The sequence below is a fragment of the Rutidosis leptorrhynchoides genome, chromosome 6 (genome assembly GCF_046630445.1).
Source record: "Rutidosis leptorrhynchoides isolate AG116_Rl617_1_P2 chromosome 6, CSIRO_AGI_Rlap_v1, whole genome shotgun sequence".
Taxonomy (NCBI): domain Eukaryota; kingdom Viridiplantae; phylum Streptophyta; class Magnoliopsida; order Asterales; family Asteraceae; genus Rutidosis; species Rutidosis leptorrhynchoides.
The window spans coordinates 22,304,408-22,376,496 of NC_092338.1; the positions used below are offsets into that span (position 1 = coordinate 22,304,408).

At 33.8% G+C, this 72,089-nt stretch overlaps 2 protein-coding genes and 1 long non-coding RNA gene across 4 annotated transcripts; 1 reads left to right on the top strand and 2 right to left on the bottom strand.

The window, feature by feature from the left end:
• Positions 1 to 851: 851 nt before the first annotated feature.
• Positions 852 to 3,119, top strand: LOC139852332 (uncharacterized). The gene is made up of 6 exons (XM_071841607.1): positions 852 to 977; positions 1,063 to 1,103; positions 1,232 to 1,395; positions 1,633 to 1,732; positions 1,853 to 2,022; positions 2,213 to 3,119. The coding sequence occupies exons 1-6, from the start codon at positions 934 to 936 to the stop codon at positions 2,765 to 2,767; spliced, it is 1,074 nt and encodes a 357-aa protein (XP_071697708.1). The 5' UTR covers positions 852 to 933; the 3' UTR covers positions 2,768 to 3,119.
• An 8,989-nt stretch (positions 3,120 to 12,108) lies between these two features.
• On the bottom strand, positions 12,109 to 15,645 carry LOC139855995 (uncharacterized). Its single transcript, XM_071845237.1, has 6 exons — positions 15,629 to 15,645; positions 15,154 to 15,259; positions 14,953 to 15,076; positions 14,619 to 14,855; positions 14,370 to 14,508; positions 12,109 to 12,520 (listed from the first exon to the last, which is right to left on the bottom strand). The coding sequence occupies exons 2-6, from the start codon at positions 15,224 to 15,226 to the stop codon at positions 12,347 to 12,349; spliced, it is 747 nt and encodes a 248-aa protein (XP_071701338.1). The 5' UTR covers positions 15,227 to 15,259; positions 15,629 to 15,645; the 3' UTR covers positions 12,109 to 12,346.
• Positions 15,646 to 16,605: 960 nt separating this feature from the next.
• LOC139852530 (uncharacterized) lies at positions 16,606 to 21,871 on the bottom strand. Of its 2 annotated transcripts, XR_011761114.1 has the most exons (5): positions 21,568 to 21,871; positions 21,015 to 21,084; positions 20,545 to 20,624; positions 17,229 to 18,047; positions 16,606 to 17,095 (listed from the first exon to the last, which is right to left on the bottom strand). It is a non-coding gene; the product is annotated as an uncharacterized lncRNA (long non-coding RNA). The 2 variants fall into 2 exon arrangements; XR_011761113.1 differs by having other exon boundaries at positions 20,545 to 21,084.
• Between the last annotated feature and the right edge of the window lie 50,218 nt (positions 21,872 to 72,089).

Below are 72,089 nucleotides of genomic sequence, written 5' to 3' on the forward strand. Positions count from 1 at the left end.
TCCGGTTTGTTCAAGAAGAGCCATCTTTTAGACTACATTGTTGTTAATGCTTTTGATTGGTTATCCTCTAGATCTAAGTTATTTAAGATCGATTGGAATGTTTGGCTTCAATTTCCTTTGAACATTTTGTAATTTTTTCCTAGCTTCTTGCTAGCTTATTTAATTCTGCCGTTCTAAAAAAAAAAAAAACCATGATAAAGAAAAACCATGATAGTTTGAGTTGGGGGGTTTCGGAAAGCACTTCTTTCACCGTTTCTTCATCTACCGGCGGCGGAGCTCGGCTTGATTTTGATGATTGCAGTTGGAATTGAGGAAATGGTGTAATTTATTTGTGCTAGCACAACAACCAATTTTGTAAAAAAAGAAAAAGATTGGATCCTTAAAAGTTTTGAATCTTGAAAATGGTGGTGGTTTGTGGCGGTGTTACGTGGTGATACGGTGGTGTCATGTTTCTGAGATGCTGGGTTTTACAGTTACAATACATCGATATACTATCTAAAAGGGGATACTATTAGAATGGATAATTTCAGATGAATTTATATGAATTAAATTATTAAACAGACGATATTACCCTCACATGCATGACACATGTGAGAGGTTAACCATTAAAATTTGATTGTAGTTAGCCAGGAGTACCAACCACGCAAGTTAAACAAACCTTAGGTACCTGTACCAACTACGCAAAAAAATAAAGCTTAGGTGTTGTGACTATATTGTAAACAAACTACATGTAACAATCACGTAATTTTTTCTAATATAAATAAGTAAATATAATAAAAATTACTCCGTAAAAAATTAAAGCACCGATATAAATATAATAATCTGCTTTAAGTTTTGACCCTACCCTCTAACGCATAAAACGCCCTATTGTCACACACTCGAGCCCTAAAATCCTCAAAACCCCCAAATTCAAGTAAACTGATCATCAATTCAATGGCTTCTAAGCGATCTGATTTCGGCGACGGCGCCAGTCCAGGGTTCGTCATCATCAACTATCTTTAATCTTTCAATCCTTTTCTCTTTAATAACTAAAAACCTAAACTTTTATTTATGATTTTACAGGAAAATTTTCATCGGAGGTTTAGCAAAAGATACAACCATAGGTTAGTTCTTATTCGTATAATGTTCTTATATAATTTAATTAAGACTATATATATATATATATATATATATATATATATATATATATATATATATATATATATATATATATATATGTTTGTATGTATAGATACGTTTGTGAAGTATTTTGGAAAGTATGGAGAGATAACGGATTCGGTGATAATGAAAGATCGATTAACTGGTCGACCAAGGGGCTTTGGGTTTATTACATATGCAGATCCTTCTGTTGTTGATACTGTTATTGCTGAAACTCATGTCATCAATGGCAAACAGGTTTATTTTATTCTTCTTTTCTGTTCGATTAATAGAATTTTGATCTTTTATAGATAAAATTTGAATCTTTACTTGAGATATTGGTTAATAGATCATGAATCTAATTTTTCTATTTCAATAGGGTATTAGTTAATGGATTATTTCGATATTTTACAGATAAAATTATTAATAGTGTATTGTTTATAAATTATGACTTTAATTTCACCCTTTTAATGTTGAGATAACTATTTTAAATAGGTTGAGATCAAGAGAACAATTCCTAAAGGTTCTGGTGAGTCTAACGATTTCAAGACGAAAAAGATATTCGTTGGTGGCATTCCGGCCACAGTTACTGAAGGTTAGTGTTTTTTATAAAATTGTAACAGAGAAAAGTTGGACGTGTTTGATATCTATCCAGTACACACGCTTGTCTTTGTTAATGAGTTGGGCTGACGCTCGTACGTTCTTTTTTGTTCAGATGAGCTAAAAAATTTCTTCTCAAAATATGGGAAAGTAGTCGAAAATGAGATTATCAGAGACCATGTGACACAACGTCCTCGTGGGTTTGGATTTGTTGTATTTGATGGTGAAAAAACAGTTGATGAAATTCTTGTCAATGGAAATATGATTGAAATGAATGGTACACAGGTAAGTAGTATTAAGGATTGTTCTAGCCATTTAGATGTTCATGTATGTGTTTACACCAATCATGGAACAGATTTAAAAAAGTTTCTTGATTTTTTTGTTGCATCTCGATTCCTTTAATAGTGTGATTGTTAAATGTTTAGAATTGTTTTAGAATGTTAAAAAAACAGGATAACATGTTTGTTTCGTGTAGGTTGAGATCAAGAAGGCTGAACCAAAGAAAGCCTCAAACCCTGGACCTCATTCATACAATAGGGAACCTAAGGGACCACGTGGTTATGACGATAGTTATGACCGATTTGATGATTCTTATGGAAGGTATGGTAGTGCCGGTGGCGGCGGTTATGGTCCTCCTCCTCCTTATAGGTCTTTTGGTGGAGGACCACCAAGTAGGTTTGGCGATTACGGGCCATATGGGCCCGGTGCAAGTGAATTCGGTAGTCGTTATGGTGGTGATTATGGAGGTGATTACGGTAGTTATAGAGGTGTTGAGCCACCTATTGGTGGCTATTCTAGCCGGTTTAGTTCATATGGCGGTGGGTACGGTGGAGGTTATGGCGGGAGTGGGCTAGGTGGTGGGTATGGCCGCGGTGTTGGCGGCGGCTATGGCGGTTATATTGGTGGGTCAGGTGGAAGTGGTAGTTATGAGTCAGGTGCAGGTGCAGGTTATGGTGGAGCGGGTGGGCCGTATGGCGGCGGTAGGGGTGGTTATAGTGGCGGTAGTCGTTACCATCCTTATGGCAGGTAGACAACTTATGGTAGACATTAATATCCCTTACAAGAAACTAGAAGATCAGAAGCTTTATTAGAGAATCAGAGTTGGCTTTGCATTAGCTAGATAGCTTGCCTATGCGGTTTTCTAGTGAAGACAATAGAAATATTATTCGTGTTTACTTTTCGTGTAAGAGTTGTCGTTTTTAGATGTATCTTTAATTAATTTGCAGTTTTAAGGATAATTTTTACTATTAGGGTGTGTCCTACTATTCTATATGTTATTGTAGGTGACTCTGTACCCTTTCGTAGGGTGTATGAACGCATCGTTGAACTGTTGTCAGACATTTGATGTAGGGTTGTTTATCTTTAAGCTAGATTTGGTGTTACATAGCCTTCTTAACTAAGCTTTTTGTTTATGACACATCGTTCCTGGACCAAGTTCTAGTTAAAATTGGGCTTAAGAATTAAAATTTAAATTATCATAGCTTCTTTAGATGATGTGGCAACATTGGATGTGTTCCATTTTAAGTTACTGCATTGATACAAGATAATGAATGTGAGGATAGAATTTTGTTTCCAAATGTTAACTTTAGATTTATATCGAGTTTAGTTTGTGCTATTCTACTCTATGTTCTACAATTAATATGTGCTCCTTGTGTAAAAAAGGGGTTGATCACATGAAACGTTTACAGGTGAAATTATCTGATTGTGGCAGTTAGCGTGATAGTATATTTTTATCATCATGCGATCTAACTTTGTGTTTTTGACTGTACGTGACACAGAAGATGGATTCTTCGTTTGGGTCCTGACTTAAATTTATTCTTGATTTCTTGTAAATTTTATATCAATATATCAATGGGTATTGGAATAGGGTGATGGTGAAATTCATCCTTACTTTTGGTAGATCTACCATCACTAAGCATTATTACTTATCTGTACAAACATTAAATTTATCAAAAATGTGGGTGTTAGTATCATTAAATTGGATATGGCGGTTGATTTATTTATAAATATTAAGATTGACACATACATCACAGTTACGTTGTGATGTACTATAAAGTTTTTAACATGTTATAATATTTGTACTTGCGTAGTGTGAGCATAATTATGCGTTGTAAATATTTAGCTCCGTAGAACTATGTCAAAACTGTTTGTAATTGGTTAAAAATCTGTATCGTATGCTATAATTTTTATTTGTAGAGTTTTTTGTGCTCTCTATTATTTCCAATGAAGTATTTTATGGTTTTCAAATCAGCTTCTTGCAAATCGAAAATGTTTTGGATTTTGGTAAAAGTAACCATAGGAGCATATCTTAGTGTCCGTTTGTTTTTTTTCTTCTTATTATGTCCTTTTGTTTGAACGTCGAGTATGTCGAGTATAAAGTGATGAATAAATAATTAGTGTTTGTTTTATGTATTGAATAATCTTCTGAATAATTGAATTTAACAGAGTAACCCTTCATGTGAGAAAGTTAATAAAACAATTAATAATAATAATCAGAAAGTAAGGGTTTAAACAGATATTAACATTTATTTGAATCTTTTTCATCAAGACATAGTTTTATCTTTTCATATTACGTTACAGATTATTAAGTTGATTAAGCTGAAAACAAACATGTGTTCGGGTGATTAGTGAAAGTGTTAGAAATTAGAAAGTTGTGTAATTTGAGTAATAGGCAGTTGGTGTGTGGTTGTAAGGTTTTTTTAGTCCTACACAACTAGAACGCTGATAATGAAGCCCCGTTGAGAATGACCGAAGGCGCTCTTTATAGCAAAACACGGCACCACAGTAAGTGCAAGCACAAATGCAGTCACCCATGTCTATGGTAAAAACATGTTACACCTACACATTACAATATATAATATAAAAATATATATAAACAAACACATACATCAATTAAAAAGATAAGTTGTAAACAACGTATGAATATTTCATAATATATATATATATATATATATATATATATATATATATATATATATATATATATATATATATATATATATATATATATATATATATATATATATAGAGAGAGAGAGAGAGAGAGAGAGAGAGAGAGAGAGAGAGAGAGAGAGAGAGAGAGAGAGAGAGAGAGAGAGAGAGAGACGAAAGGCATAAAGATACATGTGTATAGAAGTAAACATTTGATATTCAACTAAATGATACAGATATAAGAAACTTTCAATTCCAATCAACAAAGTATGACTTTTTGAATAACAATGCACAATTCGTAGACGATACCAGCAAAGGGGTTGCCAAATTGGAACGAAGATATGCATTACTGGAACGATGCATAGAAGATGTAGCAACAACACCTATGCTCAAAAACAAAAGACACAATAAGAAAATACAAAAAGATCTATACAAAAGTATAAGGTTAATATGAAAATGAAGCAAAATTTAATGAAATTAAAAACACACCTGCAGCACCAGAAGGACCTGCAACACCAGGGGATCAGACTAAAACGGATAATCCGGTGCAGAAATAAGCAACCCAGAAACGAAAGTAGTCGCACATTTGCTCACAAAAAGATCTGTTATTAGCTTATTTATAAGCACTCGAAAAATCCTTGAAAGCCTTTCTTTTTGTGAAATGTAGTGACACAACTATCACTTCTAACACATGCTTTCTTAACACACATTTGTTCAATATCAGTGAGTTTTTACAACGATCCCTATCTATAACAGCAACATTGGTTTGCAAATTACGGTGGTGATTTAGGTTTTTGTTTTCTCGTCAACAATCGCCTGGATGATGGAGATGGTGCCTTAGGTTTTCTTCATCAACAATGACGTGGATGATGGCGATGGTGCTTTAGGTTTTTGATTTGGGAAATTTGGTGAAGAAATTCCCAGAAGTCTCCGTGGAGAGAATATTTAGAGAACAGAAATAGATTAGATGAATAAAGATTGGGTGGAATGTCGTTTGATGGATTCAAACAACACAATTAGGGGAGACAAATAGTATACAAGGAACCGTAAAAAAAGAATAGAAGAACAAATTCTAAGACACTACCTTGTAAGCTATTACTTCAACAACGGAATACAAAGAACCTAACCAAACACAAGCAAATAGCTTACATCAGAGCAACTCCACCTAACAAGTGACCATACCAATGCAAGTAACAGAGGGATCCAAATTATTAGCTAATAATCTATGGACAACGAAAAGTATAAATTACATTACATGTTTATAGAGTTCAAATAAAACACAAAGAAAAAATAGTTGGGTATGTTTAATGCTTCCTGATATTGTAATGTTAACAGCCTATTTCCATTAATCGTGTATCCTAGGGGATACACGCATAAAAGCATCATTTTTTTATAGAGAAGAATAGATCAAAAAACATAAAAGATAACAGTACTTGGCAGTTTTTAGAAATTGCCGTCCAGCGCATAGCAGGCCGCCCAGCGTCAAGCGTATGCCCTGCAGGCAGCTTCAATGCTTAAGCCCTTTTACTAAGCGCGTGAGCGGCACGCAACCACGTCAGCACACACCACCGACCTTCCAGATACTTCGCATAACAGAATTAATCAACGATTGACACGTGTATCCCGATAATTTCGGACATTCTACGCCTATAAATAGACCCACTGGGTCACCACATTTCAGGATCATTAACTGTCAGAGAGAAATACACTTTCTCTCTCACACAGTTTTTTCTCACTCTAAAACATTAACCGCTTAACAACAGAACGCTAGACGGATCAATTATAGATTGGTCCACAGATTGATTGAGGCCACCCCACGGATCTCTCATCCGTGTTCCGGGTCTGCAGGGATTATTTCCCAAGGGCAAACATCAATCAACATATTATAACTCCACGCTAGGCGGCTATTGTTCTGTACTGGTACCTTACACCCGCTATACGAAAAATAGTACCAACATATGGCGCTATCCGTTTCAAAGACCAACAAGAATACCAAGAACGCAAAGGCACCGACATGACTTCAACACGAACAACACTCGAACCAATCACTGAAACTCTCGTTAAGAACATACCAGTAGATCAATTAACCTTAAAGGCAGGGCGTAGGACGCTGCACGGAAAACATACTGTTTACATGAAAAGTGTAGCGCAGCTTGTTAAAAATGTTTTTCTTTCAACAGTTCAAATAAGCACAATACAATTTTTTGTAGTTTTCTGGATATGCTTGATCACCCTATCTATACGAAGATGTTACACAAAAATATTGTAAGTGCAGCAGTTAAATATCAATGATATATTTTTCCTACACGCAAAATGTTACGCGTTACGAATGTAGAACATTGCATTCTTACCTACCCACATAAGGCAAGGGATCGGCCGATGGTAGAGGCTTTTGTGTCAACATTATAGACACAAGGGATCGGCTAGTGTAAAGTGTTTACTTCACTATAGAACACCGAGGCACAAATACAATATCTGTTAAATGTCATGACATACACAATGGTTTATCTCAACTGCATAAATCCATTTATTCGGAGAACAGAAAAATTCAAACATAAAATACAAGTGTATTTTGGAAGCCGCACAACGCCTAAGCGCAACACGCTAAACGGAATACTGGTAATTCTTTAGAAGCATATTTTACAAATTTCATAAATATATCATTTTTATGATTCCTGGTTAACATTAAAACATTATGATTGGCAAGATTCAATATTCATTCTAACAATTTGACTTTAGCAATATATTATATCTCGTAAACTTTCCGAAGCATCACGTAAACTTTCTGAAGCATCACGGAAAGCGGATGATGTCCTAGCACATCCGCCAAACGAAAAACAGTAAAAGCAAACTAAGTTTTATTGACAAAAACTAATGAACAGTAAATGTAATGCAGCCATCATTACATGTAACATGCAAATGTTTCATATTCAAAAAGTTTATCACTTTTATTCATAAATATAGTTTCAGTAAGAACATCATAAGTTACATCAAACAAAGCCTTTGACGCAGAACGGACAACGGATCAAGATTCAATCATATGCCATATAAAAACAGTTAAGGCAAAAATATTTATTATGGCATATGATATTCAAGTTTCTTATTGCTAACAAGACACATATACAATATCAAGCATATTGAGACATATAATAAGCATAAAAAAGCATGGCAAACATATGAGAAACATCAAAATATACATCTAATTAAAACACAGTTAATCACAAATTCTTTATTACAGACAAATTATAAAATGTTTTCAAATAGGAACTCACAGAATATCTTTAACAGAAACACCTTCTCTACCACACACTTCCTCCAATGAAGCAATCTTCAGAGTAGACACTTCATCAATTGTTACCTGCAGTTTAGCCTCAGCATCAGGTTTGACGCGTTGGGAAATTACAGCTGGTATTGGGTCAGGCTTGTCAAGAAGAGCATTCAAAATCTCTTCAACAACATCAGAAATGTTCTTCTCAGTTGAAGCTACAAGATATCTTTCAAAGGTACGACCAACAAGATCAGAACTTAATATTCTCTGCACAAGGGCAGAAAGGCCACCCTTCAATCGATAAAGTTCTTTTCAGAAGCAGCAGCAACAATGTTCTCTTCAGCAACACGCTTTTCTGCTTCCAACATCTTCTTCAACTCTTCATTTTCCTTCAACAAAGCTTCTTTCTCTTCAATCACTTTCTCCTTCTCAACCCTCTCTGCAACACACTTACTCTCCACCAGCTGCATCGTCTCATCCTTTTTCTTTGCTACATCTACTGCAGTTTTCCATTTCAAATTAACATCTTGCAAGTCAATTTCCATCTTCTTTAACCTGGTAGCATTATGAACAGCATTGGAAACAATGGCCTCCTGAGATTCTTGTATTTTAAGGCCATGAATCACATGTTGATTAAGAAGGAAGCACCATAGCTGCAGCAGTAGATTGGCAACTCTTATAAGTCATAGTAGACAGAGAGGAAGAAAGATCAGCAATTGTGTTTGCCTACATAATAAACATATATTTATAATCTGCAAATAACTATGTATTAAGAAAATAATAGTTGGTGTCCATGGATCAAGCTGCAAAGTTTACCTTTAGAAAGTTAACAAAACTATCAGATTTGTTAATTGGATCCTCAAGAAAGCTTCTCAAGCCGGCCCGTGGCACAACGGAAGGCGGTTGAGAAGAAGAAGATTGTGTTGTGCCAGTTCTTTTAGAAATTAATGGATTGTTGAAGGGTGGTGTCTCAAAAGTATCATCATCAGGAGTATCATCATCATGAGTATCATCATCATTGGTTTCATCATCATCCTCATCATCGTCGTCTTCAACATCAACAACTTTATTACTTTCATCCTTGTCACCACCAGCAGTGGTCTCATCATCATCTTCTTGCAGAATCATTTCTATGAAATGCAGAAACAAATGAGCATACAACATATCATCAACACATATTATTAGCATTATTAAAAATCATAAGTGTTAAACATACTTCTCTTCTTAGGTTTCTCAGCAGTTTCAGTCATTGAACGCTTCCATACACGCTTTGTGCGTTTGCCAGACTTTTTTGTTCCAGATGGTTGGGGGGTTGTTTCAATGATTTCTACATCAGAAGAAGAAGGTTGTGCAACACTGCCACCTTCGCCTTCAGTGGGCCGTTTAGGACTTTTCAGTTGCTGTTCAAACTATGCATCTTTCGTTTTATCAACCTCAAGCTCAACATGAGTTTTTGGTCGTTCAGATACCATAAGGGGGTCCAAGTTAGCTTTCTTGAAAGTTCTGTAAACCTGCATCTCTTCTTCTGCAACAGATGAAAACACATACAAATAGAAAAATCATATAAGGATACATGTAATTCATGTTAACATAATTGAAGCATGGCATATTAATAAAAGTGCCTACCACGGCCTTTCCAGTGCAGCACTGGCATACGGTCAGCATGCCAATTGTCACTCATATTACCGAGAACTAAAATAGCTTCATAGTCAACATATGACCTTTGTGGAAGTCTCAGTTCCTTCCAAGCTTCTATCGTTGTTTTTTCTTCATCAGACAGCACGATGGATTTGCTCACCCCTATTTTTGTTTTTCTCCATCCTCTAACACTTGCCCATGCATCTTGAATAACCCTTTCATTAACAAAGAAGTTGGGTTCTTTCCAGTTTTTCAAGGAAGTTTCTTTCTCACCAGTAAAAGCCTTGTTTGATTTACAGTCAAACGTATAGCAGCATTTGCTCACTAATCGAGTCCTAAATAACTCAATGAAAATATTTACACTTGGTACTCTATTTACAGCATTACAATACATATCAAAAAGAATAATTTTTTGCATTCCAGGAGGGTGAATTTGGCTTATCCCTATCCCATAATGGGCAAGAATTTCTTGTAGAAATACAGAGAGTGGAATACGAAGATTACCTACAGTTAATTGAAGTTTGTACAGGGTGATCATTTTCTTAGGAGGTTTAGTAGCTCTATCACTAGATGAAGGGACCATGGGGTTCAACAATCTAAGATTCCTATGATCTATACACAATTTGTCTATCTCTGCTTCGGTTATACTATACGAAATAGTACTTACATCATGAGTGTCTTTCTGCGAAGAAGTGCTGCAGGATTCGGCCATGGTAGCAATATAAACAAAGTAATAGAAACAGAGAAGGAGAAAAATCGAGAACTGACCTTGAGTAAATCAACTGCTATGAACCCTAGAAAGTAATTGCAGATATCTTTAAAGCAATTGATCAGTTTCGAAAAAGGGAAAATGAAATGAGAACGGATTATTTATAGTCAAATTGGTAGACGATGAAAGGGTATGATCGTGCCACGTGTATGAACCATATTAATTGGGTAAACAATTTAAATTTCGAAAAATAAATCAAAAAGGTTTTGGGGGCAAATTCATAATTGGAAGGGTGATGTCAGGACAGATAAACAGACTGCTTCAACAGTTTTGTGTCTTCGAGGAAAAAGGCATCTTTTATTTTTTATAGTTTAATGACTTTATTTTTTGCAAAAATAAAGACATTAAACTGGGGGACTTAATGGTGTATCCTACGGATACACGCATAAAAACATCATTTTTTATACAGAAGAATGGATCAAAAAGCATAAAAGATAATAGTACTTGGCAGTTTTTAGCAATTGTCGTCCAGCGCATAGCAGGCCGCCCATCGTCAAGCATAAGCCCTGCAGACAGCTTCAATGCTTAAGCCCTTTTACTAAGCGCGTGAGCGGCACACAGCCACGTCAGCACACACCACCGACCTTCCAGATACTTCGCATAACAGAATTAATCAGCGATTGACACCTGTATCCCGATAATTTCGGACATTCTACGCCTATAAATAGACCCCATGGGTCACCACATTTCAGGATCATTAACTGTCAGAGAGAAATACACTTTCTCTCTCACACAGTTCTTTCTCACTCTAAAACATTAACAGCTTAGCAACAGAACGCTAGACGGATCATTTACAGATTGGTCCACAGATTGATTGAGGCCACCCCACGGATCTCTCATCCATGTTCTGGGTCTGCAGGGATTATTTTCCAAGGGTAAACATCAATCAACATACTATCACTCCACGCTAGGCGGCTATTGTTCTGTACTGGTACCTTACACCCGCTATACGGAAAATAGTACCAACATCCATCAATAAGAAAATAATGAATTTCACAACAATCAGCTTAAGGGGTTTCATCACTTCAACATAAATCAGAAATGCAAAACCCTAGTAACAATAATACCAAATTTTCATAAGTAATAGCAGTAAATGTAAAACATAGTCTCAAATATAACCTCAGCTTGCATTTGTTCCAAGTCAGGCACGCCAAACAGGTTCTCATCATCGTTGCTCACCTCTTCCACCATCGCCACAGCCGCTGCCTTGGCAACCACCGCCATGACTTCCAGAGCAGTACCGGAGGAGGAGTTAATCGGAAGTAAGAGAAAGAACGAAAGGCGAAAGATGTGGTGACGGTGGTGGTGGTGGATAAAAGATGGAGAAAAAGGTAAGCTTGAATCTTAGATGAAGGTAATGTGGGTGACAGTTAGGATAAGGGTAGCGAGTGGGGTTTCTTTAATCCGGAAATAATACTCCGTAATAGACGTTTGTACCTCCGCTAAGAACACAAAACGCGGACACAAGTGAATAAAACGACAGAAATTAGGGCCTCTATTAGTATATAAGGGTGGGGTTTCTTTAATCCGGAAATAATACTCCGTAATAGACGTTTGTACCTCCGCTAAGAACACAAAACGCGGACACAAGTGAATAAAACGACAGAAATTAGGGCCTCTATTAGTATATAAGGGTAATATCAGGATGAAAACTTGCAGTTTGTACCTCCATCAATCCTTATTTTGGCCAGGTTGGTATGATAATTGGTCCAATTTGGTACTCCGTATTATACCTTGTTCAGTTTGTATATGTTATAAACATACTAGTTTGGTGATTACTACTAATTACATTGTAGATAATCCTTAATTATGAGATATGATTAGATGACATCATTGAAATACCATTAGCCTAAAATGTGTAGTCTATTTTGTTAATAATCGTCTTGTAATATTCCAGTGACGTCATAGTAACAATTTAGCGCCGAACCAACTTCCAAATCATCTATTAGATGGATCCTTTTGAAAGTATACCAATTCAATTTCCGTTCGAGCCAACTTCCAAATCATCTATTTTCGTTAGTATCCGGATTCTGAATATAACTCTGCAAGTCGGTGGACTGTGGGGTTGTCATTGAGGAGGACGGAGTACTTTCCACATCAATTGCATCGGGTGGCATTTCGTTCTCGCTCTTGGATGAACCATTAGTAGGTGTGAACTCATCTTCAGACATTGGTACCTTGATAACAGTAGACAAGGGTTTTGGTTAATTACAAAAAATCTTTACATGTATGCACATAAGGATGAATGTTTTATGGAAGCATACTTATCTATTTTGTTTAAAATGAAATTTACATATTTTTTGTTTTTATGCATGTAACAACGGGGTCAACCCATAAATAATTTAATTAGGTATATATATATATAGTCAAAAGTTCAAACGAGAACCACAAAAAGGACGATAACTGCGAGAACTTTTAATTTACAAAAATTTCACATATGAGTTAATTGAATCACCCATAAATGTTGATGGGAAGTAAAATTGAACATATATATAATCAAAAATATAGTTTCTCGTTCACATATGAATATTTGTCTGTGAACATGTGGACAAATTCATATAATTAACAATTTAACATGTTATTTGTGGTAATAAACATATGTTTGTTAATGATATGAATATTAATTAACATTTCCATATAATATGTTGCATTTAAATGCATGAAAACTATGAAATTAAAAAGTTTTCGCAGTTCTCGCCCTTTTTATGGTTCTCGTTATATATATATATATATATATATATATATATATATATATATATATATAAAGATTTAATCAAGAGGGAAGCACTTTTTTTTGTGTGTGTGTGTGTGGTGGGGGGTGTGGTGGGGGGGAATGGGTGGAAGAAATTTTTTTTTTTTTTTTTGAATTCTTTTTCGCATCAAGATCACATGAAAATATGAACATTTAAAAAAGACACTCGAAGAAAAAAATGAAAACATGCATCATGAGTAATATTATGCTTCTGAGTTTTTCTTTTATGGTTTAAAAATTAGGGTTTAGTAATTAGGGTTTAGTAATTAGGGTTTAGAAATTATGGTTCAAAAATTAAGGTTTAGCTATTAGGGTTTAGAAAATAGGATTTAGGGTTTAGAAATTTGAGTTTAGGGTATAGAAATTAGGGTTTAGATTGAATTTTTTACACGAACGGTTTAGATTTTAGGGTTTAGGGTTTTGGGTTTAGGGACTAAACCCAAAACACCAAACCCTAAACCACTAAATTTTGATAAAAAACTTCATATAAGATGAAAGAAAACAACGTTCTAAAAATATTATTAGGAATAACATTACTCATGATAAATGTTATCAATTATTTATTCGATCGTTTTCCCGCCTAAATAATAACATTCATCACAAAGTGTCTTTTTTTAAATGTTCATATTTTCACCTAAACTTGATGTCCGAATTTTTTTTTTTTCAAAAAAAACCAAAAAAAAAAAATTTACTCACCCCACTTCTCCCAAAAAAAAAAAGTAAAAGTGCTTCCCAAAAAAGTACAATTATGAGACAATTAATCTGCAAAATACAATAAACACCAACTTTCAAGCAATATATACTTCATGAACTCATTTCGACTACTAATTACATAAATTACATAAATAAGTCTAAATTTCACATTTTCACTAACAGAATACAAAATTTACAGATAGCAGATTATAGCACACATTATCTATTATTATTTTGTTTACTGTACATCTAATAATCTATCTATGTTTGCTTAAGATATGATCACAATATACTATAGTTTTTAGTGTGTAGTTAAATTTCTCTTTGTATGTAAACAATATATTTGCCACAGATGTATCTATAAATAAATCTAAGTTACATACAGTTTAGCTGACCTTGGAAGTATATATGGTATAATGTAATTATCCATGTCTAATAACTTCTCAGCAACCATATTAATTAGTCAGTCACAGGTTTGATTTAAAAGGTGTAACATGAAAGTCACAGTAGGTCGATGTAGCATATTAATACTAATAGTAACTAATAAGTTGATTTAAAAACATAAACACACATTATTGTACCTTCTCTACTGTCAACCATTCTAGTGTAAATTCATCAAGCGCATCAGCAGCTTCATTATTTCCCTTGGGATCTTTAGTTATTTCATTCCTTGCTATCATCTCTTCTTCCGGTGAAGCACCAGAGAAGATATGTGGAAACCTGACAGTACAAGTTCACAAATAAGTAGTATTCATAACACACGTACGCCACGTGTGTGTGTGTGTGTGTGTGTGTGTGTTATATAAGCAAAACATATCTTTGATTCAGACCTATTTATGATTTCATCAAGATCTGTAGTAGGCCCAGCTAGAAAATGTACAATATGCTTGCTGTTGTTGTTGTTGTTGTTATCGTTAACAGCAGCAGCAACAAATTTATCAAGGGCCATCTTCGAATCTTCGAACTGTTTTCCCTCTAGAAAGAAGTTGAAAACATCAACAGCTACACCACATTCTTTTAGCAACTCTCCAATATCCTCCATTTCTTTAACATTCAAATGTATACAACTAGCAGACAAGAGCAAACATATAACATATATACTAGTGACATAGATAAAAGTAGTTGGGTGAAACATTTAACCATAATCAAATAATATATACATACCCGCCTCCTGTAAACAGATATATCCTTTTCGGCTTACTTTTACTTGCTTTACCCAACGGAAAACACGTCAAAGACTTCATTATCGCTTCTTCAAACTTCAAGCTACCACCTAAGTGAAAATCATCTGAGCAACAAGGTGAAATTGATTAAAAAATTATGCAAAGATTATAACATAAAAACAATTAAGAGCAGGAAGCTAACACCGAAGCGTATCCAGGATTTTGTGAATATCACTAGTAGGCTTAAGGAAAACTTCAGATTGATGAGAACCCATTGTCAGTATGCCTATAGCAGTCTTCGAATCTGACTGTAAAGAAAAACAATTCCAACTATTGGTGAATAAATAAAATAAATATTAATAACAAAGAAAAATGGCTGGCTAATTAACCTGATGATAAACTAGCTATTGGACACGAATGAAATTAACTAGGGCTCTCTTTTATTTGGGGTTTTAACACAAGTCAGATACCAATATATGTTTCAGATTCGATAGATTTGAACTTAATATAAGGTTAATATTTTGAACGATTATCTTCGTCCTTCAAATATTAATTTATAGTAAATCGGAATATATATACTCCTTGTATCAACACAATAAATTGTTAACCAAAAAAATAATTATATATCCATATAAAAAAAAAAAAAAAAAAAAACCTTAAGTTTAAGTTGGCAATACAATCGAATACACTGAATTTGAAGCTCAAATCTGTAAGGATCAAAATACTTCATATACCCCGAATTGTCGATGCAGATCATCAAAGTCTCCTATAATATCAACCAACCAGACCAAGTTCGATTAGATTAGATAAAACAAAAATCTATAGATATCTATAGATATAAAGCATAAAAAAGAAAGAATTATAGGAGAAACCGATACCTCATCCTCCATTGTTTTGAATTGCGAATGAATGAATTGAACGAACGTTCCAGATTATAAACCCTATACGAGTAACTGAGAATGATATGAAATTGGTCGTGCGCTTATTTTATACATATGCGCGAGCAGTTTTAATTTACCTCCTTAGTAAATTACGAAACGGGTATCTCAACTCATTAAATTAGCAAAATCGATTTTTTTTTTAATTATTTTTATGATTTTAGTTATATACTAGTTAAGACCCGCGAATTCGCGGGTTTTTTTAGGGATGAATCAAATATTAAATTGTTAGAAAGTTACATTTTATATACAATTTGTTGGCTTGTAAAGAATCAAAAGTTTCAGTAGTAGTGTTAAATTAATGATAATAAAGCAAGTAAATTATATTCTGGAAAGAACAAATAACACAAAGTTGAAAAAAAAGGTTAGGTTTGTAGTAAATTTTTTAATCGAGTTTCCCACATATTATCCATATCATTTGTAATTTCGGAATCTTTTTTGAATAGTTGATAATTTCAATAATTCCATTTTCTCTGTTTGATTTGGTGACAATTCGATGCGGTTCATTAGTAACTACAAAGTGTTAAACATAAGAAAGCATTAATAATGATTGCCAATCAATTAGTATGTGGTTGCAACCAGATTACAAATAAGAACTTTATAAACAGATCTAGATAGCATTCTGCAAATAACAACCAAATATAGGTATCTTATTCCAAATATGACACTAAAGATTAGTGACTTACAATATGACACCATAATATAAGTACCTTATTCCAAGTATGACACCATAATCGATTGTATGTTATTATTCCAATTTCATATTGCTTGATTCCTATTTTGAATCAGCAGTTTTAGACAAGTCAAAGTCTAATGCCAGCAAAAATCTATATATACATAGTTGTCAGACATACAATAATATCGGCAATTACAACCAATTTTCATATATATACAACCTCCTAGAACTCTCATAGGTTATCCACAATTAACACATCAAAGGTTTTAAGAAAAAAACACGATATTTGCAAGTCAAATCGACTTAAAGTATGACAATCCTATTTCGACCCAACATCCAACTCATATTACCACTTATAGGGTGCTTAAGGAAACACACACATAATATACATGAAACACAAATTGATATAAAGGCATCGATGTGAAAACTTAATTCCGATTTGACTTCTCCGTTCCATGGGCAATGAGCAGCAAAGAATTGGTAATGTTGGATATGGACACCAGTTTGGTACCTCAAATAGCTGGAGCTTCCTAACCAGTAGTCAAACATAAGCATATTACACACCTTGTAACATGAATTGGTACTTCCTCATATGATACATTATACACGTGTGACAAATGAATAAAAAAAATAATGAACAAAAAAGTAAACTTCCTGAATTACCTTTGTATTGGGGACAAGCAATGTCTGAGAGGTAGCAAACTGTTGTCCATATTAAAAAAAGGTAAACATCATATTGTAAACGCAAGTTAAATTAGGATAATTGTTGCATAAAATATGCTAATGAACAAAGTACATTATCTGTTGTGTTACCAACTTGACTAACTTCACTTTAATTCACTTTGGACAACTCAGCAATGCTTGAAAATGGTAGATCTCTCAATTTTTGTCTTTGGATTTATCACTACCATTCACTTTGGGTCACCTTTGATATGTTCGACCCGTTTGAATTGTTTCAGCTTAAATAAGTTTATGAACCTAACATGTACAAGACTCGAACAATCATATTAAGCTATTCTCTGTTTGTATCTTCGTAATTAATATGGTGGTGGATGAAAACAAAAGAAAGAAAGAACAAAAAGGTTAAGATCAAAAATTACCTTTGTACAAAAATTTAATTTCAACATCACGGAAAAGTTCCTTAAGAAAAGTAATCTATAAACCAACAAAAAAGAAACAATTTTCCAATACCCACAGGATTATAAAGTTCAAATATCACACAATTAATGTATTTCGGCAACACAAACTGACCCATTCAACCATTCTAAAAATGCTGCTTTAACCCATTTGCTATCTCTTAATACTTTGATACCACTAAAGATTAAGATAACATCAAAACGAAGAAATAACCTGATGTTGAATATGGAAAACAAAAGGCTGGTGACAAGATTATGTGATGTAAAAGATGGTTGTGTAAACTTTCGTCTATACCAGCAGCCAAGATCAGAAGCATATCTCTTCAGTTCAAATATAATTGATGTCCTTCCAACAATAACAAATATTGAAAGAAAATTCATGGTTAACTATAATCCTTCAAGTTAATTAAAGTACTCTAAATTACACAAAAAGTCTAGGAAGTTTACTTACAAGTTAATTAATGTTTGTTGGATGAAAATCATATTGCCATATAAAATCGTCAATGAATTAAGATTGAATTCGATCCTATTTTAATCTTTTCGATTCTACATAATGGGCATGGAAATATTTTCTCATCCAACAAAGATATATAATTATCCCTTTAGTTTTAATTCAATCAGCTTTTGTTTTAAAAATTGACTTACAATGAAACCAAAACCAACAAAGATAGAATGGAAATATAATTTTAGGAAGTGAAGTAATACTTGCAGTATGAGTGCCAATCTACATAGGGGTGGGCAAAACCGGATATTCGAAATTTCGGATATCCGAATTTCGGATATCCGAAAATTCGGATAGTGAATACGGCCATCCGAAATCCGAATCCGAAATTTCGGATATCCGAAATTTCGGATTCGGATACCGGATTATCCGAATATCCGAACTATATCTAATAAATGCAAAAAATACAAATGGCAATGCACATATTACATAACAAGTCACATACGCCTAAGTTCAACATTCTATAGTTCGTATTACAAAATGTTCAAAACACGATTAATACATCATCGTAAAATACATAACAACGTTCAAAATATGATTAACACATCATCGTAACACAAACATAACAGTTATATCTGGTTAACTGTTTAAATAGAGATATTCATACAAATTATCTGCTTAACATAAATTGCTATATTTCTTATAACTTTTGATTGTGATTTATTTCTTATATAGTGATTTATTCTATATCAAATAATAACTTTATGTTTTCTAGAACGCGAATCAAGTTATAATTGGTATGTCATAATCGTTACAATAAAAATGATACAAATTCATCTTTTAAGGATGAACCAAACAAAAAGTGTATCCAAATATGAATGCAAGTTAGTTTCAACAAGAAAGAGTATTAATAAAAGTTCAAAGGATACTAACTTTACTCTTTGTAACGATTGATTGTTTCTATCTGTTATCTTTGTTCTTTTTACTCTTAAAAGTTAAAAGTTTAGTTTACCTTGAAAGCTATAAGCTCCATAAGCGATAACATTGGGCTACTAAACTATAAATACAATAAATATATTAATAATAAGTGTACTTTATTTCGGATATCGGATTATCCGAATATCCAAAAATTTTGGAAAATTGATCCGATATCCGAATCCGAAAATCCGGATATCCGATTTTCGGATATCCGAAAATCCGGATATCCGAATTTTCGGATCGGATTTTCGGATAATTCGGATTGCGGATTCGGATATTATGCCCACCCCTAAATCTACATCCAAGAATGTTTAGTCAAAGAATGGCCATAAGGGTCCACCCAAGATGTCCTTGAACAACAATAAATTGAGATTGTTAACAAAATGTGAGCAAAGGTAAATATTTCAGATTGTTAGCAGTTCATAAATTGAATTCATATTACTAATGTAGCTCAGAAAATTACCCTTGATATCTAAACCATTTCATATTCAGATAGTTTGGTACCTTAACAGATATTAAGTGTGTCACGTCTATACCTGGAAATTGAGACGCAAACACTCAAATTCGGGTCAAATGGGTCAAGCTTTCGGGTCAATTTGGTCTTGAAAAAATTTAGCAAAATGTAAATCAAAACTTAAAAAAATACTCAAATGGGTTTCTCTCCAACCTATTGAAACCTATACAGAAAATGAAGGAACGGGTCTAATGGGTATCAATACTCAAAGATAAATAAATAGAAATAGGTCTAATGGGTTTTGTGAATGGGTCAAATGGGTCGAGCATAAAAAGTTTCATCCGTAAAAAATTTATGAAAGCATTCATGGTTATATCATTTATTTATTATGTATATTAATAATTAATATTTCTTATGTATATATAATAAATAATAATAATAATAACTAAAATAATGTAATAAATGTAAAAAAAAAAAAAAAAAAAAAAACGATGTAACCCAATTGACATGTGACCCGTTTCAACCCGTTACCCAAACCGACCCAAACCGACCCATTTTGACCCATTTAAAAGATTGACACGTTTGACCTATGACCCATTTTGACCCAAAATCATTTTGACTCGTTACCCAAACCGACCCAACCTGGCCCGTTTGCCGGGCACAGTCACGTCAAATATGATTACAAAACCTAGCTTCCGTTTTCAATCATTACAACTATTTATGCTCAATAAAAACTATATAAGAGTAATTGTTAATGGTAAACTGATTATGTAACAAAGTTGCCATGTTGATTTTGTCTTCAGGTTATAAAGCGGATGACTGATGGTGGGGCAGACTATTATTTTGAATGTATTGGTGAAACTGACATGATAGCTACTGCTTTACAATCTTGTTGTGACGCAATGGTCTCGCTATCGTAATCAAAATCTCATTAACATATATTTATAATAATGTACTGATATGAGATACCTGTTATATGTAGGGCTGGGGTGTGACCGTTACACTCGGGGTTGCAAAGACGAAGCCCTAAGTAAGAAAACTCAAAGAAACTGCTAATAAAATAAGTAAACGAACAATAAAGGAAAATCGACGACCTCAACACACATGTTAATCGAACAAAAACAACTGTTCTTGGTCTACTAATGTAGCTCAGAAGATTGAATTCATATTACTAATGTAGCTCAGAAAAATTACCCTTGATATCTAATGTACCAAATTGGTGTTTTATTGAGCAAAAATATATGAACCATATCATTGATTTAGGTTTTGTAATCATATTTGACTGTGACACACTTAATATCCGTAGAACACAAGAAAAATTATTTCTTTGGCCAAGAAAAATTAAAGTCAACCCGACCCAACCCATCCATTGTGCAACCCATACACTACTACATCGACTACATGATAAATCCTTAAGATGGTGAAATAGAAATACAAACCTCAACAAACGGAAAAATATCTTCGTCAAAGTGAAAAGATTCAACGATGTGTACCAATGTCGAAAACACCCTGAAATTAGTTTAAGATCAGATGTATATACCACAACACAAAAAATCTATCAAGAACATTATTACACCATAAAGATCTAATCTTTAATCAAATAAATAGACCTTAAATAAACATCAACCTATAAAATAGATTTATTAATCTAACTGGAAATTGTATCAAGAATTAGTGAAGAATAGATTATTTTAATGCACTAAATTCCTGAACTTGTAAGATGATTTCGCAAGGGTTTTAAAGTCACAAAATCAGAAGCATCCATACTCATAACCACATGGTATAAAAAATGTATCGAGTAAAGAATCATCTTCACTCATAAACATAAGAGATACAAATCTATGATAAAGAAGCATTCATATTCATAATCGTAGCATATGAAATTATGCCTTCAAATCTAGGATACAGAAGCTTAAAACACATATAAAGCGCAGATTTGTAATGGCCATTATCTACCCTTTAATCATAATCATAATAATTTTGAAGACTAACCTGATTATCATTTACAGCGGCTAGTCTGATTACAAATCTGATTATTGTTTACAGCGCCTTTAATCATCATAATAATTTTCAACACTAACCTATATACAGCAGAAACTGACTCAAACCCATTAATCTTTCTGTTATATTTGATCTACATCAGAATCTGACTCAAACCCATTAATCTTCCTGACCTCATGATTTACAACAGAAACCATTATTCTTCCTGTTTAACGTTCGTACGCATCGAAATCATGGACGAAATTCAGATTTGATTTTGTTTTTGGACGAGTATTTTGGGGGAGAAAGTTTAGGGTTTTTTTTTACTCTTAAAGTAAGTCGTGAATGAATGATATGTTCTAGACCCCTAATTTTGTTATTTTCTACCGTCCTTTTTTTATTTTTATTTAGAGGGAATTATAGTCTTATTATTGCTAATCAAGATGATTAGACGGTTAGTTACCGCCCATTACCCGCTCATTACTCGTAACTAACCATAGGCACCACTTAGTTACCCGCGTTAGTTACTCGCTTTTACCATAGATTTAACGGAAGAGTTATAGGAATTGCGGGTCTCAGTGCTTTTTATTGTTGGACTTGATGCTTTATTGCTTGTACGTTGTATATTAAGAGGAGTATTTTTTTAGCCATGAAATGGAGTGTTTAGTTATGAGTTAGTTATAGGATATTGGTGTTGATGTGGCGCTGATGTGGAAGGTTAAGAGGATGAATAGTTTAGTTACGATAGGGAGTGGCCTTATGAGGTCATAATCTTGATTAGAAAATTTGGATGGTCTAGATTATGGATATTAATGACAATGGAAGGCTAGGATTAGTATTTTTAGCTTTGTTATTATAATATAAAGAGATAGTCATACACACTTTCTCCTTTTTATCCAAATTAAAGATTTTTTTGCTCGGCTGATCCTTCGTTTATACTCCAAATAGCAATCCGCGTCCCTCTAATTTTCTTTTGCCTTTTGAATCAATTGCTTTTTGGACAGCGATTGGGATCACTCATTGGGGACTAAACCACCCGTTGCGATCATCTTCCGTTTCGACTATGCCGATGCAGCGATAATAACCCCGCCCCCTGGAGGAAACCTTGAAACTAATCCAAGGGCACGGCCAAGTAAAACCTCCCTCCCCTTTACCCCCCAAACGATATGGAAAAGGTGTCATGGGTGGATACTTCATGGCAGGGATGAAATTGTTTTTTTAATATGTAGCCAACAGGGGTCGAACTCCTGACCTCCCCTAAAGGAGGCATGCCACCAACCGCTAGACCATATCACAACTTCATAATAATAAGCTCATGAGTTCTCTAGTACTCCAAAATCAATTGGTAAAAATATGTCTGTTAAATCAATTTATTTGCAAAATATGGCAATCATAATTCCTCCATCAAATTACCGTTAAATATGTCTGATAGTGCTTGATTTATAAATATTTACTCTTCGCACTATCGAACTAGTTGCATTTATGTGGGTGACATTTGAAGCTAAAGTGTTTAAAAATATTAAAGTTTACGCCTTTTATGTTAAGGTGGTGTTTTGGTATAGAGTTGGTGATTTTTGATATATTAGAGTGTTTCGGGGCAAAACATCAAGTTTAAGGTTCCAGATTCGAGCCGGGGTTTAACGCCAACTTTTTAAAGTGAGTTTTTGGACAAAAATGGAGTTTTTCGCCTTTCCATCGCAAGATTTAAGTCATCGTTCGCGAAACAACATCGAGCCTTACTCACTAACCGAAATATTGGAAAGCGAACGTGAACCTATTTTTTTAGGATTCTCGCGAACGCGAGAATACATACATGCAATTTTAGCGAACGCGAGGAAGTAAAGGTGGGTCGGAATGATCGTTTTGGGCCTGAACGAGTTTAATGTTTTCCAAATTCAACAAGTTTTATATTATTAGATTGGAGGAATTAATTAATGGGCAAGACATCTCATTATTATTTATATTACTCTATATTACGTCTACAAAGAAGTTAGTTTTTATATTAGGTTTAATTATTTTCATTCTTGTGGTGACATAAGGCTGTGGAAGCCGACCCCACTAGGGGATTTTACTTTTTTTCGTCATCGAGCAGTAAGGCAAATAACAATTTGTTAATTCTATAATTTTCGCTGGAAGCTGCTGTACGAATTGGGAGACCACAATTCTTCAAACTTGGGATTTTGACTTTCATTGCTTTTTATTCAACATTCAATATATCGGTATTATTTATTTTAATTCCTTGTTTATTTATACAATGATTAATTTAATATTCTTGATTATTTTGTTTGTTGGTTCAAGTCTAATGATGAGTAGCTAAATCCCTAGTATTCACTCAGATGATTGAACATAGGTAATGGATTGCTTATCTTAATGATTTCTACAATTGTAATTGTTCTTGATTGTTGGTTTTTATTACTCCCATTGATTAATCCCTCAATTGTATGTCTAATGAATTAATTAACGACAGTTAAGTGATTGATAGACTTGCTAGGTTATGGACACATGATTTAGTATTCGTTGAATTGTATAAGGGACACCAAACTACAAGTAAACGATAACAATTGACCCATTAATCGAGTAGGTAATAGTGAAGCTAAAAAGGGACACTAATTTATCCTTCACTAACTTACATCTTGAGTGATTATTATTTAATTGATCGTGTGCTTGGTTGAAAGATCCATTGTTGGTTGAATTATTCGAATTGAACCAGTCACATAGGTTATTTATTAGTTAACGACAGTTAATTGACGATTAATAACTTATGCTTCAACACCTTGTGTGATCTAGACAATTGTGTGAATACGTAGGGACACCGAAGTAGGAACATAATTGGTGATTGATTTGCGTTTAGTTCTTTCAATCGTGAGGTTACATAGGGACACCGAAGTAGCCTAAGTTTTATGAAAATAAAACTGGACTGAGTCACATGATTTATCTGTTTTAATTGAAGTAATCCAGATCCTAGGGAATTGATTCTAGGTGGATACCCTTGTCTCATCTGAATTTTTATTTATTTACTTTGCATTAATTAGTTTTAAATCAAACCCCCCCATTTTTATAACTTTGTTTTTTTAGAATAATTATTAGTTTTAAAATCTTGAACACTGCTCTCTGTGGACGAATTCGTAATCATATTACAATAAGATTAGGTGTGCTCTCAAGCATATCAAATTTTTGGCGCCACTGCCGGGGAGCGGTGTGTTTTAAGATTTTAATAACTCTTAGTTGTTCGATCCTTTCGTGGAATTCGTTTCTGCGGAAGTTATTTTTTGTTATTTTATTTTGTTTGGTTTTACGCGCTGGTTTGGTTGTGTTGTGATTGCAGCTAGGTACAGGTATACCATGGTCGGGCAAGAATCTTTGTATGATTTGTTATGGTCAAGAGTAATGAATGATGGTCAACAATTAGGCACGAACGATGATTATGGTTATATGAGCATGAACAATGGTGATTATTTGGGTATGAATGATGGTTATGGGTATGTGAATGATGGTTATGGGTATGTGAATGATGGTCACATGGGTAATCATGATAATGGGTGTATGGATTCGTGGCAAGCTAATGGTGAGCCGAATGGTTATTATGGTACTTATGATGGTTATTGTGATGACGGGGGTTATGATAATGGTTATATGAATGATTTTGTTCCCGTGGATCAACCTTGTGATAGTGGTCCCATTTCTAATTTTGACTCTTTTGGTCAACCAACGGACTATTGTTATGAGGGGGATGACTCGACATGGGAGTCTTCTCAACATCAATTCCAAGAGCAACAACAAGAGGAGATCGATCCGAATTTACAAGAGTTGTTATCAAACTTCATGAGGATCCACTCTGACCGCATCGAGGCTCTCAACCAAGAAAGCCAAGATCTAAAAGAAATGTTAGCTAATCAACAAGAAACCATCCAAAGATTAGAGAAGGTCGTGAGTTCCTTACTCCCATTGGTCGAAGACTTTGTATCCACCAGCATTTCACCACCCACCACACCCGTAGTCTCCACTTCTCGGTCACGAGATTGGATCTTTTATGATGATGATGTAAGATTTTATGCTAAGACCGAAGTGGTGGAGAGTACACAAGTACCCACATATTTTATAACCAATGATGAAGAGAAGGATGAAGAAGATGATAAAGATGATGGTAGTGATGAGGAAGATGATGAAGTGAGTGAAACTTTGCCAACACTTAACGTTTTTAAAATTTATGATAATCCACTTGGTGATGGCAGAGATGATACTGATGATGATTGTGAGGATGATAGTGAAGACGAGGTTGAAGATATCATACCCGAAACTTTTAAAGTGTACAATAATCCACTCGGGTATGGTAATGATGATATTGAGGAGATTTTGCAACCCGAGATTGAAGTGAACGAGTCACCAAAGGTCATTGATAATGAGGCGACTGATATAGTGAAACCATTTGAGGAATCACCTTCTCATGTGGAAATTGTATGTCCTTACGAGTTTAACATGTGTGATATGATGTATGATGACCCGTTTTGGTACGAGCCGATCAAGAAGATAACCTTTTGTTGAAAACCGTGTTTGGAAGAGAGTCTTTCATTGACTCTAGGGTTTGTTTAATCTTCTTCATCAAGAAGATTGTTGTTTTTTTATACACAACCCGAGGAGTCATTGATTGGCTCACTTTACTTATTCGTGGAACTTTTTTCATTGATTTCATATGTCGTCCGATAAGTGTGGGGGAGGATGACCCCACTAGGAGTTAATAATATGGGGTCAATTCTAGTGCAAGACTCGTTAATAAACTTGCACAATGTATAATTTTGTATATTGCGTGTGTTTTAAAACTAAAAAAACCTAAAAATTTGAAAAAACCCAAAAATCCAAAAATATTTTTCTTTTTGTGTTTTGTTTTTGTGTAAGCTTTGCAGGTACCATAATTTGATGACAATCGAGGAATGGCCTTCAGTGCAGAGCCGTCTGTCACTCCGTTTCGCGATTATATTGCTCTACATCCGGTTATGTTTTTCCCATTCACTCTATTGTCCTCTCAATTTTATATTTTATTTATATGATTTCATGTAAATGAGGACATTACATGATCTTAAGTGTGGGGGGAGAGATATAAATTCTCGAGGATGTAATGCACTTGGTTTGAGTCTTATTTTTGACTAAAGTGTTGAAAAATTGGGGAAATTTTAAAATTATTGACTCGTTAAAAAGCAAGTGTAGTTTTGTAATTAAGCAAACGTTATCACTGTTGTAAGTTTAATTGTGCAGGTACCTCAATGATTTTGGTGTTTTGCATTTTCTTTTGTGTGAGTGTGTGTGCGTAATAAGGAAGCAATGTCTTCCAGGATTTTAAAAAAAATTCCAAATTATAGGATGATTCAAGTGCATCCATAAAGGAAGTCAAGTCTTCCGAATGCCCGTCTTACTTGGTGTAGGAGACTTCCTAATCTACATCATTTTATACTGACATTGGTTAATGCATCATTTCATGATGTATTACACCGATGTATCGTACTGTGGGAAGAGGAGCCTTGAGCTTCAACCGTGCTGTCTTTTTATGTAAGAGCAATGGCTTCGTGCTAGCGTTTGCATAGACAACGCAAGCCATGGCTAAAAGCCATGGTACTCTTTAAAATATGGAAATGTAGTATCTGCTTCCTACATTTTCTTAAAACTAGCTGTGACGATCGCTCCAAATCCATATGGACGAACACGTCATTCATCGATTTCATTGCGAGGTATTTAACCTCTATATGATACGTTTTGTAAACATTGCATTCTTTTGAAAAGGCACACCATAAATGAATATTTAAATCAAAGGTTTTTGACATATGATGATTTCTTCATATAGACAATCACCATAAATAATAGTTTACAACAGTACTTCCGTTGACAATGCAGTCAAAATAAGATACTTGGTGATGATTTGGTGAATGCAACGTTTCCTTGGAAAAATATGCCATGTAAGACTCCATGCACATAGCTTGTCTAACATATAAGCAAACAGCGGAAGACTTCTAGGGAACCTGAGAATAAACATGCTAACAAGTGTCAACACAAAGGTTGGTGAGTTCATAGTTTTAATGTATCATATAATCTGTACATAAAGGTGGATCACAAGATTTCAGTTGTTTCATCCAGAAACGTTTATCAAAATATTCTACGAAATTGAGCACCCTGGTAACTAAACTTAACGTATATATAATTTGTACCCTTTGTATAATCATCTTAATAACACACGCAAATCAACGTGTACGCTTCTCAAATAGCATACGTCCGTTAAAAGGCTAGTGCTCTAGCTCGGACGGGGATATCAAGCCCTATGGATCCATATACTACTACTCGCGCCCACCAGTTCTTATAACCGGCAGTTACTAGTTACCAAAGCTAAGGGATTTTCGGTTCAAACTCAGTATAGAATTTAGTATGTACTTGTGTCCATTGTTTAAAATAAAGTGCATGTATTCTCAGCCCAAAAATATATATTGCAAAAGCATTTAAAAAGGGAGCAAATGAAACTCACCTTAGCAGCATATAAAGTCGTTCACCAAAATATGACCGAAACTCGGATTACCAAATAACCGTAGATCTCAACCTAGAGAACATATGTTGGTCAATAAATGTCTATCAAGCTAGGTCTGGTCATAGTGTATCACAATCCTAATGCTCGAGATCGACATACAAAAGTTATCCAAAGTCGTTTCAAAAAGTCAATTTTGACAATAGTTCAACAAAACGAGACATATCTTATATAAGGAGTCATTTACTCGGTTGGTAATATTCAAAAATCCATTTTATCAATCTCGTAAACAACTTGTTTAAATCTTAATTGCAGATTCAAAAGCAATTTCAATTAACGTTAATCATAATTCAGTTGATCATATCTCTTAATCCGTTCATCGAAACTATTCGATATCTAAATGAAAAGTCATTGATTTTTCGCCAGCTTTCCAAAAACATGCATATCATATACCTTTTACCAGTAGCATATGTATTTAATTCGTGATTCATCATAAACTGTTTAACGACGAAATTTAGCATACAAGCCTGTATAAATATATATACTCGAGCACTAGACATGGATACACAATTAATATATAAAAGATAAAATATGAGTGCTTACGTATCAATATTGAGATTCAATATTGTAGGAAAGTACGTAGACGCAACAGAGATGATAAACACTAGGTTTGATTCACAAATATACCCCCGAACATTACCCATAACCTCCTTGGCAATAACCCATAATTTCCTTAGCTCTATCCCGCTTGAAAACCATTTTGAAAGTGACACGCTCATAACCTCGTCGTAGTATTTTATGTATAATACTAATTAATAATATTAATAATAATAAGATTAATAATAATATTAATCTCAATAATAATAATAATAATAATAATAATAATAATAATAATAATAATAATTTATATAATATATATATGAGAGAAGAGGTCGAGAGATAGATTGAGTAAAAAAAATGGCAGAAACGATCGAGCTTTATAATGTGGCCTGATATCAGACCCCATGCGATCGCATGGGGAATGTGAGGGAATTCCATGCGATCGCATGGATCCCTTTTCCAGCTCACATTTTTTGATTTCTTCCTCGTCGACATAATATTATAATATTATGATACAAGTTTAAAATTTTAAAAAGTCGTATTTATTAAATACTTCAGGGGTATTCTATGTAACTTATAATTAATAATTTCTATCATGTCATTTTCATGTGAATAGTAAATGAATTAATTTAAATTCAACTATTTAAGCTACACGTTGTATGTTGTGCTTTACAAATTGTACATTATTAATTTAACTTCGTTTCTTAAAAAAAAATACAAAAATTATATCATAAAAATAAAATGACTTTATACGTAAAAATTTTAATTTGAAATAGCATCGTTTAATAGTAAATTTTTAATCATTTATATAAATATTATTCGCATGATTCCGTATATATCGAAAGCTCTTATATTTATTAAAATATGTATATAATACATGTTATGACGTTCGTGAATCGTTGGACAAACAGGGTGGTCAACCGTTATATAAAAAAATCATTTTCAAAAGTTTTAAAACTTGTCAAAATTCATTGCTTATCATGTCGAAAATATTAAATCATATAGAGAATTGGTTTAAATAAGTCGAAATTTTCCGGGTCATCATACTAGCATAAAAGCTAAGATGCGTGGGAAGTGGGGTCCAAGGACCTTAAATTAAATAAACAAGTGTTTAAACACTTCCGGGAAAATCGAGTCCTCCCATGTTGTTCTTAGGAAGTAAAGTGTCACACCCCCAAAATAGGGCCTAGGGTATTTGTGACTAATTATATCAAATCACAGTTGTATAAACGAGAACGACTCTATATGAGACGTTTTGAATAAAACATTTATTAATAAAACAGCTGAAGCATTAAAAGTTTTACATCAAATTTAAACTGAAATAATAATAATAGTCTTAATGCAAAGTAAATGTAATGAAATGAAGACTCCATGTAGCAGCATTTAATTCATCAGGTAGCAATCATGGCAATCATCTTATTCGTCACCTGAGACAAAACATGCTTAAAGTGTCAACCAAAAAGGTTGGTGAGTTCATTAGTTTATCAAAATCAATCATTTCCGTTATAATAATAGGCCACAAGATTTCAGTTTCATAAATATCCGTACACTAGCAAGTGTATAAAAGCATTCTATAAGTTGTGGGCACCCGGTAACTAGCCTTAACAAGAGTGTGTACCCCTGAGTTATAATAATATTTGCACCGAATCAAGTGCGTTACGTTAACCTCGAAGTACTAAACACCCGTTCTTCTAGTTTAGTAGTGACTAGAACAACATCTGGGTGGGGGTGTAAGACCCGATAGATCTATCTTTAGGATTCGCGCCTACCAGTTCATAAACCAATAGTTAAAGTTACCAAGCTAGGGGATTTTTGATTATAACCCACGTAGAATTAGTTTTAGTACTTGTGCCTATTTCGTAAAATATTTATAAAACATCGCATGTATTATCAGTCCAAAAATATATATAAAAAGGGAGTAATGAAACTCACGCATATAATTATTGTAAAACAGTTAATAAAACATTTGCATGTATTCTCAGCCCCAAAAATGTAAAGAGTAAAAGGGGAGAAAATGAAACTCACGCAAAATCAGTTTTAGTGTTTGTATTCATTTCATAAAACAGTTATAAAACAGCGCATGTATTCTCAGCCCAAAAATGTAAATTGCAAAGCAATTAAAAAGGGAGCAAATGAAACTCACCTTAAATAGCAGTTGAAGTATTCCACGCAAGAAAGGAAAGTAAAGCAAGTAAGTGACCGAGATATTAACTAGAAGTAGTTCTTTAAGAGAGAAATGAGAGATTAAGGTGTAAGTTTGAAATGAGAAATGTATGTGGTATTTATAGTTGAAAATGTTAGGTAAAAAAAAATTAAAATAAAATAAGTAAATCTTAAAAGTTAAAATAAGAAAAAGTATTTTATATTTTTATTAAAAGTAATTTTAAAAGTTAAAATAAGAAAAAGTAGTTTGTATTTTTATTAAAAGTAAAATCTTAAAAGTTAAAATAAGAAAAAGTATTTTGTATTTTTATTAAAAGTAAATCTTAAAAGTTAAAATAAGAAAAAGTAGTTTGTATTTTTATTAAAAGTAAAATCTTAAAAGTTAAAATAAGAAAAAGTAGTTTGTATTTTTATTAAAAGTAAAATCTTAAAAGTTAAAATAAGAAAAAGTATTTTGTATTTTTATTAAAAGTAAATTTTAAAAGTTAAAATAAGAAAAAGTAGTTTGTATTTTTATTAAAAGTAAATCTTAAAAGTTAAAATAAGAAAAAGTAGTTTGTATTTTTATTAAAAGTAAATCTTAAAAGTTAAAATAAGAAAAAGTAGTTTGTATTTTTATTAAAAGTAAATCTTAAAAGAAAAAGTAGTTTGTATTTTTGTATTTATTTATTAAAAGTAGATATAGTTTTGATTTTTTTTTTTGTATAAAATTCTAAAAAAAAAATTTGTTTAATATATTTCTAAGAACATTTAACATTTTATTTCTATATTTGTTTAATTATTAAATACGAATTTTATATAAAAATTATTATTATATTTAGTTTTTATAAAAATTAAAATTTATGATTATTAATTTATAGTTTTTATTAGTTTTATAAATGTTATAATATTATTTATTATTTAGTTAATTATATATTCTATTAACTAAATAACAAAAGTAATATAAATATTATATATATATTCATTGATGTAATTATGTTATAATATATATCATAATCTTATTTATAATATTTATAATTATATTATTTATTTTAAGCGTACGTTTATTCGGTCAACGTTAAATTTATTCGTATATAACAACTCTAGGTATTTTAGTAAAATCGGAAGTCGAAAAGTGAGGGTTGTTATATAAAGTCTTCCGAACTTGTAAGTAAAGTCTTACAAGTTATGCTTGTTTCAAAAGACCATTGCTTAAAAGTAAAGTCTTTCAGGTTTCGTGCAATAGACCCTCCGAAAAATTTACACCCAAGGTAGTTCGCTTCAGTGCAACTACCCGTGCGGCTGTCCCATAATCGGGAAGGCTTGTATGCACACCGGCTTATGAGCCAAATTATGAAATTGATGGACCTCTTAATTAGCCACGTGGGGCACTAATTCCACGAACCTCCGTCAATGCTTTCGCCCTACTATGAGAGAAACCATAGAGTTGTGATAGAAAGCTTGATGAGTGTCGGTCATCCTGTGCCCGGATTAACCATAAAGATAGGGGTAACCAGTCCCCTACGCTTTGGCACACCCACCTTAACCCAAAATTTGGAATTGACGGTTATATTTGGAATTGACGATTATTGGTGTTTTGGGGGCATGGAGGTGAAAGAAGGATAGCCAATACGGGTTGATTAGAGGAGCATATTTTTGGAAGCGTACACTTGATGAATGGTAATTTTTATGATGCTCAAAATTTTACTCATTTTGGTTATACTTTATAATTTTCAGGGTGACTATAATTCATGATACATATTGATTGATATCTTGAACTTATTTTGGTGAAATTGAGTAATTGTTAACAATATTGAGGGTGATTTTGATTGGTAATTTGTTGAGTCAATGGCTGTCCCGTGGATCCTACGTAATTGGTCAAAGTCAATGAGGTCAACTTTTGAAATATGAAAAGTATTTACTTGATGATTGATGTTTTGATGACCTTTTTGAAGATGTAGTTGACTTTGACCGGGAAAATGATTGTGTTGGGTAGACTTAGGCTTGAACAGGTGTTGAATGTTGATGGTTTTGATTGAAGACTTGAGCCTTGTACTAATTTTGTGAAGACTACACGATATGGAGTTAATGATTTTTGAAGACACTTCGGGTATGTTAATCTTGTATTAAGTTTTACCATTTTGAAGATAAGCTTACTTGAGGACAATCAAGGTTCAAGTGTGGGGGATTTTGATAGTGCTTGATTTATACATATTTACTCTTCGCACTATCGAACTAGTTGCATTTATGTGGGTGACATTTGAAGCTAAAGTGTTTAAAAATATTAAAGTTTACGCCTTTTATGTTAAGGTGGTGTTTTGGTAAAGAGTTGGTGATTTTTGATATATTAGAGTGTTTCGGGGCAAAATATCAAGTTTAAGGTTCCAGGTTCGAGCCGGGGTTTAACGCCAACTTTTTAAAGTGATTTTTTGGACAAAAATGGAGTTTTTCGCCTCGCTATCGCAAGATTTAAGTCATCGTTCGCGAAACAACATCGAGCCTTACTCACTAACCGAAATATTGGAAAGCGAACGTGAACCTATTTTTTTAGGATTCTCGCGAACGCGAGAATACATACATGCAATTTTAGCGAACGCGAGGAAGTAAAGGTGGGTCGGAATGATCGTTTTGGGCCTGAACGAGTTTAATGTTTTCCAAATTCAACAAGTTTTATATTATTAGATTGGAGGAATTAATTAATGGGCAAGACATCTCATTATTTATATTACTCTATATTACGTTTACAAAGAAGTTAGTTTTGTTATAATAATAATAATAATATAGATATGGATAGTCAATTTTGGTGTATACATATAGTCAATTTTGGTACACAAAGTATGTATTTTTATATTGAGATTTTAGGCTATAAATACTCATGAATGCAAGCATTAAACTTGCACCATTTCTCACACTTACAAAGTGTTTCTTTCTTTCTCTCCATTATCATCTTTGTTCTTACACTTCATTATTAGTATTCTAAATCAAGAATCAAATCACTAAAGGTAGTTATAAGCCTACTGAATTATAACATCAAGAATCAAACCACTAAAGGTAGTTATAAGCCTACTGAATTATAACACGTTATCAGCACGATAATCTTAATACTAAATATGGTTGGCTCTGCCACCAAAATGATATATGGTCGGTTATACCACCAAAATGATATATGGTCGGTTATACCACCAAAATGATATATGGTCGGTTATACCACCAGAATGATATAGGTCGGTTATACCACCTGAAAAAATATATGGTCGACACTGTCGCCAAATTTTCATTTATGTTTACTAATATTTATATTTTTGTTATATAACATTTATTTATGATTGCTTACACATGGTCGACACTGTCACCTACTTATCATTTATGTTATATTAAATTTATGTTTAATGTTTATATACTTATGAATATAAATTGACTCTAATTTATCATGATGTTTGTTTTAATTTTTGATAATAGAAAATGTCGAATCTGGAAAAGCTTAAATTTACTCCTTTAGAATCAACTGGAAACAACTACATGCCATGGGTTATAAAAGTAAAAATGCATCTTAAATCAATGGGCATTCTTGAAACCATAAATGAAAACAACACTTGTTCTGAAAAAGAACAAGCTACGGCATGTTGCTTTATTCATCAACATATTGATGAATGCTTACAAAATAATTATGTGACTGTAGAAGATCCCCATGTTTTATGGGAAGGTCTCAAAAGCAGATTCAATAATCAAAGAGAAATTTTACTTCCAGCTGCAATGGAACAATGGAGAACATTAAGGTTCCAAGACTTTAAGAAAGTAAATGAATACAGCTCAGCTCTGTATAATACATGTTCACAACTTAAATTCTGTGGACATGAAATTAGTGATGCAGACATGATGGAGAAAACTTTCTCCACAATGAATGCTGCAAACATCACAGTGCAAAGAAATTTGAGAATGCTAAAGTTCAAAACATATCCTGAACTTAATTCATATCTCTTAGTTGCAGAGCAAAATGATGAGCTATTAATGAAAAATCAGCAATCCCGTCCTACTGGTACACTTGCAATCCCTGAAGCAAATACTGCAAATAATTATAAACAGGGACAAGGACGCGGGCAAGGTCGTGGTTATAATAACCATCACCATCATCATGCCAAAAGCCATAACTATGGTAGAAACCATCCTTATGGTAATGGTAATGGGCGTGGACGTGGTCGTGGTCGTGGCCGTGGTGGTCAAAGAAATAGTAATCCACGAAAATATAAATATCAACCACAAAACAAGCCCATTAAACAAGATGTTGAAGAAAATTCTTCTAAAAATTCTGAAGAATCTTGCTACAGATGTGGTAGAATGGGCCACTGGGCTAATACTTGCCGAACATCTAAACATCTTGTTAAGATGTATCAGGATTCGCTGAAAGGTAAAGAAAAGGAAGTAAATTTTGTGGATAATATTGATCCAACAGTCACTGAGAAACCATCTGATTTATATGAAGATTTCTTGAATGTTTAAGTTGTGTGTCTTTTGAAAAATAAACGATTTAATATCGTCTGTCTTTGTCATTATGTTTGCTAAATGTTTCAGTACTATCTATTTGCGTTTAAAATATTGTGTAATATTAATGTACTCACTATTTATTTCTTATATATGAAGTTCAATATGAATTTTGATGGAATACAACATCAATCAAGTGGTGGAGATCTCTGTATAGCAGACAGTGGAACTACACACACTATACTTAAATCCGAGAAATATTTTATTGATCTAAAACCAACGGAAGGAACTATACATACAATATCAGGACCTGCTAACTTGATAAAAGGGATAGGAAAGGCAAATTTCATACTACCAAATGGTACAAAATTTTTAATAAATGATGCCTTATTTTCTCCCAAGTCAAGCAGAAATTTATTGAGTTTCTCCGACATATACCTTAACGGGTATGATTATCAGTCAGTGACAACAGAAAATGAGAAATATTTAAGTATCACTGACAAGAGTCATGTGGTTGAAAAACTACCAAGACTTAGTTCTGGATTACATTATACACATATAAATGTACCAGAAATACATATGGTAGTTAACGAAAAATATATTGATCCTGGTGTATTCAGTTTATGGCATAACAGATTAGGCCATCCAGGATCAACAATGATGAAAAGGATTATTGAATGTACTCATGGACATCCACTAAAGGATAGAAAAATCCATCATGATACAATGGTTCCATGTACATCTTGCTCTCTTGGAAAATTGATAACTAGACCCTCACCACTTAAGGTTGAGAAAGAATCACCAATGTTTCTTGAAAGAATTCAAGGTGATATATGTGGACCAATTCATCCACCATGTGGACCATTTAGATATTTCATGGTTCTAATAGACGCATCTAGCAGATGGTCTCATGTTTGTCTGTTATCAAGCCGTAATGTGGCATTTGCAAAATTTCTTGCCCAAATTATTAAATTGAGAGCTCATTTTCCTGATTACACCATTAAAAGGGTGAGACTTGATAATGCTGGTGAATTTACATCTCAAGCATTTAATGACTATTGCATGTCTATAGGAATTGTTGTTGAACATTCTGTTGCTCATGTGCATACACAAAATGGTTTAGCCGAGTCATTGATTAAACGTTTACAGTTAATCGCTAGACCATTGATAATGAGAACAAAACTCCCTGTATCTATATGGGGTCATGCAATTTTACATGCTGCTGCATTGATTCGCATCAGACCAAGTGCAAGTCATAAATATTCCCCCCTACAACTTGCTTTTGGTCAAGAGCCAAATATTTCCCATCTTAGAACATTTGGTTGTGCAGTGTATGTTCCAATTGCGACACCACAACGTACAAAAATGGGTCCTCAAAGGAGGTTGGGAATATATGTTGGATATGAAACATCTTCAATATTAAGGTATATTGAACCTATGACAGGTGACGTTTTTACAGCACGTTTTGCTGATTGTCATTTTAATGAAACATTGTTCCCTAGATTAGGGGGAGAAATGAAAAATAAAGAAAATGATGTTTCATGGTGTGAACCTCAATTAAAGTATCTTGATCCTCGCACAAAAGAATGCGAGACAGAAGTTCAAAAGATAATGCATATACAAGAACTTGCAAATCAATTGCCTGATGCATTTACAGATACAAAAACGGTGACAAAATCATATATACCAGCAGTAAATACTCCAGCTCGAATTGAAATTCCAAAAGCTGGCAATAACGTCACTCATGAATCTTTGCCACGTCAGAAACGTGGAAGACCAATCGGTTCAAAGGATAAAAATCCTCGAAAAAGAAAATCAGCTGATAATGAAGTAAAAGAAAGTGTTCAAGAAGAACCACAAATCAGTACTCCTACTGCAGAGGAGATTGATGATGTCAATACAGAAATTGCAATCAATTATGCATATTCAAAAATATTATGGAACCGAAATGAAATGAAAAATCTTGATGAGAAATTTTCATTTAATGTTGCATATGACATCATGAATAATGATGATGATCCAGAACCAACATCTATGGTTGAATGTCAAAATAGACATGATTGGGCTCAATGGAAAGAAGCAATACGAGCTGAATTAGAATCACTCAATAAAAGAAAAGTTTTCGGATCCATCATTCTCACTCCTAAAGATGTGAAACCTGTAGGATACAGATGGATTTTTGTCCGAAAAAGAAATGAGAAAAATGAAGTTACAAGGTATAAAGCTAGACTTGTAGCTCAAGGTTTTTCTCAAAGACCGGGAATTGATTATGAAGAAACTTATTCTCCTGTTATGGATGCAATTACTTTTAGGTACTTAATCAGTCTGGCAGTTTCTAAAAATTTAGAAATGCATCTCATGGATGTTGTGACTGCTTATCTATATGGATCACTTGATAGTGATATATATATGAAGATACCTGAAGGATTTAAGGTACCAGAAGCATCAAATGCAAAACCCAAAGAAATGTATTCGATTAAATTACAAAGATCTTTATATGGGTTAAAACAATCGGGACGTATGTGGTATAACCGATTAAGTGATTACTTGATAAGCAAAGGGTATACAAATAATCTTACTTGCCCTTGTGTTTTCATTAAGAAAACAACATCCGGATATGTGATCATAGCTGTTTATGTTGATGATCTTAACATCATAGGTACAAATAAAGAGATCCATGAAGCCATTCAACTTCTAAAGAAAGAATTTGAAATGAAAGATCTCGGAAAAACCAAGTATTGCCTTGGTTTACAAATTGAGCATATGCCTAATGGTTTACTTGTACATCAAACAACATATACTGAAAAGATTTTGAAACGTTTCAATATGGACAAGGCAAAACCATTAAGTACTCCTATGGTTGTTAGATCACTCAATGTTGAAGCTGATCCATTTCGTCCATGTGAAGATCAAGAAGACATTCTTGGACCAGAAGTACCATATCTTAGTGCAATTGGAGCTCTTATGTATCTTACAAATTGTACAAGACCTGACATTTCTTTTGCAGTTAATTTGTTGGCAAGGTTCAGCTCTGCTCCTACCAAAAGACACTGGAATGGGATCAAACACATATTTCGATACCTTCGAGGAACTACTGATTTAGGATTATTTTATTCTAACGAATCAAAACAAGATTTGGTTGGTTATGCAGATGCAGGTTATTTATCTGATCCACATAAAGCTAAATCTCAAACTGGATATGTATTCCTAAATGGAGGTACTGCAATATCATGGCGTTCTCAAAAACAAACACTTGTTGCTACATCGTCAAATCATGCCGAAGTGATTGCATTACATGAAGCTACTCGAGAATGTTTTTGGTTGAGATCAATGACACAACTCATTACTGATTCTTGTGGACTAGAACGCGATAAAAGTCCAACAACTATCTATGAAGATAATGCAGCTTGCATAGCACAGATGAAAGAAGGGTATATCAAAAGTGACCGAACAAAACACATACCACCTAGATTCTTCTCATACACTCAAAATCTCATTAAGGACAACCAGATTGAAATGAGATATGTGCAATCTAGCAAAAACTCTGCTGATCTTTTCACGAAAGCACTTCCAACTGCTATTTTCAGAACACACGTTCATAACATTGGCATGAGACATGTTCAAAAGATGTAACAGCTGAAGCGATGTCTACTTGAGGGGGAGTCAACTCCATGCTGCACTCTTTTTCCCTTAGCTAAAGTTTTTTCCCACTGGGTTTTCTTTAGCAAGGTTTTTAACGAGGCAGTAATTTATAGTTGATCTTCAACAAAATAAAATTGCTATCCAAGGGGGAGTGTTATAATAATAATAATAATATAGATATGGATAGTCAATTTTGGTGTATACATATAGTCAATTTTGGTACACAAAGTATGTATTTTTATATTGAGATTTTAGGCTATAAATACTCATGAATGCAAGCATTAAACTTGCACCATTTCTCACACTTACAAAGTGTTTCTTTCTTTCTCTCCATTATCATCTTTGTTCTTACACTTCATTATTAGTATTCTAAATCAAGAATCAAATCACTAAAGGTAGTTATAAGCCTACTGAATTATAACATCAAGAATCAAACCACTAAAGGTAGTTATAAGCCTACTGAATTATAACAAGTTTTTATATTAGGTTTAATTATTTTCATTCTTGTGGTGACATAAGGCTGTGGAAGCCGACCCTACTAGGGGATTTTATTTTTTTCGTCATCCAGCAGTAAGGCAAATAACAATTTGTTAATTCTATAATTTTCGCTGGAAGCTGCTGTACGAATTGGGAGACCACAATTCTTCAAACTTGGGATTTTGACTTTCATTGCTTTTTATTCAACATTCAATATATCGGTATTATTTATTTTAATTCCTTGTTTATTTATACAATGATTAATTTAATGTTCTTGATTATTTTGTTTGTTGGTTCAAGTCTAATGATGAGTAGCTAAATCTCTAGTATTCACTTAGATGATTGAACATAGGTGATGGATTGCTTATCTTAATGATTTCTACAATTGTAATTGTTCTTGATTGTTGGTTTTTATTACTCCCATTGATTAATCCCTCAATTGTATGTCTAATGAATTAATTAACGACAGTTAAGTGATTGATAGACTTGCTAGGTTATGGACACATGATTTAGTATTCGTTGAATTGTATAAGGGACACCAAACTACAAGTAAACGATAACAATTGACCCATTAATCGAGTAGATAATAGTGAAGCTAAAAAGGGACACTAATTTATCCTTCACTAACTTACATCTTGAGTGATTATTATTTAACTGATTGTGTGCTTGGTTGAAAGATCCATTGTTGGTTGAATTATTCGAATTGAACCAGTCACATAGGTTATTTATTAGTTAACGACAGTTAATTGACGATTAATAACTTATGCTTCAACACCTTGTGTGATCTAGACAATTGTGTGAATACGTAGGGACACCGAAGTAGGAACATAATTGGTGATTGGTTTGCGTTTAGTTCTTTCAATCGTGAGGTTACACAGGGACACCGAAGTAGCCTAAGTTTTATGAAAATAAAACTGGACTGAGTCACATGATTTATCTGTTTTAATTGAAGTAATACGGATCCTAGGGAATTGATTCTATGTAGATACCCTTGTCTCATCTGAATTTTTATTTATTTACTTTGCATTAATTAGTTTTAAATCAAAACCCCCATTTTTATAACTTTGTTTTTTTAGAATAATTATTAGTTTTAAAATCTTGAACACTGCTCTCTGTGGACGAATTCGTAATCATATTACAATAAGATTAGGTGTGCTCTCAAGCATATCAATGTCTGTCAACCCTTGACATGTGCATTGCATGTGAGGGTAAATTCGTCTTTTTACTATTTTCTTCACTTAAAACACTAAAAACGAGGAACCAACGGCGCAAAAAATTTCTTATAATATATAGTTTTCAACTTATAAGTTTATGAAAATAAGAATTTATAAATATAAGTATATTTAACATTGTTTTGATTTAATTTATTTTGTTAACTACTTTATTAGAGCTACATTATATATTAAAAAATAAAGGAAACCATATCGAAGCATATCTTTGCTAACAATATACTACTTTCTTCATAAATTTCTTCATAAAGTTGCTTCTCTAACAGTTTGAATGAAACAACACTCACACATGTATCCATCAACATCCATCGACATCATCATCCACAAAAAAAAAGTTTGAAGAATAAATTGATTTATATGTTTCTACTATCTTCATAGTGCCACCATCTTCATGTTTACCATCTTCATGTTACTACCATTTTATTCAGAATACAAATAACATATACGGAGTAGAATACAACCACTCATGTGAGTTTGAAATCAAAATCGAGTTCGATGGCGTTTTTGATGTTGATTCCTTCACGAAAAATGTTGTAAATCACGTTCTTAAACTTCGTGGATCATGACCTAGAACAAAACATAATCTTCCAATTTGATCTAAGTCCATTCGTTTGACTTTTGTAGACTGATTAAAGAACATCATATCTGAACAAGATTTGTTAATGATAACAAAATCAATTTTTGAAAAGGATTCAGTTTGGGTTTAGGAGTATAGATTTGAGCTTAGGTCTCTTTTTACTTCACAAAATCAAAAACCCCTAAAAAAATTTTATGAAGAGCATGAAGAATAAGGTTTACGATGAAGGTTGATGAAACTGAAAATATGTTTATGTTTCGAAATCTGATTGTAATAATCCTCTTTTTTCATTAACTTTTTCCGTTAATTCCTTAGCGACCGTTAATTTGACTTTTGTGTCATACGTGAAATAGATAACATTTTTATTTTATATTTGATTATAAATATTATTTGTACTATTTATGTGTTAATCATTGCTAAGAATTTCTATTCTTGGTTAAGTGTAACTTAACGAGCGTTAACCGAATTTTAAGTCACGTTTTGAGAAAATAACATTTATGTTATCCGTTATTAATAAATATTATTTTTAATATTTATTGGAGCTAGATTTATTTTAAGAATTTTTATTCTTAATTTTTTATAGTTTAAACCTGGCGATCTTTAGAACTCGTTAGAGGTTTATCATTTTCGTACCTGTAAATTGACTTCTATGTCTTGGGAAGTGTTAGGTGCCAAATCTAGAGTAGCACAATTAATATGCATGAAGTGCACTCCTTCCTTCAGATTTTCCACCATGTAAACTCATATTTTAACCCCAACTGTTATCGGGACCAACCATGATGATAATGTTAGGTTGAAAACACCTCAGAAGTCAGAACCTTCAAAACATGTCACGAAGTTCCTCTTGATACAAATATACAAACCTTCTTAGAATATCATCAAAAGGCCTTCAAACTTGCATAAAACTGAGAGAATAATGTTTAATATTGTGAAAGATCAAATGTTAAATTTGAGCCATATCAATCATGTTTATTATTATGTTGATTGTTGTTTGAGGCCTATCAGTTGGTATAAGAGTAGGAGGATTGATTCCTACATCAATCTCAGATCCATATCAACAACAATCTATGCAATTTTGAATTTTATTTTCATTTTAACGAGAGAAATTTTCATTTTTTGTTTGTTTGGTTTGAAAATAACTTGAATCTGATTGAGATCGTTAGTATTGATCATTTGAAAACTTCCAATTGGTTTCATTAAAATCCATGCAGTAAATCTCAAGATTCAAGCAATTTTGTGCTATTTTGAGATTCATGATTTTTCATCAAATTAATCAAGTTTAAGGACGTTATTTGATATATTTTTTTTATTGCAATTCACTCTCTTAATCATTGCGCAGCTACAGTAATCGGATTATGATAGAAAGCTAGATGCAGTAGTAAGCAATTAGTAATCAAAATAGTAGTAACAGAAGTAACAATTGATTAATAACGAAAAATAAAGAAGTGATGATGAACATATGAACGAAGATGAAGAGAGTTGAATGCTGTGGTGGTTTACCATCCTGTTGGTGGTGGTCACCTTTGGTGGCTAAATGATGGTAGATGAGTGGCGGGAGATGGCCTCTAACGGTGGCAGGTGAAGGGGGAACTAGAGTTTGGTGGTGGTTGTGGATCTGTTGAGCTTTTGGGTTGTTGTTGGTCGTGGTTCCGTTTTGCAGGTCTTTTCCTTTCAGGGAAGCCATCGGGTCTGGACCAGGAGACGATCTCTCATTGGAGATCTGGTCTCGATTTCAGAGGAGTTTTCGGTTTTTTGTAGGTTTGGCTTATCTGAAGACGGCTTGGGTTGCATTGCGGTTTGATGGTGTTCTATTTCTGTTGTTATTGCGTAGGCGGTCGGCGTTCTCCCGACCGATGCCATTGTATTATGTTTCTGTTTTATTTATGCTTCTTAGTGTGATTGTTACTTTGGTTTCTATGTTTAGTTTGTTAGGTTTTTATTTACTACCTAGTCATGTTTAATTCGCAGTGTTACCTAGGTGTTTGATTTAGGTTAGTTCTTATTGCTGCTTGTTTTGGGTATGTTTGGAATCCTTTGTAACAGTTGTACTTGTTGATCTTCGGAGCAATTATATGTTATCGTTTGTTTCGCCAAAAAAAAAAAAAGATTATGATTTTCAAAACTCCCGTAACCCGAACAAAATCAACACTCTTTTCTCGAGAATTATTTAAGAGCAAGTGGGGTACAAATTGTCACCGTTTAAGTCCTCTACACAGACCCATCATTTGTGCCTCCATTTTTCGCCAACGTTTCTTTTAAACTCACCCGCTGACGTTTTTTTTTTTTTTTAATGTCACATTTATTCTATTGTTGCCGTTAATAATAATCAGGAAGGGTGAAAATTTGCTGTTTGTACCTTCGTCACTCGTTATTTTGGCCAAGTATAATAATTGGTCCAATTTGGTATTATAACTTGTTCAGTATCATCTCATAAACATACTAGTTTGGTAATTACTAATTACGGTGTAAACAATCCTTAATAATGAAATTTGATTACCCTACAATATGTATTCTATTTTGTTAATAATCGTTCTGTAATATTCCAGTAACGTCACATCGACGATTTAGCGCCGAGCCAACTTCCAAATCATCTATTAGATGGATCCAAATCGTCTATTCTAAAAGCGAAGAAGAACACGAACAACATCTCCGACTTGTACTTGAACTCTTGAGACAAGAACGACTCTATGCCAAATTCTCCAAGTGTGAATTTTGGTTGAAGGAAGTTCAATTTCTTGGTCATGTTGTAAGTGATCAAGGTATTAAAGTCGATCCTACGAAAATCGAAGCCATTAGTAAATGGGAGACTCCTACTACTCCTACTCACATTCATCAATTTTTGGGTCTCGCCGGATACTATCGTAGATTCATCAAGGATTTCTCTTTTGTTGCTCGTCCTCTAACCGCATTAACTCACAAGGGAAAGAAATTCATTTGGGCGACCGAACAAGAATCCGCATTTCAAATCTTGAAAACAAAGCAAACCACCGCTCCTATCTTGTCACTTCCCGAAGGCAATGATGATTTTGTTGTATATTGCGATGCCTCGAAACATGGTTTTGGGTGTGTATTGATGCAACGAAAGAAAGTCATTGCTTATGCCTCTCGACAATTGAAAATTCATGAACGAAAATATACGACACATGATCTCGAACTCGGAGCCGTTGTCTTTGCACTTAAAATGTGGAGACACTATCTTTATGGAACCAAAAGTACCATCTTCACTGATCACAAAAGCCTCCAACACATCTTTGATCAAAAGCAACTAAACATGAGACAACGACGGTGGATTGAAACTTTAAACGATTATGATTGTGAGCTTCGTTACCATCCCGGGAAGGCAAATGTAGTAGCCGATGCCTTAAGTCGAAAAGAAAGAGCGGTGCCTCTTCGTGTCCGAGATTTAAACATCACCATTCACACCAATCTCAATAGTCAAATTCGTGTAGCCCAAGACGAGGCTCTCAAGGATGAAAACATCTCTCTCGAACACTTGAACGTCCTCACCTCTCGATTCGAAGTTAAAGAAATCGGACTCCGATATTTCGCCGGAAGAATTTGGGTGCCTAGTTATGGGGACTTGCGAAGCCTTATTTTAGATGAAGCCCATAAGTCAAGATATTCGATTCCCCCCGGTGCCAATAAGATGTACCACGACCTCAAAGAACAATATTGGTGGCCGAACATTAAAAGGGACATTGCTAATTATGTTGGAAAATGCCTAACTTGCTCCAAAGTCAAAGTCGAACATCAAAGACCATCCAGACTACTTCAACAACCCGAAATCCCGCAATGGAAGTGGGAAAGGATAACGATGGATTTTATCACCAAACTACCAAAGACGGTTGGCGGTTATGATACTATTTGGGTTATTGTTGACCGTCTCACCAAATCCGCACACTTCATGGCCATGAAGGAAACCAAAAACACGGAGAAACTCGCACAACTTTACATTAAAGAAATCGTAGCCCGACACGGTGTACCCTTATCGATTATCTCCGACCGAGATGGCCATTTTGTTTCTAGATTTTGGCGTACTTTACAAGAAGCGTTGGGAACGCGTTTAGATATGAGCACCGCATATCATCCACAAACCGATGGACAAAGCGAACGCATAATTCAAACTTTGGAAGACATGCTACGAGCTTGTGTTATCGACTTTGGAAAAGCTTGGGATAAGCACTTACCTCTCGCCGAATTCTCCTACAACAATAGTTATCACGCGAGTATCAACGCCGCACCATTCGAAGCTTTATATGGCCAAAAATTTCGTTCACCTCTTTGTTGGGACGAAGTAGGCGACACATAAATCGCTGGACCTGAACTCATTCATGAAACAACCGAGAAGATCGTTCAAATCCGAGATAGACTTAGGACGGCCCGAAGTCGTCAAAAGAGCTATACCGACAAAAGAGGCAACGACCTCGAATTTCAAGTCGGTGACCGCGTAATGTTAAAAGTCGCACCTCGAAAAGGTGTAATCCGTTTTGAAAAACGCGGGAAGCTAAATCCGCGGTATATTGGTCCTTTCGAAATCTTGGAGCGTGTTGGAACCGTTGCTTATCGTTTAGATCTTCCGCCTCAGTTGAGCTCCGTTCATCCTACTTTTCATGCATCCAACTTGAAAAAGTGCCTTGCCGAACCCGATATCATCTCTCTCGAGGAGTTTACCATTGATGACAAACTTCATTTCGTGGAGGAACCGGTTGAAATTGTGGACACCTCTGTCAAAACGTTAAAACAAATCCGAATTCCAATTGTCAAGGTCCATTGGAACGCCAAAAGGGGACCCGAGTTTACTTGGGAAAGACAAGACCAAATGCAAAGGAAGTACCCTCATCTATTCGCGGATGCGGAAACGCAAGGTCTCGAGGAAGAAACAACGACTACTACGCCTACTTAAATTTCGGGACGAAATTTCTTTTAAGGAGTAGGTAATGTAACATCCCGTCTTTTTCCGTTTACTTTCCGTTTATTTATTCTAAAGTCCGTTACATAATTATGACATCTTCCGTTAATACGCGTTTTTAAATTATCTCGTTTAGGTAATTCACGCACCCATTTTAAACTTGAGGGACCAATTTTGCCAAAAGACCAAAAGTGTGACTAGGTCAAATGGTCAACACTTTCCTCATCCATTCATTCATCTCCTAACTCTTCCAATACTTCCACTTTTTACTCTCAAATCTTCAAACAAAAGAATCATCATCTATTTCAAATCGAGCAAGCATCAATCCAAACAAATTACATATTTGGAATCCTTGCAACTTCTTCTTTGATTCCATACCGATTTCATTACATTTGGGTAACTTTCTAAAATCACTAGATTTTGTGTTCTTGATGTTTTTAACTTATAGAAGTGTTAATTAGTGTCTATGGCTCAAGTCTAACATGAATATATGATTTGTATGCTCGATCTTGTTGTTTTGAAGTAACTAGCATGAACTTGAATTTTGGTGTGTTGTTCTTGAGATTTAGTTGCTTAAAAGTTGTTAGATGTTAAAAGTTCATGTTTTAATTGTGTTACTAGTATCACTAGCTTCAATTTGATGTGTAGGTTGCTTTAGAAAACTTCATAAACTTGATTATTGATTTTGGTGATGTTGGTTAGGGTTTGATAGAACTAAATGTGCACATTTAATGCATTGAATGTCATGAATTGTTGTTAGTAAGTGTTTGGTTGGATTGTATGCTTGATTACCTTCGAAACGGCATATCATACATGTAAATTGGTTGCCCGAATCATGAAATGAGATTTATGAACTTGGATACAATTAAGGATGAGCATTTAATGCAGTTTGGTTGTTGTAAGTGGTAGATTGATTGATGAAATATGCTTAGTTGTTTTCCTCGTCAAAATACCTTTCCGATGATATAAGATACATGTTTTGGTTGTTTGCGGGTCATAAATTGGGATTGTTTGAGTTTTGGTTCGTGCATTTGTGTGTTGCAGCAAAACAGGAACTGGATACTGATCTGGATGCCGTCCAGATTCTTGGACGCCGTCCAGTCCTTCAATGCTGGACGCCGTCCAGCAAATCTGGACGCCGTCCAGATTCACTGCCAGTGACTGTTTTGATTTGCCATTTTACGAAAAATGTTTGCTATGCTACGCACCTCCGATTCACATGTAACTTGTTCTAACATGCTCATATATGATTAAAAACCTCAGAAAAATAGTTTGAGACCCGACCCGAACGTGTTGACTTTTTCGTTGACTTTGACCCGACCCAACTCGACTTTTAATCAAACTTAACCAAATGTTTATGCAATCGTTCTAACATGCTTTTATACTTGTATCTTGCATGAAACGTGACAACTTGACTCACATGCTATAGTAATCGAGTCGTAAGGAGCCATAGGACTAATTGAACACTTTGACCGACCGTGTTTACTGATATTGATACAAACTATTTGTTTAGGTCATGACTAGCATTCGTTCTTGCACAAGTTTACTAGTTGAAATACTTTTACATACGTACACTCAAGGTGAGATCATAGTCCCACTTTTACTCTTTTGAACTTATATTTGGGATGAGAAAACATAAACGTTTCTTTTTACTAAGTGAACACAAGTACAGGAAAACAAACATTCTACAAACGAGTTTAGAACAAAATCCTCAATTCGATTATCATTAGTTACATTTGCCGGGTGTAAGCGAGAACTTATGTTATATGGCTATATGGGTTTGACAAAACCTCATTCGGACGGTTCGCTACCATTATTCGGATGAAATGTATTTTCGAGAAACAGTGTATGTTCTAACACTATTGTGATGGGGTTCTATGGATGGAATGTTAAGCCTTGATAATTGGGTGCTCGTGATAACAATTTTTGGAATGGTTAACTATTATTTCAATGATATAAATCTTGTGGTTCATTTGTACTTACTTACTTAAACCTATGATTTCACCAACGTTTTCGTTGATAGATTTCTATGTTTTTCTCAGGTCCTTGAACGTTTTGTGATACATGCTTTCGCTCATTACTTTTGATACTTGCTTGGATGTCGAGTATACATGCATACGTAGAGCGTCTTTTGGCTACTTTTAAATTGTGTCGCATATGTTTCAATTGAACTTTAAACTTTGTAATGTAACTAGTTCTCGAACTACTTTGTAAACCTTGAAACATCTTTACTTTTGAAATGAATGCGACATACTTTTGGTCAAACATTGTTTTAAAGACTTATGACCACGTAAAGGGACCTAAGTAGACGGCGCCGTCAATGACGATTTTGTTCGGGTCGCTACAGATGGTATCAGAGCGTTGGTTGTAGGGATTTAGAGTTCATTGGTGTCAACCCTGAGTCATAGGGTACATTAGTGAGTCTAGACTACAACCGGCATATAGACTTGAAGTAGGAATTACTTGACTACTTGTGCATTTATACTCGAACGTTTCTACTCATATCTACTCTTATTTCATCTTAATCTCACGCTGTTTAATTTGATTGACGCGCCACCTTGACTTAGTGAAATAATGTCGAATGCACATATGAATTAGGGTAATATAATTTCCGGGATTATATTACGGTGACTCATATGAACGTTCCGACATTATGACATAAAGAATTTAAGGCGAGTCAAGGAAAAATTTTCTCTCTATCCTTATTCCATATCATGATTAGTATTATTGAAAATACTAATCAACGGTATTCTTGTGTTTTGAAGGAACAATGCCTCCTCGCCGTGTACCACACCATGAGACTCCCGAACAAGCCCTTCAACGGATGATAGCCACCGCCGTGGATGCGGCCATGGCCGGTCACTCCTCCAACAACAACAATAACAATAACCACAACAACAACAATCAAGGGGCCGGCAACTCAAGCGAAGGGTGCTCCTACAAAGCCTTCATGGGGTGCAAACCACATACTTTTGATAGGACCGGGGGACCGGTTACTCTCACTCGATGGTTCGAACAAACGTAGGCCGTTTTTAGCATAAGCGGTTGTCGGGACCAAGATAAGGTCAAATACTCCACTCACACTTTCGCCGGTGTCGCCCTCACATGGTGGAACACCTATGTACAATCGGTGGGTACCGATGAAGCTCACGCCCTCTCTTGGGCCGACTTAAGGGAAAAGATGATCGTCGAATATTTCCCTCATGAAGAAACCCGAAGTCTCGAACAAGAGCTAAGAACTTTGAAAGCGGTCGGAAACGATCTCAAGGCCTACAATCAACGATTTTCCGAACTAGCCTTGATGTGCCCAAACCTTGTGAACCCTGAATCTTTAAGGGTTGAACTTTACATGGATGGTCTTCCAAAGAGCATCAAACACGGAGTAATGTCATCCAAACCCACTAATCATCAAGAAGCTTTGAACATGGCCCACAAATTGATAGAAACGGTGGACGAAATTATAGTGCTGACACCTAAAGCCAAGGATAAGTCGGGTAACAACAAAAGAAAATGGGAAGCCCCCAATCAAGGAACAACAACTTTGCCAAGAAACCTTTCGCCTCCGACGGCAAGAAGGGTTATGTCGGAAACCTACCTCTTTGCAACAAATGCAACAAACATCACTTTGGTGAATGTGGCAAGCTAATTTGCCATCGGTGCCAAGGAGTTGGTCATAAGGCCAACGAATGTAAAAGTGTCGCCCCCGTCGCTCGAAAGGGGCCCAATGCACCAGACGGTCACTTGTTACGAATGTGGCCAAACGGGCCATTATAGAAATGCATGCCCGAAGAAGAAAGATAACCCCAATACGCGCGACCGAGCTTTCAACATCAACATCGAGGAAGCCCGAGATGACAATGAATTAGTCATGGGTACGTTTCTTCTCAACAACACTTATGTTACTTGTTTATTTGATTCGGGTGCCGATAAGAGTTTTGTATCCAAGACTTCGACTCATTCTTTTAGCACTCCACCACTTCTACTAGATACCACTTATACCATTGAAGTGGCCAACGGGAAACTATTGAGTGCCAACACATATTACCGGGGGTGTACGTTAAACATTTTGGGTAATGAGTTCGAAATTGACTTGATACCCATGGAACTAGGAAGCTTCGATGTAATAATCGGTATGAATTGGTTAGCTAAAAGAAAATCTCACATCTTTTGTGATCTTAACACAATCCGAATTCCTATCGAGAATTGTGAACCCTTGATTGTTTATGGCGATAAGAGTTGCACCAGACTCAACCTTGTTTCATGCCTTAAAGTTAGAAAACTACTCCGTAAGGGTTGTCTTGCGATCCTTGCCCACGTTACGAAAGTCGAGTCCGATGAGAAGCATATCGATGATGTGCCAATTGTTAGTGACTTTTTCGATGTATTTCCCGAAGAATTGCCGGGTCTTCCACCTCATCGACCGGTTGAATTCCAAATCGATCTTATTCCAGGAGCTGCACCCGTAGTACGTGCACCGTATAGACTTTCTCCCTCCGAAATGCAAGAATTGCAAAGTCAAATCCAAGAACTACTTGGCCGTGGTTTTATCCAACCTAGCCATTCACCTTGGGGCGCTCCGATTTTGTTTGTTAAAAAGAAAGATGGATCCCTATGAATGTGCATCGATTATCGTGAACTAAATAAATTGACGGTTAAGAACCAATATCCCCTTCCTCGCATCGATGACCTCTTTGATCAACTACAAGGATCTCGTGTATATTCGAAAATCGATCTCCACTCGGGTTATCATCAATTAAGGGTTAAGGGGGAAGATGTCTCCAAAACCGCTTTCCGAACTCGTTATGATAGTTATGAATTTCTTGTAATGCCATTTGGTCTCACTAACGCACCGGCGGTGTTCATGGATCTTATGAACCGCGTGTGCAAACCGTATCTCGATAAATTTGTTATTGTGTTCATCGATGACATCTTGGTCTATTCTAAAAGCGAAGAAGAACACGAACAACATCTCCGAATTGTGCTTGAAATCTTGAGACAAGAACGACTCTATGCTAAATTCTCCAAGTGTGAATTTTGGTTGAAGGAAGTTCAATTTCTTGGTCATGTTGTAAGTGATCAAGGTATTAAAGTCGATCCCACGAAAATCGAAGCCATTAGTAAATGGGAGACTCCTACTACTCCTACTCACATTCGTCAATTTTTGGGACTCGCCGGATACTATCTTTATTTTCATCAAGGATTTCTCTTTGGTTGCTCGTCCTCTAACCGCATTAACTCACAAGGGAAAGAAATTCATTTGGGCGACCGAACAAGAATCCACATTTCAAATCTTGAAAACAAAGCTAACCACCGCTCCTATCTTGTCACTTCCCGAAGGCAATGATGATTTTGTTGTATATTGCGATGCATCGAAACATGGTTTTTGGTGTGTATTGATGCAACGAAAGAAAGTCATTGCTTATGCCTCTCGACAATTGAAAATTCATGAACGAAACTATACGACACATGATCTCGAACTCGAAGCCGTTGTCTTTGCACTTAAAATGTGGAGACACTATCTTTATGGAACCAAAAGTACCATCTTCACCTATCACAAAAGCCTCCAACACATTTTTGATCAAAAGCAACTAAACATGAGACAATGATGGTGGATTGAAACTTTAAACGATTATGATTGTGAGCTTCGTTACCATCCCGGGAAGGCAAACGTAGTAGCCGATGCCTTAAGTCAAAAATAAAGAGCGGTGCCTCTTCATGTCCGAGCTTTAAACATCACCATTCACACCAACCTCAATAGTCAAATTCGTGTAGCCCAAGACGAGGCTCTCAAGGATGAAAACATCTCTCTCGAACACTTGAACGTCCTCACCTCTCGATTCGAAGTTAAAGAAACCGGACTCCGATATTTCACCGAAAGAATTTGGGTGCCTAGTTATGGGGACTTGCGGAGCCTTATTTTAGACGAAGCCCATAAGTCAAGATATTCGATTCACCCCGGTGCCAATAAGATGTACCACGACCTCAAAGAACAATATTGGTGGACTCTCGCCGAATTCTCCTACAACAATAGTTATCACGCGAGTATCAACGCCGCACCATTCGAAGCTTTATATGGCCGAAAATATCGTTCACCTCTTTGTTGGGCCGAAGTAGGCGACACACAAATTGAAATGTCCCGTTCTTATTGATTAAAAACGTTCCATATTAATTGATTTCGTTGCGAGGTTTTGACCTCTATATGAGACGTTTTTCAAAGACTGCATTAATTTTAAAACAAACCATAACCTTTATTTTATCAATAAATGTTTAAAAAGCTTTACGTAGATTATCAAATAATGATAATCTAAAATATCCTGTTTACACGCGACCATTACATAATGGTTTACAATACAAATATGTTACAACGAAATAAGTTTCTTGAATGCAGTTTTTACACAATATCATACAATCATGGACTCCAAATCTCGTCCTTATTTAAGTATGCGACAGCGGAAGCTCTTAATAATCACCTGAGAATAAACATGCTTAAAACGTCAACAAAAATGTTGGTGAGTTATAGGTTTAACCTATATATTATCAAATCATAATAATAGACCACAAGATTTCATATTTCAATACATATCCCATACATAGAGATAAAAATCATTCATATGGTGAACACCTGGTAACCGACATTAACAAGATCCATATTTAAGAATATCCCCATCATTCCAGGACACCCTTCGGATATGATATAAATTTCGAAGTACTAAAGCATCCGGTACTTTGGATGGGGTTTGTTAGGCCCAATAGATCTATCTTTAGAATTCGCGTCAATTAGGGTGTCTGTTCCCTAATTCTTAGATTACCAGACTTAATAAAAAGGGGCATATTCGATTTCGATAATTCAACCATAGAATGTAGTTTCACGTACTTGTGTCTATTTTGTAAATCATTTATAAAACCTGCATGTATTCTCATCCCAAAAATATTATATTTTAAAAGTGGGACTATAACTCACTTTCACAGATTTTTTACTTCTTCGGGAAGTAAGACTTGACCACTGGTCGATTCACGAACCTATAACAAATATGTACATATATATCAAAGTATGTTCAAAATATATTTACAACACTTTTAATATATTTTGATGTTTTAAGTTTATTAAGTCAGCTGTCCTCGTTAGTAACCTACAACTAGTTGTCCACAGTTAGATGTACAGAAATAAATCGATATATATTATCTTGAATCAATCCACGACCCAGTGTATACATATCTCAGTATTGATCACAACTCAAACTATATATATTTTGGAATCAACCTCAACCCTGTATAGCTAACTCCAACATTCACATATAGAGTGTCTATGGTTGTTCCGAAATATATATAGATGTGTCGACATGATAGGTAGAAACATTGTATACGTGTCTATGGTATCTCAAGATTACATAATATACAATACAAGTTGATTAAGTTATGGTTGGAATAGATTTGTTACCAATTTTCACGTAGCTAAAATGAGTAGTTTTTACCAATTTTGTTTTGCTCGCCATTTCTTCGTTTCTAATCCGTTTTGAGTGATTTAAGCGGCCACGGTTTCGTATTGAACTTGACTTTATGAAACTAAACAGAATAGGTATAGGTTTATAGTCAAAAATACAAGTTACAAGTCGTTTTTGAAAGAGGTAGTCATTTCCGTCGAAAGAACGACATCTTGATGACTGTTTTGAAAAACATACTTTCACTTTGAGTTTAACCATGATTTTTGGATATGGTTTCATGTTCATAAGAAAAATCATTTTCCCAGAAGTATAGCTTTTAAATCAAAGTTTTTCATAGTTTTTAATTATCCAAACCAAAACAGCCCCCGGTTGTAAATGTCGAGACTTTTGTAAAAGTGTACAGCCATCGCATATTCTATTCAGGAGCTGTGATTTAGTTAAACCCTTGGACTTGTTTGATTTTTAAAAGGGCTGTCGAGGATTAATTTTTTTGTTGGGCCGAGGAGATCAATTGGGCCGAAACATTTCCAGTTGGGCCGTATTAACCTGTGGGCTGTAGATGGAACGGAAAACATATGGGTTATATATTAAATCTTGGCGTGTAAATCAGAGAAACTTGTGAATAGCTAAGTGGTGTTGTGTGTTTTGTGTTAAGCATGAGGTTTCGGGTTCAATCCCGGTCATGGGCATTTTTTTTGAGAAAACAATTAAAGGTAGTCTTTACTTATTATATTTATTATTATGATCATTATTGTTATTATAAATTATTATTGCTATTAGTATTATTATTATTATTGTTACTATTATTAGTATTGTTATTATTAAGATCACCATTATTATAATTATCATTATTATTACAAATATAAGTATTAGTATAACCATTATCATTTATTATTATTATTATGATAATAACTAATATTATTAGTATTATTAGGGAAAATAATAAAATTATTGTTTTCCATTAATATTAGTATTAGTATCATTTCTATGAAGTATTATTAACATATTTAAAATTTGTAATATCATTATTATTATTATTATTGTTATAAGTACTATCTTAATATTATCATTATATTTAAGATTATCATTATCTATTATTATTACTAAAACTTATTATCATTACGAACAATTTATTTAAAGTTATCATTAAAACAAAAAGTATTATGATTATTAGTAATATCAATATCATTATTATTAAAAGTATTATAAGGATAAAAATAAAAGTTTTAAAAATATTATTATAAGAATATATTAACTATATTAACAAATTATTCATATATAACAATTCATGTATTTTTAATATAACACTAAAACAGATATACATATATATAAATATAACTATAAAATATTAATCATTTTGAATGTATATACAAAGTAAAAATATATGTTATTAATATAAAAATGGTGTAACTAATAAATTCATATATATATATATATATATATATATATATATATATATATATATATATATATATATATATATATATATATATATATATATATATATATATATATATATATATATATATATATATATATATATATATATATTCATTCGATTACGATTATATGTATTAATGAATATACAAATGATATAGGTTCGTGTATCCGAGGCCAACCCTACATTGTTCAGTTGTTCAATATAGTCATATGTATTTTTACTACAAAATACATTAGGTGAGTTTCATTTGCTCCCTTTTATTCATTACATTTTTGGGCTGAGAATACATGCACTGTTTTAATAACTGTTTTACAATATTTATATGCGTGAGTTTCATTTGCTCCCTTTTACTCATTACATTTTTGGGCTGAGAATACATGCACTGTTTTAATAACTGTTTTACAATATTTATATGCGTGAGTTTCATTAATCCCTTTTTAAATACTTTTGCAATATATATTTTTGGGACTGAGAATACATGCGATGTTTTTATAACTGTTTTATAAAATAGACACAAGTAATCGAAACTACACTCTATGGTTGAATTTTCGAAATCGAATATGCCCCTTTTATTAAGTCTGGTAATCTAAGAATTAGGGAACAGACACCCTAATTGACGCGAACTCTAAAGATAGATCTATCGGGCCCAACAAGCCCCATCCAAAGTACCGGATGCTTTAGTACTTCGAAATTTATATCATGTCCGAAGGAGGATCCCGGAATGATGGGGATATTCTGATATACATATTGTGAATGTCGGTTACCAGGTGTTCAATCCATATGAATGATATTGTTGTCTCTATGCATGGGACGTATGATTATGAGAAATGGAAATATGAAATCTTGTGGTCTATTAAAATGTTGGAAATGATTATTTATGTTAAACTAATGAACTCACCAACCTTTTGGTTGACACTTTAAAGCATGTTTATTCTCAGGTATGAAAGAAATCTTCTGCTGTGCATTTGCTCATTTTAGAGATATTACTTGGAGTCATTCATTACATATTTCAAAAGACGTTGCATTCGAGTCGTTGAGTTCATCAAGAATATTATTAAGTCAATTATAGATGGATATATTATAAAATGGTATGCATGCTGTTAACTGTCGATGTAAATGAAAGTTTGTCTTTTAAAAACGAATGCAATGTTTATAAAAGGTATCATATAGAGGTCAAGTACCTCGCGATGTAATCAACTATTGTGAATCGTTTGTAATCAATATGGACTTCGTCCGGATGGATTAGGACGGGTCCTTTCAGTTGGTATCAGAGCTGGTATAACACCGTCCATGTGTGGCGGGTTAGTCGTAAAGGAGGTTCTCACAGTGTTACCTGTGACGAAGCATTGGCTCTTACTCCTTGCGATCCCTTACGAGGGTTGGCAATTGCCAAGAGGCAGGCCCTAAAATCAGTATCTGAGGTACACTCAGTGGTCACCAGGCGGTTAGCTGGGAAGGCACTGGGTGGGACGTGTGGTGTCCCTAACTGACTTTCAGTTGGTATCAGAATGGTGGTCTTAGCGAACCATGTCTGCATTAGTGTGTCTAACTGATAAGTCGTTAGGATGCATTATTGAGTCTGGACTTCGACCGTGTCTGCATATCAAAAGTTTTGCTTATCATTTTGTGTCAAAAATTACCTGCTTATCATTCTTAGAGAATCACTTACTTATCATTCTTAGTCTAGACACGTTTTACTGCATTGACTGCATGAATAGTGTATAGACAAAAATTCATATCTTAGCGTATCTGTTACTGTAACTTTGCCTGACAACTTCCGTAGATTCCTCTGTAACTTATGGGATTTTAGTATTATTTATGCATATGTAAATTATGTATTGCAGGGTACTAATCTACATCCTATAATCTATTTCTTATCAAAAATCCTTCATCTGATCGTACGAGATGAATCCTGCAACCAGTTCGAGTCCCTCAAATTCCGATAGCTATTCCGATAGTTATTCCGACAGCTATTCCGACATAGATGTTCACCTAAGCTCCGAAAACAGTGTCATCGGCATGAATCAACCAATCAGCCATTATCAATTCATCTAATGGTTTCGTAGTTGACCTAATTAATGGAAACGCACGGAAGGCAATCCCTTCCACCAACTGAATTCACCTCTTGACAATGAACCTGAAATGTTTACCGGCGAACCTGTTCGAGACACGATTTTCAGTACCATTTCCAGGGTAACTCGACAAGATCATATTCTATCCACAATTCTGAACCTTATTCATCCGCTCGTTCCGACCAACAATCATCCTGGAGTAATAAGTCAACGAACTTCGCGCTCGAATAATCAATTCGGAGGATATGGTGCAAAATATACCAGCTTCAGCAACATCACCGGCACCAACAATACAATCAATAACAGTACCAGTACCATCAACGATCCATGCTTCAATATCATCATATGTACTTTGAGTATGATCTTCGTTCTACGTATCGTTCTACCTCATTTATCTTCGTTCGACATGGCGAATATGTAATCTCTAAAGTTTTAGAGATTATTTATTCTAGTTCCAACCTAAAAGCAAATGAGTTTAATATCATATTAACTCATTAAATCCATGAATACATCTGAAGAAAATATATATGTATATATGTTTTCCTAAAGATTGTAATTAAAAATTCTCTTGTACAAACTGTTAATGGTGAAAATATTTTAACGGGTAGGTAATACCCGAGGACTATTTAAATTTCACATTAATAAGTTACATTGTACGTTCTTCGAATCTGTTCCAACAAGTCATATACTATCCTACTTACATCCACCGATATACAAATCTGTTCACCACAGAATAACAATATTCATCCAATTACATATTTGAATTTTGATCTATCAGAATCCATCAAGTGGCATAACGAAGAAATAATAGACACAATAAAAATTGATTAGAAACAGATTAATTAACAATATGAAATTCTATTAAGAATCCACGCTAACAAAAATCCTAGCTAACTGTTCCTAGCTAACTGTTAATTCCGTATTACCATTTAATTATCTCAATTTATTTATCGCAGTTTATTTATCGCAATTTATATTCTCGCAATTTTATTTATCGTCATTTAATTTCTGTTATTTACTTTACGCACTTTATTATTCGTCATTTAAATCTCTGTTATTTATTTTTACGCACTTTAAATATCGGGACATGTATACAAGGTTTTGACATATCATATCGACGCATTTATATATATTATTTGGAATAACCATAGACACTCTATATGCAGTAATGAACGAGTTCTCTATACAGGGTTGAGATTGATTCTACAATAATATATATAATTTGAGTTGTGATCGAGTCTGAGACATGTATACGGGTCACGATACGTATTAATTAATTCGAATATTATATATTAAATTATATATGAATTATTGGACTGTCAACTGTGGACTATCGACTGTGGACTAATAACATTGGACAATTAAAATGAATTAAAATATTGAATATAACATATGAAACTAAACATTTCTTCAAGTTGCCACTTGATTTCATCTTAAACCTCATTTGTATCTTGACGATTACAATATGCGTTCAAACCTTTCATGATTCTTGAAAACACCTCAATCGATAGGATGAATCAACCGCACTTCATTAATGGAAGGAAAGATTTATGCATATAGTTATGCACCTGAAAAACTATCGGCAACTGAGTAAAAGTTTAACACGTAGCCGCGTCAGATCCTTTGATATTTATTAGCAAAAATAACTTTGCGATTCCTTTTCAAAGTAGCCAATTTTGTCACAGCTCTAGCAAGTCAACTTCGACTTTTCATTCGAAGTAGCCTTACTATAATCCTAATATATATACGATTACCCTTTTTATACCGGAGAATTCTTTTATATTCCACCATATTACCAGCAGACGTACCAGCCACCTCGTTGCTTTTTGGCTTAAATCTCTCTGATAAATCATTATATTTATTCATTGAAGCCCTATCATATACTCATCCGCATCTTATAACGAGAATTGCCATAACAATTACCGGGAATCAGCAATCAGTACTTTGAAAACTCACAACATATCTACATCAACAGTTATATATATGACATTTATCTCTTAGAATTATGATCTCTCATTCTGAAATTCTGAGAAGCACTCAGTCACAAATCAATACTCTGAATGTTGAAAAAGCTGAATGAAGCAGCAGAAACTGTAGATAACCGTAAACGACCATAATCATCGAAAGTTTGATGATAAAGATTAGTATGTTGGAAAAGGCTCAGAAAAGTCGGAACTGGAAAGCGGATTGAGCTAACCATAAAGGAAACCAAGGAGAAATACAAGTAACATACCCTAAATTCATAGAACCCAGATAAATCTAGATCCGTTGAAATCTTTAGAGAATATCTTGCTACGAAGTCATGTTAAAATCTTGAGGGAAAATCTTTCTCCATCAACCATCGAACTTAGAAATTCCAAAATATCATCATTAATATCTTCGATATTTCTGAGGATATTTTCATAAATATTCTCGTCCGAAATTATATACCTCTTCGTGTTTCCTGTGTATCATTATATTGGAAACATTCAATAGAAAATTTAGTACCGAAAAGCAGATTATGCGAAAGTATGAAGAACGCCGTGGACAAATCGCAAAGAATAAGTTTGACTTCAAAGAATCCAAATAATTCTGTTTCTGATGAAATCTTTAGCGAATACCTTGCTTCCAAATCTAAACCTTTACGGATAAATCTTCTTCATCATCCATCGATATTAGAAATTCCAAGATATCATCGTATCTTTCATTATAAATATCCTTCATATTTCTGAAGATATTTTCATAACTATTCTTATCTGAAATCATTAATCTCTTCATGCTATCAGTGTTACATCATATAGAAACTGTTAGTTTCTATATTCTGTACACTTTCGAGCTTAAAATATGAATGTTATTGAAGTAGTGTTGGGAACTGATGCATGAGTTAGTATAATATAATGACACTTGATCAACGTGATTATATTATAGTAAGTCATGCTGAGTTTCTAATGGGACATGATGATTCACAGATCATCACGTCATCATGTACCATGTTACATAACTCTTTCATTCTACTTAACTGCTGAACATATCAAGAAAGTATATTCTTGATAGTTCTATTCTCGGTGATTCTGGTAATTTGATAAATCAAATCGTGCTAATACGTTCTTTCCTGTTTAGAACATTAGGATCATTCAAAACTCTATACCTACGAATTCTGGACCATTACTCACTTTAATAGAAGTCGAGAGGAGAATAAAAAGGCAAAGAACTTCAAGATGTAAGAGAAGATATAAAGCTCAATCACAACCCGGAGATTACAAACTGTGGATATTAATACGAATAAAAAATATAAAGACACGGTATAATTAAGAATAGTATCACCCCAAGGTTATATTAAAGTAAACAGATTTTCTGGTGGAAGATTAAAAAGAAGGATGACAGAAATGATAATTAGAAAAATATCAGGGTATAGGATTAGATTAAGCTTTTTCACAATCTTTTGGATGTATGAACTAAGAAAGAAAGTATAGGAATGGTAAGAATAATGAAACGGAAAAAGTTTAATTTATAATGGAAATAACAGACAGAGTAATCGAGGCAGATCACCGTATTTAATTATAGAGATCTTAATTTCCTTATTCGCCGTAGAATCAGATTTTTTTTATAGATTTCGAAGATTTTCTTTAATCCCTTGAATTCCGGAATTCAACCCTGACTCTGTCAAAAGTTAAGATGAATCTTTATTTTCTCATTTCACTCTTTTGCGATAGCTTCACTTATACTCTTCGTATAATCAAATTGTTTTATCTATATTACTCAATGATGATAAAACTCTATTTATCAACTAATATTCGTCATGAAAACATTTTTATTGTTAACCATGACCACCTCACTCAAATTTCGGGACGAAATTTCTTTAACGGGTAGGTACTGTGATGACCCGAAAATTTCCGATCAAATTTAAACTTTAATCTTTATATGGTTTCGACACGATAAGCAAAGTCTATAATGCTGAAATCTTAAAAACTTCGAATTGTGTTCATGTAACCAATTACCCTTTGACTGTTCTCGGCGATTCACGAACAATTGTGTGTAAATAAATATGTGAATATATATATATATATATATATATATAAGTATTATTATTATTATTATTATTAATAATATTAATATTATTATAAGTAGTGTTAATATTAGAAATATTATTGTTATCATTATTATATTATATATTACTTTAACTTATTATATATAATATATATTTCTAATATATATTTCTGTTTTCCTTGTTAACATATAGAATATATATGTATATAGGTATATGGATTTATGTATCATTATTAGTATTATTATATTTATTAAAAACTAATATTAATTACATATAAATTCATGAAGACCAAAAATTACGCGAATTAAATTTAGTATCACAATCAAACTTTATTGAAATATACTAATAGTTTATTATCTCAAATCGATGCAAGCAAATTCTGTTCAAGGTCGATATCAACTTTAATATTTTTGTTATTACTTCGTTGTTCTATCGAATATCTCTTGGTTCCTTTCGCTGTCAAATTATGAGATATTTTGTATAGATTAACCATATTTATCTATCTACACATTACTCGATCAACTTTCATTCCAACAAACTGAGAACCACTTTCTTCTTATTCCAATCAATCCCCACTCAAATTTTGTTTTACTCCTTGATTGGTACTAATCCGTTTCCTGTCTAATCACCCATTTACGTTTTCATTCTTTCTTTATAATACCAATCATCACTAGTATTATGGTATATGTTTGTTACTTTATCATAATATACAACTTGATATTTTTTTTAAACAAATACATATTCATATGAAACACATCTTCATTCCTCAAACACTTCACTTGTGTACTACTACTACTAACCATCCAGCTTCTACTTCTTGCTCTTGCTCGACATTATCACATAAACTAAGAACCTACACTATCGATCACTATTTCCTTTCTGGTTCAATCTCCTTGCACCATAACTTTAATCATATGCATCAAACAAATAACCCCTTTTATCTCTTGAAAACCACGACTAAAAACAACCATCGTTTAGACCCTACAACTGCTACCTTACCACTCTAATTGCACGACAACATTTAAACTTGTTTTGCTTTCTTGACCAGAAAACTAATCACCACTTTAAACCCACATGCTGCTACTTGATTCACTGTTATCATCGAACCACTACCACCAAGTCACCACCTTCATATTCAACATCCACAATTATCAATTGTTTACATCCTTCAAGAACAAACCCACTCTTAGTTGTACCCACCAACACGAACCACAGATTACATTTTTCGTATAATTGTTGTTGCTGCACTAGACCAAGACCAAACCCACTTATGTTTCGTTTCTGTTTCGTGCCTTCGATTAACAACACCCAAAAACCACCTTGGCACCATGAATCGTGCATCATCACATCCATCCTAACCTACAACTATTAAAACCATTTAAAACACCACCTTGATCGATTTATATCACCACCATATTCCACCACCTCGGCCACCATACTCCATCACCTACATATCTTCAACTACCGTAAGACAGCTCAAACAAACCTGAAAATACTTCTTAGTTGTTTCGATTTGCAACCACAACTATTGAGCTACCAAAGAAGCACAACTAACACCATCTCTCTATCCTCACTCTTTTTTTTTCTCTTCTTTCTTATTTGAAAAGCACCATACAAACCGCCATCAGATTCTTTCCGGTGTTTCTGTTGTAAAACGAATTTAATATGGTGATTCTTCTTTGTTTTCGTACTCAAAGACAACACCAAGCAACTATCAGTATGGTTGATTGCTATGGCCGCTGTTTCTATTTTATATACATGAAAAAGATGAGGCAATGATAATAATATATGATAACTGCTCCACTAATTTCTCTTTATTCTTTTACCAAACCCCACAAGCCTTATTAGATAAATATATCATTATAAATGTCGAGACTTTTGTAAAAGTGTACAGCCATCGCATATTCTATTCAGGAGCCATGATTTAGTTAAACCCTTGGACTTGTTTGATTTTTAAAAGGGCTGTCGAGGATTAATTTTTTTTGTTGGGCCGAGGAGATCAATTGGGCCGAAACATTTCCAGTTGGGCCGTATTAACCTGTGGGCTGTAGATGGAACGGAAAACATATGGGTTATATATTAAATCTTGGGGTGTAAATCAGAGAAACTTGTGAATAGCTAAGTGGTGTTGTGTGTTTTGTGTTAAGCATGAGGTTTCGGGTTCAATCCCGGTCATGGGCATTTTTTTTGAGAAAACAATTAAAGGTAGTCTTTACTTATTATATTTATTATTATGATCATTATTGTTATTATAAATTATTATTGCTATTAGTATTATTATTATTATTGTTACTATTATTAGTATTGTTATTATTAAGATCACCATTATTATAATTATCATTATTATTACAAATATAAGTATTAGTATAACCATTATCATTTATTATTATTATTATGATAATAACTAATATTATTATATACCTATATCTAAAAAGTAAAGTGGAAATGAATAGTACTATTCATTTCCCCATTTTTCGCAAACTTAACCCCTTAACTTTTATTAAAATACAAATCGAACCCCCACTTTATACGTATATTTTTTTCCCCAAATTTCACAAGCTTAACCCCCTAACTTTTATTAAAATACAAATCGAACCCCCACTTTACTAACTTTTTTTTTTACTAATATTCAATTTTCACAAACTTAACCCATAACTTTTATTAAAATACAAATCGAACCCCCACTTTATACGTAAAGTTTTTTCAAATTTCACAAACTTAACCCACTAACTTTTATTAAAATACAAATCGAACCCCCACTTTACTAATTTTTTTTTTTTTTACTAATATTCAATTTTCACAAACTTAACCCCTAACTTTTATTAAAATACAAATCGAACCCCCACTTTATACGTAAAGTTTTTTCAAATTTCACAAACTTAACCCACTAACTTTTATTAAAATACAAATCGAACCCCCACTTTACTAACTTTTTTTTTTTTTAAAATAAAACCCGAACGCTAAAAGAAGCAACTTTCACAAAAGGAACAACCCTTCAATGTTATGTCGAAAAAAATTCTTTTTTACAAAATAGATCAAGACTTTTTTTTAACTCGCATTCAAAACGGAGCCCCCGGCGCGAAGCGAGGGCTCCACAACTAGTTAGTATTATTAGGGAAAATAATAAAATTATCGTTTTCCATTAATATTAGTATTAGTATCATTTCTATGAAGTATTATTAACATATTTAAAATTTGTAATATCATTATTATTATTATTATTATTGTTATAAGTACTATCTTAATATTATCATTATATTTAAGATTATCATTATCTATTATTATTACTAAAACTTATTATCATTACGAACAATTTATTTAAAGTTATCATTAAAACAAAAAGTATTATGATTATTAGTAATATCAATATCATTATTATTAAAAGTATTATAAGGATAAAAATAAAAGTTTTAAAAATATTATTATAAGAATATGTTAACTATATTAACAAATTATTCATATATAACAATTCAGGTATTTTTAATATAACACTAAAACAGATATACATATATATAAATATAACTATAAAATATTAATCATTTTGAATGTATATACAAAGTAAAAATATATGTTATTAATATAAAAATGGTGTAACTAATAAAGTCATATATATATTCATTCGATTACGATTATATGTATTAATGAATATACAAATGATATAGGTTCGTGTATCCGAGGCCAACCCTACATTGTTCAGTTGTTCAATATAGTCATATGTATTTTTACTACAAAATAAATTAGGTGAGTTTCATTTGCTCCCTTTTACTCATTACATTTTTGGGCTGAGAATACATGCACTGTTTTAATAACCGTTTTACAATATTTATATGCTTGAGTTTCATTTGCTCCCTTTTACTCATTACATTTTTGGGTTGAGAATACATGCACTGTTTTAATAACTGTTTTACAATATTTATATGCGTAAGTTTCATTAATCCCCTTTTAAATACTTTTGCAATATATATTTTTGGGACTGAGAATACATGCGATGTTTTTATAACTGTTTTATGAAATAGACACAAGTAATCGAAACTACACTCTATGGTTGAATTTTCGAAATCGAATATGCCCCTTTTATTAAGTCTGGTAATCTAAGAATTAGGGAACAGACACCCTAATTGACGCGAACTCTAAAGATAGATCTATCGGGCCCAACAAGCCCCATCCAAAGTACCAGATGCTTTAGTACTTCGAAATTTATATCATGTCCGAAGGAGGATCCCGGAATGATGGGGATATTCTGATATACATATTGTGAATGTCGGTTACCAGGTGTTCAATCCATATGAATGATATTGTTGTCTCTATGCATGGGACGTATGATTATGAGAAATGGAAATATGAAATCTTGTGGTCTATTAAAAGGATGGAAATGATTATTTATGTTAAACTAATGAACTCACCAACCTTTTGGTTGACACTTTAAAGCATGTTTATTCTCAGGTATGAAAGAAATCTTCCGCTGTGCATTTGCTCATTTTAGAGATATTACTCGGAGTCATTCATTACATATTTCAAAAGACGTTGCATTCGAGTCGTTGAGTTCATCAAGATTATTATTAAGTCAATTATAGATGGATATATTATAAAATGGTATGCATGCTGTTAACTGTCGATGTAAATGAAAGTTTGTCTTTTAAAAACGAATGCAATGTTTGTAAAAGGTATCATATAGAGGTCAAGTACCTCGCGATGTAATCTACTATTGTGAATCGTTTGTAATCAATATGGACTTCGTCCGGATGGATTAGGACGGGTCCTTTCAAGTTTGGTAATTACTAATTACAGTGTAAACAATCCTTAATAATGGAATTTGATTAGCCTACAATATGTATTCTATTTTGTTAATAATCGTTCTGTAATATTCAAGTGACGTCACAGCAACGATTTAGCGCCGAACCAACTTCCAAATCATCTATTAGATGGATCTATTTGAAAGTATACCAGTTCAATTTCCGTTCGGGCCAACAAAGAACTAGCATCCAAAAGATTCAATCATGTCAAAGATCTTGATTTTTCATGGTACCATGATCCGCCAAATTCCAGTCAAAATGCAGATATAATTTAACAGATTACACATACAATTCAGCAGCCAACATGGATTAAACAGCACGTTGTTCCATTCCCAGTCCTTTTACACTTTCACCATGCGTAACATTGTTAGGTGCCAAATCTATAGTAGTAACTTCATCAAAAACAGGCATCCTTCTAACAGTTTCAAGAATTTGTGTCAGTTCTCTATGGACATAATTAAACCGGTCCTTAGATATCATCGATTCTGAACATAAATCTGATATGATGCCCCGTACAAAACCATCGTGTACGAATCATCAACAACAGGATCATTACAAGGTCAAACACTATATGCTATTTCAAAATATGTTTGCATTCATGATAAAAGGTGACGTCATAATGAACGTCAAGTGTTTTACAACTAAAGTATGCTTCTATGAACGGAAGCAAAGATAATAGTACGTGACCCTTAGGTCGTTACAAATCATAGTTCAAAAGTATTAAAGTTATGAATGCAGGATAAACAGTTCATGCGGTGATAACACTAGAGCAGCAGGTGTCTACGGCAAGACTAGTACACAGCGGAAGCAACCTTAAGCACCTGAGAAAAACATGTTTAAAAACGTCAACACAAAGGTTGGTGAGCTATAGTTTAAGTATAACAGTATGTAAGGTAGGCCACGAGATTTCAGTGCTACAAAGAGCGCTTCAAAACAGTATGATAAAATATATGTTAACCGTGGGCACTTGGTAACTAACTTAATGTTTATACCCCCTGAAAGTACACTTGGCAAGTGCGTATGTTTACGAAGTATTAAACACTCGTTAAATACTAGCGCGACTAGCCCGAGTGGGGATGTCAAACCCTATGGATTCATATCTAAGATTCGCGTTCACCGGTTCAAAAACCAATGACTAAACGTTACCGAGCTAAAGGGAATGTTTATGCCGTTGTATAACCCACACATATATAAGTTTAAGTACTCGTGCCTAGTATGTAAAACGTAAAATGCGCATGTATTCTCAGTTCCCAAAATAGTTAAAGTAAAAAGGGAATGCTATAACTCACAATGATAAAGTAGCGGTAAAGTCGAGTCGGGAAATAAGCAAGTACGTAGGTCCGGAAAGTCCTCAACCTAAGTCAAATAGTACTAAGTCAGTAAATCGTCCCAATAGGTTTAAATGTACGTAAATAAGGTCTTAAGGGTCATCATCATTCATCATCAAACAAAAGGTGTAAAGTAAGTTTCGTTCATGAAAAGAGTTTAAAACAAAGGCTGAGTTCGGTCAGTCACCACGGCCTCTATACCTACTGAAATACGGTAAGACCAGTGGCTATGGCTCCGTATATGAGTCCTTTAGTTTTGGTAAAAATCCCAGAAGCAAACTCGTCTTCGTTTGACCGTGGCGACGGTCTAAGTGCGAGTAGGTCAGAATTTTCAGCACAACGTTAAAAGACATAGTGACGATCGGAGGGCCATAAATCCTAAACCGTAACACGGATTAAGACGAGTCCTAAATGAAAAGTTATCTAATCGAACAGAGCTATCTGAAAATCATCTTTACAGTAGCCCAGGTCGTACGGGTCAGACACAGAAACAGTAAAACAGTAGGTTCCGGTGGGTTCTTGGGTTCGATGCTTATCACGGTTCTCATCCTTGATGCATATAGCTTCAAGTGTACAACTCGTTGATGTGTTTACATCATCTTTACCAAGTTTTGACCATCATAACCCAAGTGTAAGTCTAAGATAAGTAGCACAACTCAATTAAGTGTTGCAAGTTTTTTGATGAACCAAAGTTACATCAAAGTCTTAGATTTAACACATACATGAAATATAAAAGTAATATTGAACTACAAACTAGAAAGATTGACCTTTTATATATATATATATATATATATATATATATATATATATATATATATATATATATATATATATATATATATATATATATATATATATATATATATATGCACATAAGGATGAATGTTTTATGGAAGAATACTTATCTGTTTTGTTTAAAATGAGATTTACATATTATTATTTTTATGTTTCTATGTATGTAACAACGGAGTCAACCCATAAATAATTTAATTAGGCAGACTTTATTATACGTATATGTAATATGTAACATGTAATATGTTTATGTATATATGTATATATTACTATAGGGTCTCCAATGTCGAGACAATTTGCAAAATACAATAAACACCAACTTTGAAGCAATATATACTTCATGCACTCATTTCGACTACTAATTACATATTACATAAATAAGTCTATATTTCACATTTTTACCAACAGATTATAACATTTACAGATAGCAGATTATAGCACACAATATATGATTTATCAAATTATCAAATTATCAATATATTACATAAAATGTATGTACATGATTTATCAAATTATCTATAATTATTTTGTTTACTGTGCATCTAATAATTTATCTATATTTGGTTAAGATATGATCACAATATACTGTAGTTTTTAGCGTGTAGTTAAATTTCTTGTTGTATGTACACAATATATTTGCCTCAGACATACCTATAATATATAAATCTAAGTTGCATATATTTTAGCTGACCTTAGAAGTATGTATGGCATAATGTAATTATCCATGTCTAATAACTTCTCAGCAACCATATTAATTAGTCAGTCACAGCCTGTGACTCACAGGTTTAATTAATAGGTGTACCATGAAAGTCACAGTAGGTCGATGTAGCATACCAATACTAATACTAATAGTAACTAATACTAAGTTGATTTAAAAACATAAACACACATTGGTGTACCTTGTCTAGTGGCACCCATTCTTGTGCAAGACATTGAGATACCCATTCATCATCCACATCATCATCAGTATCAGTTTCATTATTTCCCTTGATTATAAGATTCCTTGCTATCATCAATTGTTCCGATGAAGCACCAGAGAAGATATGTGGAAACCTGACAGTACACGTTCACAAAATAACTAGTATTCATAACACATGGCACGTACGTGTGTGTGTGTGTGTGTTATATATAAGTAAAACATATATTTGATTCAGACCTAGCTATGATGTCATCAAGACTTGCACTAGACCCAGCTGGAAAATGTATAATGTGCTCGTTGTTGTTTTTATCGTTAACAGCAGCAGCAACAAATGCACCAAACGCCGGCTTCGAATTTTCAAACTGTTTTCCCTCTAGCAAGAAGTTGAAAACATCAACAGCTATACCACAATCTTTTACATACTTTCCAATTTCCTTCATTTTTTTAACATTCATATCTATGCAACTGGCAGGCAAGAGCAAACATATAACATAATATATACTAGTTAGTGTACAAGATAAAAGTAGTAGCTAGGGTGAAACATTTAAGCATAAACATATATATATATATATATATATATATATATATATATATATATATATATATATATATATATATATATATATATATATATATATATATATATATATATACATACCAGCCTCCAAAAAACAGATATAACCTTTTCCGCTTACTTCTACTTTCTTCATCCAACGGAAAACACAACATAGATTTCAGTATCGCTTCTTGTAAGTTTAAGCCACCACCTAAGTGAAAATCATCTGGGCAACAAAGGTGAAATTGATTAGAAAATGATGCAAAAATTCTAACAAAAAAAAATAAAAATAAAAATAAAAAATCAAGAGTAGGAAGCTAACACCGAAGCGTATCCAGGATTTCCTGAATATCGCTAGTAGGCCGAAGGAAAACTTCACATTGATGAGAACCCATTGTCAGTATGCCTATAGCAATCTTCGGATAGGACTGTAAGAAATACAATTCCAACTATTGGTGAATAGATAAAATGAATATAAATAACAAAGAAAAATGGCTGGATAACCTGATGATAAACTAGATATTGGACCCCAATGAATTAACTAGGGCTCTCTTTTGTGTGTGTGTGTGTGTGTGTTGGGGGGGGGGGTGGGGGGGGGGGGGGGGGGGTTAACACAAGTCAGATACCAATATACGTTTCAGATTCGATAGATTTGAACTTAAAACAAAATATAATATATAAGGTCAATCTTTTAATTGAACGATTATCTTTGTCCTTCAATTAATTAATTATTATTATTATTAATGGATTTTGGGTGGAAATGGCGGTCCTGGATTGAAGCTTGCCTTAAATCCGCTACTATTCCAATATTAGTTAACGGCTCCCCGACCATGGAATTCTCAATGAAAGGAGGCATAAGGCAGGGGATCCCCTATCCCCTATCTTTTCATACTTGCCTTATAAGGTCTTAGTCGACTAACAAAGTGAGCAATTGATGAAAATTTATTCAAAGGAGTAGATATTGGAGCCAATCATGTTTCGGTATCACATCTTCAATATGCCGACGACACCATTTTCTCCGGAGATTGGAGTAAAAAGAATGCTAGGAATCTCATGAAACTATTGAAATGTTTCGAGAAATTGTTGGGTGTAAAGGTCAATTATCTTCGTTCATGTACACTTTCTCCCTATTCCGTGCTCCATCAGGTGTCTTCGACTCGCTTGAAGGTTTTTGGCGTAAATTTTTTTGGGGCGGGTCCGGTGAAAATCATAAAATGTCTTGGGTGGGGTGGGATACCATCCTTTCTCCTTACGAGAAGGGTGGCTTAAACATCGGTTCTTTAAAATCAAAAAAATCTTGCGTTGCTAGGAAAATGGTGGTGGCGTTTTTATACCGAAAACGATTCTCTTTGGGTTCGTGTCATTAAAAGTATTTATGGGCAGGAAGGAGGTTTGGGTTTAAGAAATGATGCTTTTGTTTTTCAAAATGGTTCATCATGGAATTCAATTCAACAAATCAGCAAGGAACTAAGAAAGTTGGACTTTAACTTTGCTAATACTTTTATTAAATCTGTTAGCTTGACGGGCGATACGTTCTTTTGCGAGAAATTTGAACGTTTATACAGGTTGGAAGGAAACAAACATGCCTTGATACCGGATCGCATACAACAAAATGGTGTCTCTAAATCTTTCTCATGGAACTGGCCAAGACAGCCTTCGGGTAGAACCGAAGACGAATTATCTCGGCTAAATGGTGCATTGCTCTCATTTTCATTCTCGCAAATCGAGAGAGATACATGGTCCTGGTCTCTTCATCCCAATGGATATGGTGGTTAACGAAATCCAAGTACGAAGTTTCCAATGGATTAACTGCCGTGCGAAAAAGCCAAAAATGGATTGGAACCAATGGCTCATTAACCCGAGTGTATACGACGACCACGGTTGATACTCAAAGCTTCATCGGGTCTTAATAGTGTTTAGCATAGGATAAGGAATTTCGATGTATGCTTATCATTGTTTCTGATCTTGGGTTGCATCTTCCTCTTTGCATCCCATGTATTTTCTTTAGTTATCAATAAAATTACCTTTGGCTTCCAAAAAAAATAATAATAATAATAATAATTATATATCCATAAAAAAAAGACCTTAAGTTTAAGTTGGCAATACAATCGAATACACTGAATTTGAAGCTCAAATCTGTAAGTATCAAAATACTTCATATACCCCGAATTGTCGATGCAGATCATCAAAGTCTCCTATAATATCAACCAACCAAACAAAGTTCGTTTAGATAAAAAAATATCTATTGATTAGATAGCATAAGAAAAAATAAAATTAGAAGAAAACGATACCTCATTTTCCATTGTTTTGAATTGCGAATAAATTAATTGAAGGGCCGTTCCAGAATATAAACCATAGAGGAGAATTTGGGAATGATATTAAATTGGTCGATATGCTTCTTATATATATCCGCTAGCAGTTTTAATTTACCTCCTTATGAAAATCAGAGAATTACAAAACACTCACTAAACTAGCAAAATCAGATTTCTTTTTAAGTATTATTGTTTTGGTCTATGCTAACTTGGATTAAAAGCGCCCAATCGAATGAGGGTCTAACGCGTAAACCGTCACATAATCGAATAGAGTTTAAAAGCGCCCTATAGTTTG

Excerpts from the sequence above, each read along its gene's own strand:
- LOC139852332 (XM_071841607.1), top strand. The coding sequence starts at position 934 with ATGGCTTCTAAGCGATCTGATTTCGGCGACGGCGCCAGTCCAGG. Across the intron at positions 1,104-1,231 it reads AGCAAAAGATACAACCATAG|ATACGTTTGTGAAGTATTTT; the intron begins GTTAGTTCTTAT and ends TTGTATGTATAG. Across the intron at positions 1,733-1,852 it reads TCCGGCCACAGTTACTGAAG|ATGAGCTAAAAAATTTCTTC; the intron begins GTTAGTGTTTTT and ends TTTTTTGTTCAG.
- LOC139855995 (XM_071845237.1), bottom strand. The coding sequence starts at position 15,226 with ATGGGTTCTCATCAATCTGAAGTTTTCCTTAAGCCTACTAGTGATATT. Across the intron at positions 15,077-15,153 it reads AATCCTGGATACGCTTCGGT|ATGATTTTCACTTAGGTGGT; the intron begins GTTAGCTTCCTG and ends CTTGTTGCTCAG. Across the intron at positions 12,521-14,369 it reads AATGGTTGACAGTAGAGAAG|GTACCAATGTCTGAAGATGA; the intron begins GTACAATAATGT and ends ACTGTTATCAAG.